The sequence below is a fragment of the Lithobates pipiens genome, unplaced genomic scaffold (genome assembly GCF_037356315.1).
Source record: "Lithobates pipiens isolate NorthernLeopardFrog02 unplaced genomic scaffold, aLitPip1_a1.2 Scaffold_37, whole genome shotgun sequence".
Lineage (NCBI taxonomy): Eukaryota > Metazoa > Chordata > Amphibia > Anura > Ranidae > Lithobates > Lithobates pipiens.
The window spans coordinates 4,696,980-4,765,070 of NW_027507825.1; the positions used below are offsets into that span (position 1 = coordinate 4,696,980).

The window sequence follows — 68,091 nt, forward strand, 5'->3', positions numbered from 1 at the left end:
ACATCCTTGAGGTGCTTTAGGAGCGGTGTATACACCATTCCAAAAGCACCCCTGCCCATTGAAATCAATGGGTAGCACCGCCGAAGTGCCTGCAAAGCGCGATTTTTATGATGATGACAATTTTAAATCCTTATTCTGCTGCTAGCAGGGGTTAAAATCCCCCCGCTATCATCCGTAAAGCGCCACTAAAATGACAGTAAAGCGCCGCTAAAACTAGCTCCCGCACCTCAGTGTGAAGGTGCCCTTAGTAAAATACATGTTAATTTTATTTTTTTTTATCACTTGAAATGCTCACATATTGACAAGTGAAGCCATGAATACATACTTTTCATTTTCATGTCAGACCTATTTTTTTTTTAATTACAACGCTATAAACACACAAGGAAGTCAATGCAATAGAAAATGTGCCAAATTATTTCTGGAACAGGGATGAGTAAAGGAATTATAAAATGTGAATATCAGGTTTGTTGCCCAATCCGGCGCTGTGAAAACGTACTTTGTTATGATGGGGGGGCGGAGTTTTCTGCGATTCTGGGAAATCTTTTGCCACTTAAAAATGTTGTTTCTGACTCTCTGGCTCTGCAGACGTGAAGGATCCATCCGTGTAGAAGGTTGGTCAGGTTGGTACCGGTGATGGGTGGTGAAGGTCTAATTCTAATTGGAAATTTCTCAAGCAATTGCGCTCTTTTCCCCATCATTGAATGTATTAATATTGTAAGGTGGGAGGGGGTAATAATCTGTGTACACGGGGTTCAGGGTATTGTTATCTTTTAATTTTTTTTGTTTGATTTGGATATCTTTTAAAAAAAATGGCCAAAGATCCCTTCAGATTTTATTTGTATCCTATTGTTAGATATCTCTTTACTACTTTTCCCAGAGAAACAATTCGAAATTTCTCCAACATCAGAAGAAACTCTTTAATAGTTGTCAGGTGTCCCCACTGGAAGATATTCCCTCCCATCCTGTTCTAGTGACAACTGCAAATAGTTGGATTATTACAATGGTCACCAGGACAAGCTGAGAGGGTGAATCTATCCAATGGTGATGTGGAGAGCAATAAAACCTGATGGGGGTTTTAATAGGGGTGGCAGAAGTGTCCTTCTGCATAGCTGGGAAGTAATAAGAAAGTGATTATAAGTGACTGCAGGTTCTTGCGGTGCAGGGACTAGGGATGAGCTTCGAGTTCGAGTCGAACATTGCCTGTTCGCCTGTTCAGCGAACAGTGAACAATTTGGGCTGTTCGCAGCAAATTCGAAAAGCCAGAACACCCTGTACCAGTCTATGGGAGAAATCTAAAGTGCTAATTTTAAAGGGTAATATGCAGGTTACTGTCCTAAAAAGTGTTTGGGGACCCGGGTCCTGCCCCAGGGGACATGGATCAATGCAAAAAAAAGTTTTAAAAACGGCCGTTGTTTCAGGAGCAGTGATTTTAATAATGATTAAAGTGAAACAATAAAAGTGTAATATTCCTTTAAATGTCGTACCTGGGGGGTGTCATTTGTGCAGGAAAAAAAATCTTTTAAAATCACTTGCGGCTATATTGTCGGCTCCCCGTAATACAGAGAACACTCAATGAGTGTTCTCTGTATTAGCCGACAATTCATTCATTGATAAAAAAATAAATAAATTTAAAAAAAAGCGTGGGGGTTCCCCTAAATTCAGTTACCAGGCCCTTCAGGTCTGGTATGGATATTAAGGGGAACCCTGTGTCAAATGTAAAAAAAAAATTGACGTGGGGGGTCCCCCTAAAAATCCATACCAGACCCTTTATCCGAGCACGCAACCTGGCAGGCTGCAGGAAAAGAGGAGGGGACGAGAGAGCAGCCCCCCCTCCCTCCTGAAGCGTACCAGGCCACATGCCCTCAACATTGGGAGGCTGCTTTGGGGGTCTGTGACCCATGTTGATGTGGAGAAGGGCCTCATCCCCACAACCCTGAGCGGTGGTTGTGGGGGTCTGCGGGCGGGGGGCTTATCAGAATCTGGAAGCCCCCTTTAAATTTAGTGGGTTCTAAATTTCACACGAAGTTTAGGTCTGTTCGTAGGTTCTGGTGCGAACCGAACGGGGGTGTTCGGCTCATCCCTAGCAGGGACAAGACTATCCAGTGCCCCGGGTAAAAGTTGGGAAACCGTCTCCCCCTTCCTGGATGGAGGAGGGGTGTCAGGAGAAAAACAATGTAGGTCCTTAAGCGCTAAAACTGACATCATAATAGAACCATTGTCATGTCTGACTGATATTTCATTGAAAGGCCAGAGTACAGTGAGAGCTGCCAACTCCTGGAGGGAAGTAAATAGCACATGGACAAACATGCAGCGCTCAATGGGTGCCACCGTGCCAGCAATAAAGGATTGTTGTAGATAATGTCAACAATCAAGTACATTTATTGGATGCACATCAAATTTAAATGAAAAAGTCTGACCTTGGAAGACACCCCTATATACTGCACACCAAATAGTACACCTATACCACTCCTTAAAAGGACCTTTGTGGACCTAATAGTAGCTAGCTAGTATCTAGTGAATTGCAGACTGTCCCTGCTCCAAACACCAAACTGTCCCTCCCTACACCGAGAAACGACAGCTGCAGAATCGGTCAGCAGCACTGCATGCAGTGCACTATAATATGCTTTCTATATTTTAAAGAAAGTATATTATACGTGTACAAACCTATATACTGTACACCTATACCAGTCCTTAAAAGGACCTTTGTGGACCTAGTAGCTAGTGATTTGCAGACTGTCCCTTTGTCCCTACACTGATAAAAAACAGCTGCAGAATAGGGCAGCACTCAGCTCAGCAGTCAAGTATAATAGGCTTTCTATATTTGAAAGAAAGTATATTATACGTGTACAACCCTTTATACTGTACTACACCTATACCAGTTCTTAAAAGGACCTTTGTGGACCTAATAGTATAACCAGTGATTAAACTGACTGTCCCTGCTCCACACAGCGTTCTGTCCCTACACTGACAAAAGACAGCTGCAGAATCGATCAGCAGTGCACTCAGCAATCAGCAGCACAGCAGTCAGCAGCAGTGCACCAGAACCCTATATACTGTACACCTATACCAGTCCTTGAAAGGACTTTTGTGGACCTAATAGCTATTGATTTGTGTCACTACAATCTGCCCCTGCTCCACACAGCAACCTCCCCCTACACTGACAAAAAACAGAATGTAAAATGGCCGCCAGATCAGGCCTATTTATAAGGTAGGGGGAATGTCCAGGTGTCCATGTGCTGAAATGTCTCAATTGGCTGTCCTGTACCCCATGATGGATGTGTCATCATGGGTCAAAGTTGTTCTTTCACAATGTAAACGCATATGTCCGCCACGCGAACAGCACCAGAAGTCCGCCGGTTTGGCGAATCGCGAACACGCAAAATTCGCCGCGAACCGACCGCCGGGCAAACTGCAAGGCCATCTCTAGGGACCAATGCTGGGCGGATCGCAAGTGCGGTTATGTTGCTGCAGCGACCATGACTAACATGTTTCACATGCCTGCGCTTTGTCAAAGACCTGCGGGTCCAGGGGATTCTGTTTGTCCATTTGAGGGGTGTCAGGACCTGGATCTGAACCTGTGGCCTCTGCTATGTCTGATAGTAAATCTTCTTGCTGAGCTACCTGAGATTCTGGACAGCTCCCAATCTGATCCCTTAGACAACCTTGTCTTGTACCTTGCTTCTTGTGAACCTTGAACTCTTTGCTCCTCCCGTTAACTTCCTATTTAAGCCTTTGCACCTCCTGTTTGCCAGATTATTGTGCTGTTCCCTGCCAATATCTCCACTGCTGTCCACATCTTTTCTACCATTCACTACTGACTTTTGGCTTAAGCCTGGGCTACACTTCTGCTTGATCCCAACCTGCTACATCTAGTACTTGGCCCTGTCTTGCTCACCTCCTAGTTGGGCAATCCTACGGACTGTGATCTGGTGCTAGCACACAGAAAAACCCATTCCCACCATCAGGAGTGCTGGTGAAGACTGGTTAGTGCTTACACCCTGCAGCTTGGGTGAGCCCACGTCATCTGCCATGGTGATCTGCTTGTGTGCGTATTCCTGCTGGTTGATGGGAGCGTCTCTGCTGCTATGGCTCCTAGCCACTGAGCCTGACCCCTGACTTGACAAGGTCATTGGGACTAAAAGAGGTTGGTGCAGCACACCGTGCCAAAATATCCACACCTGACCCATCTACCCAGAAGATATCTATGTGATGAAGAACCAGACACATTGTTTAGAGGATTTTTCCTCTTTATCAAGTACAGTATATCACAAAAGTTAGTTCACATTTTTGTAAATATTTTATTATATCTTTTTCATGTGACAACACTGAAGAAATGACACTTGTCTACAATGTAAAGTAGTGAGTGTACAGCTTGTATAATAGTGTAAATTTCCTGTCCCCTCAAAATAACTCAACACACAGCCATTAATGTCTAAACTACTGGCAACAAAAGTCAGTACACCCCTAAGTGGGCCCAAAGTGTCAATATTTTGTGTGGCTGCCATTATTTTCCAGCACTGCCTTAACCCTCTTGGGCATGGAGATCACCAGAGCTTCACAGGTCACCACTGGAGTCCTCTTCCCCTCCTCCATGATGACATCACAGAGCTGGTGGATGTTGGAGTCCTTGCGCTCCTCCACCTTCCATTTGAGGATGTCCCACAGATGATCAATAGAGTTTAGGTCTGGAGACATGCTTGGCCAGTCCATCACCTTTACCCTCAGCTTCTTTAGCAAGGTAGTTTTTGTTTTGGAGGTGTGTTTGATTGTTATCATGTTGGAAAACTGCTCTGTGGTCCGGTCTCCGAAGGGAGGGTATCATGCTCTGCTTCAGTATGTCACAGTACACGTTGGCACTCATGGTTCCCTCAATGAACTGTAGCTCCCGAGTGCCAGCAGCTAATGGTAGAGATGCTATAGCCAGTCTAATGCCCAGGGGAAAGATGGAAAAATATGGGGCTGTGTCACTAGAAGGAAAACATGTCTCTGTGTTAGTGATGTCACTGGATGGAAAAAAAAACATCTGTGTCAGTGTTGTCACTAGTAAGAGAAAATGTCCCAACACCTGTGGTTTTACTGGAAGGAAAAAATGCCCCTATGTCAATAGTGACATTGGAAGGAAAAATGCCCCCACATAGGTGGCGTCACTGTACAGAAAAAATGTCTATGTGTCGTTGGGGTCAGGCCCATTATTATAAAACACTAATAGACTGGATAGAATTTCTCTGATGATTTCTCTGTATTTGCTCAGGCAAATCTGTCCTGCTGCTGGCTAATTTATATCAAACCCTTTAAAAGCATTGGGGAATCACAGATGATAAAGCGGTGTACAAATTGGCCAGCAGGAGGGCAGATTAAATAAAGAAGAACTAGCCAAAATGTACTAGAGACACAAGGCACAGATACGAGACGTAAGAGACTGCAGAGGTGGTATAAATAACATGGGGACAAAGCACCCTCCCAATGTTGAGGGCATGTGGCCTGGTACGGTTCAGAAGGGGGGTGGTACTCTCTCGCCCCCCTCCTTTTCCTGCGATCTGCCAGGCTGCGTGCACAGATAAGGATCTGGTATGGATTTTTGGGGGGATCCCCACACCATTTTTTTTAATTTTGGCACGAGGTTCCCCTTAAAATCCATACCAGACCTGAAGGACCTGTTATGCTCTATGGGGGAAACCAATGCCGTTTTTTTATTTAAAATTAAAGTCTCCTGGCCTGGGGGCGACTTAAAGTCGTGTTGTAAGTCGCCCCAAGTCGTGTTAAAGTCATCCCAAGTCGCGCTGTGATTCATACTCAAGTCGTGTCCAAGTTGCCTCCCAAAGTCGCGCTGGAAGTCGTGTTGCCCCTCTGTGAATGGACTCTGTTATCAATGGCATATTATTATTGCTGTTGGGCATATGAGTGCCCCGGTTCACACACTCAAATAATAATTTATCTGGGGCGCCAATTAAGGTATGAACCGGCGCAGCGCATTCATCTTAGTAAATGACCCCCTTAGTCTTATCAGTGGTTGAAAACAAAGACTCAACTAACACATTGTCATTACCTGCAGGTGAGCGTCTATACTGAGAAGACATGAAGTTCCTCCTAATTTTGCTTTTGCTCATCCCGGTCATAACTGCTTCAGATGAACACAAATCTAAAGAGTGCCATGAAGATGCTGAAGGTGGAAGGAAAGCCCAAGCACTAAAAGAAGCAGTGAATGGAAATACTGAATTTTCCTTTAATTTCTTCAAGCATCTGACCTCTGTGTCTTCTCAGGGCAAGGATTCACCACCCAAAAATATTGTTTTGTCACCTTTCAGTATTTCTTCTGCTTTTTCCATGCTGTTGTTGGGCGCCCAATCAAAGACCCACCAGGAAATCCTGGAAGGTTTGAGCCTGAACAACAAAAAATCCACAGAAAGTGAGCTCCACCAGGCGTATTCCACTCTTCTCCGACTTCTGAATGAACCAAAAAGCAGTCTTAAAGTTGACATCGGCAATGCCCTCTTTGTAGAGAAGACACTGGCCTTGCTGAAGAGCTTTGAAGATGATTTAAAGAATTTTTATCATGCTGAATTTATGAAGACCGATTTCAATGACCCAAATGAGGCTAAAAAAGTAGTAAATGAATATGTGAAGAATAAAACCGAAGGCAAAATTAAGGAACTCATCAAAGAACTTCCTGCAAATACTAAGTTGGTCCTGGTCAACTATGTTCTGTTTAAGGGTAAGAAGAGAGCCACAGGATCTGCATAGTTAGTCAGGTTGAAAAAAGACACAAGTCCATCCAGGTCAACCATAAAAAAATAAAAAATATCGAACAATCTGATATACCCAATTCTATACCCACAGTTGATCCAGAGGAAGGCAAAAATAAAAAATAAAACAGCAGAGTATGCTCCAATTTGTTACAGCAGGGAAAAAAATCCTTCCTGATCCCCCAAGAGGCAATCACATTTTCCCTGGATCAACTTTACCTATAAAAGTTAGTACCCCGTTATATTATGTACATTTAGGAAAGTATCTAGGCCTTTCTTAAAGCAGTCTACTGATCTGGCCAGAACAACCTCTGCAGGGAGTCTATTCCACATTTTCACAGCTCTTACTGTGAAGAAACCTTTCCGTATTTGGAGATGAAATCTCTTTTCCTCTAGACGTAAAGAGTCCTCTGCATTGACCGTAAAGTGAATAACTCAACACCAAGTTCACTATATGGATCCCTTATATATTTGAACATGTTGATCATATCCCCCGTATTCTCCTCTTCTGAAGAGTGAATAAATTCAGTTCCTATTTCCTCATAGCTGAGTTCCTCCATGCCTCTTATCAGTTTGGTTGCCCTTCTCTGCACTTTCTCCAGTTCCCCGATATCCTTTTTGAGAACCGGAGCCCAAAACTGAACTGCATATTCCAGATGAGGTCTTACTAATGATTTGAACAGGAGGGCAAAATGATATCTCTCTCTCTGGAGTCCATACCTCTCTTATTACAAGAAAGGACTTTGCTCGCTTTGGAAACCGCAGCTTGGCATTGCATGTTATTATTGAGCTTATGATCTACCAAAACCCCCAGATCCTTCTCCACTATGAATCCCCCCCAGATCCTTCTCCACTATGGATCCCCCCAGATCCTTCTCCGCTATGGATCCCCCCAGATCCTTCTCCACTATGGATCCCCCCAGTCGTACTCCCCCTAGTATGTATGATGCATATTCTTAGCCCCCAAGTGCAGAACTTTAAATTTCTCAACATTAAACCTCATCTGCCACATAGTCACCCAATTAGAGCATTGAGGTCGGCTTGTAAATTGGAGACATCCTGTAAGGACGTTATTCCACTGCATAGCTTGGTGTCATCTGCAAAGACGGAAATGTTACTTTTGATCCCATATATTTGACTTATAAAGATATTAAAAAGTAAGGGTCCCAGAAATAAACCTTGGGGTACACCACTGATAACCTTAGACCATTCAGAGTAAGAATCATTAACCACTACTCTCTGAATTCTGTCTTTTAGCCAGTTTTCTATCCATTTACAAACTGATATTTCCAAACCTGTAGACTTTACCTTACACATGAGCCGTGTGTGCGGGACTGTATCGAACGCTTTTGCCAAATCCAAATATACCACGTCCACCGCCACCCCTCTTTCCAAGTATACCACGCCCACCGCCTCCCCAGATTTGTCTGTCTGTCATGAATCCATGCTATCTGTTGCTTAAAATTTTTTTTTTTTTCAGCAAGAACTCATCTATACATTCTTTTATTAAAAGCTCCAGTATCTTCCCAACTATAGAAGTTAACAGGAGAAGGCCTTCAAAAAATACAAGGTTGAGGGATCATCATCAGCATTCAGACTTTATAAAGAATGCAACAAGAAATGTAAGGGTGCAATAAGGATGGCTAAGATAGAACATGAAAGACACATAGCAGAAGAGAGCAAAAAAAAATCCCAAGAAATTTTTTAAGTATGTAAACAGTAAAAAGGGAGGACAGACCATATTGGCCCTATAAACAATGATGAAGGGAATCTGGTTACAAAGGATGGGGAGATGGCGAAGGATTGAATTTATTCTTCTCCTCAGTCTTCACAAGGGAATTGGGGGGCTTCAGTAACCAAAACTGCAGTGTTTATCCTCAGGACACATCACAGGAAGCACCTCCATGGTTAACAGAGGACAGAATTAAAATTAGACTTGGGAAACTTAACATTAATAAATCACCGGGACCAAGTGGCTTGCATCCAAGGGTACTTAGGGAACTCAGTCAAGTAATTGCCAGACCATTGTTCCTAATTTTTACTGACAGTCTACTGACTGGAATGGTACCAGCTGATTGGAGAAAAGCCAATGTAGCACCAATATTTAAAAAGGGCCCAAAATACATCCCTGGGAATTACAGACCAGTTAGCCTAACATCAATAGTATGTAAACTCTTAGAGGGGATGATAAGGGACTATATACAAGATTTTAGGAATGAGAACAGATTCATGAAGAATCGTTCTTGCCAAACCAATCTATTACCCTTCTATGAGGAGGTGAGTTGTCATCTAGATAAAGGAAGTCCCATAAATGTGGTGTATTTGGATTTTGCAAAAGCATTTGACACAGTTTCCCATAAACGTTTACTGTACAAAATAAGGTCGGTTGGCATGGACCATAAGGTGAGTACATAGATTGAAAACTGGCTACAAGGGTGAGTTCAGAGGGTGGTGATAAATGGGGAGCACTCAGAATGGTCAGGGGTGGGTAGTGGGGTCCCCCAGGGTTCTGTTCTTGGGACCAATTCTATTTAATTTGTTCATAAACAAACTGGATGATGGAGTAAACAGTTCAATCTCTGTATTTGTGGACAATACTAAGCTAAGCAGGGCAATAACTTCTCAGCAGGATGTGGAAACCTTGCAAAAAGATCTGAACAATTTAATGGGGTGGAGCAACTACATGGCAAAGGAGTTTCAATGTAGAAAAATGTAAAATAATGCATTTGGGTGGCAAAAATATGAATGAATGCAATCTATACACTGGGGGAGAACCTCTGGGGGAATCTAGGAAGGAAAAGGACCTTGGGGTCCTAGGAGGTGATAGGCTCAGCAATGGCATGCAAGCTGCTGCTAACAATGCAGACAGAATATTGGCATTAAAAAGGGGATCAGCTCCAGAGATAAAACGATAATTCTTCTGCTCTACAAGACTCTGGTCTGGCCTCACCTGGAGTATGCTGTCCAGTTCTGGGCACCTGTACTCAATAAGAACAAAGCTAATAAAGGGTCTGGAGGATATTAATTATGAGTAGGCATGAGCTGAACACCCCCCGGTTCGGTTAGCACCAGAACCTGCGAACGGACCGAAAATTCGCACAAACTTTAGAACCCCATTAAAGTCTATGGGACTCAAAAATTCAAAACCAAAAGTGCTAATTTTAAAGGCTAATATGCAAGTTATTGTCCTAAAAAGGGTTTGGGAACCCGGCTCCTGCCCCAGGGGACATGTATCAATGCAAAAAAAAGTTTTAAAAATGGCAATTTTTTCAGGAGCACTGATTTTAATGACGCTTAAAATGAAAAAAAGTGAAATATTCCTTTAACCACTTGCTTACTGGGCACTTAAACCCCCCTCAGTCCCAGACCAATTTTCAGCTTTCAGCGCTGATGCACTTTGAATGACAATTGCGCGGTCATACAACACTGTACCCAAATGAAATTTTTATCATTTTTTTCCCACAAATAGAGCTTTCTTTTGGTGGTATTTAGTTACAGCTCGGAGTTTTATTTTTTGCTAAACAAACAAAAAAAGATGCAAAAAAAAATAAAATCATGTTTTAATAGTTTGTTATAAAATTTTGCAAACGGGTCATTTTTCTCCTTCATTGAAGTGCGCTGATTAGGCGGCACTGATAGGCTGCACTGGTGGGCACTGATGGGCTGCATTGGTGGGCACTGATGGGCTGCACTGGTGGGCACTGATAGGCATAGTTAAGGCGGCACTAATAGGCACAGATAAGGCAGCACTGATGGGCAAAGATGGGCACAGATAAGATGGCACGGATGGGTGGCACGGATGGGTGGCACGGATAAGTGGCACGGATGGGCACTGATAGGTACCACTGATAGATGGGACTGATGGGCACTGATAGGTGGCACTGATAGGTGGCTCTGATAGGTGGCACTGCTGGGCACTGATGGGCGGCACTGCTGGGCACTGATGGGCGGCACTGCTGGGCACTGATGGGCGGCACTGGGGTGCAGCACCTTTGAGGCAGATTGTGGGCACTGTGGGTGGCACTGTGGGTGGCACTGTGGGTGGCACTGCTGGGTGGCACTGTGGGCACTGTGGGCACTGCTGGGTGGAACTGACGGGGGGCACTTACTTTTATTCAGGATGGCACTGCAGGGGGCAGGTGGGCACTGGCAGGGGGCAGGTGGTCGCTTGTATTGCTGGCCGTGATCGGGACTGATGTCCCGATCACGGCCGCCGGTGATCGGCTTTTTTTTTTCTCCTCGCGCTGTCAGCGCGAGGAGGAATAATAGCCGATTACCGGCTCCGTTCTATCACATGATCAGCTGTCATTGGCTGACAGCTGATCACGTGATAAGGGGTTGGGATCGACCCCTTGCACGGATCGGTGATCAGGCGAGTCCCATGGAACTACTTGCTTCTGCTTGCACAGAAACTCTAGTTGGTTCCGGCAATACAAATTAAAATCATTGAGAAAAATGGCATGGGTATCCCCCCCGCCCATTACCAGCCCCTTTGGCTCTTGTATGGATATTAATGGGAACCCCGTACCCAAATTAAGAAAAGAAAAGGCGTGGGGCCCCCAGGCCCTATATACTCAGAACAGCAGTATACAGGCAGTGCAAACAAAACAGGGACTGTGTAGGTTTGTTTTGTTAACCACTTCCCGACCAGCGCACGACGATGTACGTCGACAGAATGGCACGGGCAGGCATATTGGTGTACATGTACGTCCAATCTTCAATGCCGCCCTGCCATCGGGAGCGCGCCGCCGCCGGCGGCCTCCCGCGCTGGTCGGGACCCCCGTGAGTCTGGTCGCGGGACCCGCGGACTCGATCGCCGCGGGCATACCCGCGATCGTCTCACGGGACGGCTGAATGGAGGAAATGCCGTGTAAACAGCATTTCTCCCTTCTGCCTAGCAACTAGTGACGCTGATCTCTGCTCCATGTGATTGGAGCAGAGATCAGTGTTCACTAAATGAAAGCCCAACCCCCCCACAGTTAGTAACACACCCCTAGGAACACTTAACCCCTACACTGCCACCCACTGGTTAAACCCTTCACTGCCAGTGTCATTTACACAGGAATCACTGCATTTATATAGCAGTGATTACTGTATAAATGACAATGGTCCCAAAAATGTGTCAAAAATGTCCGATGGGTCCCCCACAATGTCGCAGTCACAATAAAAAAATCGCTGATCGCCGCCATTACTAGTAAAAAAAAATAATAAAAAATTATTAATAAAAATGCTATAAAACTATCCCTATTTTGCAAACGCTATAACTTTTGCGCAAACCAATCAATAATCGCTTATTGCGATTTTTTTTACCAAAAATATGTAGAAGAATACGTATCGGCCTAAACTGAGGGAAAAAATGTTTTTTATATATTTTTGGGGGATATTTATTATAACAAAAAGTAAAAAATAATGCGTTTTTTTCAAAATTGTCGCTCTATTTTTGTTTATAGCGCAAAAAAAAAAAAACGCAGGGGTGATCAAATACCACCAAAAGAAAGCTCTATTTGTGGGAAAAAAAGGACGTCATTTTTGTTTGGGAGCCACGTCGCATGACCGCGCAATTGTCAGTTAAAGTGACGCAGTGCCGAATCACAAAAAGTGGTCTGGTCTTTGACCAGCAAAATGGTCCGGTCTGAAAGTGGTTAAGTAGAATCTGTTTGTAATTTTGAACTGGTACATTTTTAAAGTGTAGCTCCAGTTAAAAAATCTATTTTTAAGCTTTTTGGAAAACATAGGGAAGGGTTATAACCCCTGTATAATTTTTTTTTATTTTTTTTGCCGTCTGTCTTTTTTCATCTCACTTCCTGTTGTCTCCTTCCATTTGCAAGTAGGAGACGTTTGTAAGTTGGATGTTTGAAAGTAGGGGCCTGCCCTATATGCTCTGCAGAAATTTGGGCCTAAGGTGTTGGTGTTGCCACAACATTGTAAGCCCTCAAAGTGACTCTTGGTGGGCGCTGGAGCGCCCTGCTGTGAACGATTATATCAAGAATTGTAATTACATGCCATTGTTGAACAGTGGTAGAAAAATTGGGCCCTTGGTGGTTGTGGTGCTGGAGCCACAACACTATAAGTTCTCACAGTTACTCTCAGTGGGCACTGAAATGGGCCCTGCTGTGAAATATTATATCAAGAATTGTAATTACATGTCCCTGTTAAACAGGGGCTGAAAAATTGGGCCTTAGGCACCTGTGCCACAACACTGCAACACCTCACAGAAACTCTAGTTGGAGAGTTGGAATGAGCCCTGCTGCAAAGTATTGCATCGAAAATTTTAATTACACGCCCCTGTCAAACAGGGGCTGAAAAATTGGGCCTTAGGCACTGGTGCTGGTGCCACAACACTGCAACCAGTCACAAATATTGTAGTTGAGCGCAGCAGCGAGCCCTCCTGCCAAATATTGCAACAAAAATTGTAATTACACGCTCCTGTTAAACAGGAGCTGGAAAATTGGGCCTTAGGCACTGGTGCTGGTGCCACCACACTTCAACCCCTTACAGATTCTCTAGTTTGAGTGCAGGAATGAGCCCTGATGCAAAGTATTGCATTAAAAATTGTAATTACATGCCCCTGTTAAACAGGGGCTGAAAAATTGGGCCTTAGCCACTGGTGGCGACGCCCAGAACCAAACATTTTCTTCCAAGCTATCAGCAGGATCATTGAGGAGGAAGAGGATAGTCAGTTAGCATAAAAGGATAGTCACTCAGCATCAGCATAGGCAGTCTTGAAGGGATGTGACATTTAAAAAAAAATAATTTGGTTACATCAGCTTCAGGTGCTTGGTGGTGATCCAAGACTGATTCATCTTTATGAAGGTCAGTCGATCAACCGAGTCGGTATACAGGCGCACCCTGTAATCGGTTACAAAGCCTCCAGCAGCACTGAATGTGTGTTCCGAAAGAACTCTGGATGCAGGCCAGACCAGTAGCTCAATTGCATACTGTGCAAGCTCTGGCCAGTGATCCATCCTCAAGACCCAGTAAGCTAGAGGATTTTCGGTGGGAAAGGTGTCCAAGTCTGACCTTGCCCCTAGGTATTCCTGCGCCATGTAAATCAGACACTGGCGATGGTTGCTGGAACCGATCATACGTTGGGGCTGCGGACTAAAAAATTGTCTGAACGCATCGGTCAGATGGCCACCTTCTCCACCGCTCCTTCTGTGACTGACCGAAGCCTCAGCAACACGTACAGAAACAGGAATTTGTAACCTCCCAGTCTCTGCAAAGTCTTTCTGCAAGGCCTCCCGGAGATGTCTCATCCTCTTCTCCCTCTGCGACTTCAAGATAAAGTCCTCAACTTTACCCTTGAACCGTGGATCAAGGAGAGTTGCAAGCCAGTAATGATCCCTCTCCTTGATCCGCTGAATACGAGGATCCTTCAGCAGGCTTTCAGGATCAGGGAGGCCATGCAGCGTAGGTTAGCTGAGGAATTCGGTCCAGAGTCCCCTGGGTCACTCAGGACGACATGATCTGCAGCCACCTCCTCCCAGCCACGTACAAGTCCACGGGTGCCAGGCTCCACCTACATGCTGACACAATCCTCCTCGTCCTCTTCCTGTGCGATCGGCGGGACAGCAAGAAAGACTGTCTGGATAAAGGAGGCCTTCAGAGGCAAGGAAGTCCTCTTCTTCCTGCCTCTGTTCTGCCTCAAGTGCTCTGTCCATTATTCCATGCAGCGTGTGCTCCAACAGGTGGACAAGAGGTACAGTGTCACTGCTTATCATCCAAGTGGCCTCCTCAAATGGTGACAGGACAGTGCATGCATCCCTGATCATGGCCCAGTGGCGTGGGGAAAAAACAAGCTCCTCTGACCCTATTCTGGTGCCGTAGTCACACAGGTACTCATTGATGGCCCCCTGCTGCATGTGCAGCTGCTGCAGTATGGCCAACGTTGAGTTCCACCTGGTGGGCATGTCACAGATAAGGCGGTTCTTGGGCAGGTTCAATTCCATTTGGAGGTCAGTCAGCCAAGCACTGGCATTATATGACGGGCGGAAATGAACACAGACTTTCCTTGCCTGCCTCTGGACATCCTGTAAGCCCGAGTACCTGCCCAAGGACTGCTGCACCACTTAGTTAAGGACCTGAGCCACACAGGGCACATGGGTCAGTTGTCCTTGTCGGAGGGTGGAGAGGAGGTATGTGCCATTGTCGCAAACCACCATTCCTGGCTTAAGCTGGCATGTCATCAACCACCTTTCAGCCTGCCCCTGCAAAGCTGACAGAATATATGCCCCAGTGTGGCTCCTGTCCCCCAAACACACCAGCGCAATCACGGCATGGCATATTTTGGTCTGCGTAATTGCGTAGCCCCTTGAATGCCTACAGAGCACCGCTGGTTCCGAGGACAAAGCACAGGAAGAGGCCATGGAGGAAAAAAGAGGAGGGGGTGGAGGAGAGAGGTGTGTCACAACCAGTAGAAGCATTTTGGAGGCGCGGTGGCGGAACAACCTCCAACACTACTGCACCTTGTCCTGCATCCTTCCCAGCTGCCAGAAGAGTCACCCAATGCGCCGTGAAAGATAGGTAATGTCCCTCTACATGCACCTTACCGCTGACCACCCTGTCCAGCGAGGCATGGACATTGCCTTCCACATGCCGGTAGAGAGTCGGAATCTCCTTTCGTGAGAAAAAGTGGCTTTTGGGAACCTGCCACTGAGGAACCACACATTGCACAAATTCATGGAAGGGGCCGAGTCTACCAACTGAAAAGGAAGCAGTTGAAGTGCTAGCAATTTTGCTAGCAGAGTGCCCGCAAGTACTTGGCTGTGACACACCTAATTCTACACCTTCGTTCCTCTCAGAGCAGGTTTTAGAGAGGACTGAAGGTCTAGTGGGGTTAGAGATCCCAGCTGATGAGGAGCAAGGAGAGGTCCGCTTTGTTCTTTGGTGTGGGTCTTTAAGGTACGCTTGCCAACGAACTGCATGGCAGGTCAACATATATCTGGTCAAGCATTTGGTGCCTAAGCGGCTGATGTTTTGGCCATGCGAGATAAGCTTGAGACATATGTTGCAAATAGCAGCGGTGCAATCTGATGAACTTGTCTCAAAAAAGGCCCACACCAAAGAACTTTTGGAATAACGTGCAGAGTCAGCGCCCTGCACAGGCGGAGCTCTATGGTGTGATTAAGTCAGTGTGCTGCCCTTAAGCTGGCCCCTGGAGGGCATCCTGCCTCATTGGACATGTGCCTCCTCCTCCCCCTCTCTCCTATCCGGCACCCACATGGAGTCAGTGACCTCATCATCCCCTCCCTCCTTATCACTGGAGCAAACCTGTCAGTATGCTGCAGCTGGTGGAACATGACTGCCAGATTGCTGTCCTTCTTGGGCATCCCCTCTCTCTGGGCTCACGCTACTGCCTTCTTCTAGCTGGGTATCATCATCAGAACCTTCAAAATGCTGGGCATGCTCCTGGAGCATGTACCCAACACTGTGGTCAAACAGTTCGGGGGACTCCTCAGGAGGACATGGTGGGTTTAGGGAAGGAGTGACTGATGCCATTGAGACGAGGGAAGAGGCCGCGTTGGCAGCTGCTTTGCCAATACCCTGAGCCTGGGTGAGGGAGAATGAGGAGGGCTTGTAAATCCACTCTACCAAGTCTTCAGCATGTTGCGGCTCAACACGTCCAACTGCCGAAAATAAGGACAAGCATGTCCCATGGCCACGTGCTGATGAGGATGCACCAAGTCCACGACCAGCACTGTTGCCTCTAGGCACAGAGCCTGCTTGCCCTCTTTTAATGGCTTGTGACTGTCTGCCTCTCCTTGTTGGCCTTCCAGACATACTAATGGCCTGCAGGGAGATGAGAACACCAGCAATTGGGGTAGCTTTAGGTGCACACTGAGCAGATGACACAGTACACCGACTGTAATTACTGCAGCTGCCTGCCTGCGGTATAGGATCTGAAGAACACGAGCAATTGGGGTGGCTTCAGGTGCACACTGTGCAGGGGGCACAATACACCAACTGTAACTGCTGCAGCTGCCTGTGGTATAGGACCAGAACAACACCAGCAATTGGGGTAGCTTCGGATGTACACTGTGCACGGGGCACAATACATTGACTGTAATTACACTGGGTTCAAAGGAAATGAAGACACTGTCTCTGCCTATCTGTCTCTATGAGCCGCTCGCAACACACTACGCAAGGCGGCCTTGCAGGAGGCCTTATATAGTATGTGGCGTGTACTAAACTGCCTGTGGCCAATTATGTCTCTCCTCGCTGACGGCGCTGTGATTGGCCAAGCATGCGTGTCATAATGCATGCTTGGCCAATCATCAGCCAGAAATTCTCTGCAATGACGCAGTGCCGTGAGCGCCACTCAAATATGGCGCGAATGGCCCATAAAGTTATGGTATCGCCAAACGGGCAAACAGCTCGTGTTCGAGTCGAACATGCGTTCGACTCGAACACCCAGCTCATCCCTAGTTTTGAGGAAAGGTAGCGAGCACTGAACTTATTATCTCTGGAGAAGAGACGCTTGAGAGGGGATATGATTTCAATTAGGCTTGTGCAATTCGTTTCGTAACTAATCGAAATTCGGTCGAATTTTGCATCTTTCGTACATTCGGATGCATCCGAATGTCCGAATAAAAAAATAACAACGAATACGAAAGAAATATAACGAAAGAATTCAAATGAATTTGGTAATTATTTAAAGATCTAATGAAACAAAAGGTCAGCTCAAAGTAAATCTTATAGTCCAATCAGCTAATTAATTTTGTGCCGGAGGTTGGATTACTGGCAAAGTGCATTCCTGAGAACTGAGTGAGAAGGGTGTTGTGTTGTATTTGAGCCGAGGAGAAGAGACCTTGTCATTGTGTGTGTTAAAAGATTCAATAAACAAACGACGTTCCAAACTACGAATCATTATCACGAATGTCTATACATACATAAATAGCGAATTTCAACGAATACGTACATATGAATTCGACACTCTACGAATAATAACGAATTATCCGAAAACGTATTAACGGAACATAACGAATATAACAGAACGAAATGATGTATTTTACGAATGACAACAAACCGAAACTAAACAAAATTTTCTGTTGTGCACAAGTCTAATTTCAATATGCAAATACCGTACTGGTGACCCCACGCTAGGGATAAAACTTTTTCGCAGAAGGGAGTTTAACAAGACTCGTGGCCACTCATTAAAATTAGAAGAAAAGAGGTTTAACCTTAAACTACGTAGAGGGTTCTTTACTGTAAGTGCTGCAAGGATGTGGAATTCCCTTCCACAGGCGGTGGTCTCAGCGGGGGGGGCATTGATAGTTTCAACAAACTGTTAGATAACCACCTGAATGATCGCAAGGGATATACAATGTAATACTGACATATAATCACACACATGGGTTGGACTTGATGGACTTGTGTCTTTTTTTCAACCTCACCTACTCTGTAACTTTGGATAAATTAGTATTTGTTACGTTTACTAACAGCCAAATTTGAAAGGAAATTCCAATACCTATAATTTAACAGTTCATAATAGTTAAGTTATTATTAGTTAGTCATTATTTCAGATTTTCAATGAGTTTCTTGATTTTTGAATTTCGAATTTCCAAATTTTCGAATTTACGAATTTTCTAAATATTAGTCAAAAAATTTGTTAAATGAGTTTTCGTTAATTCGGATATTTCCAAATTAACTAATTTGTTCGAAATTCATTAAAATAATGAAGAGACTAAACTAATTGCACATGTCTAATGTCATGTCATTGCCCGGTGGGATGGAAGAGCTTGGGAGAGCCGTGGAAGACGGTGGGAGGAGGGGGGAGGTCCCGTCCCGCTCCTTGGGATAACAGCCAAGCAGCTTTATAGCCACATCGGTTGTTATCCCGAGAAAGACAACCGCCGGCTGTAAAAAACAATACCGGGGGGTTATGCGCGCAGCTGCATTTATCACCCCAGTACAAACCCTTGAACCCGAGGCTGCATATTTGCATCCGGTCGGCATGAAGAGCTTAAAGAGACAAAACATGGGAAATGTTCAGGTATTGTTGAGATTAGGGATGAGCCGAACACCCCCCGGTTCGGTTCGCACCAGAACTTGCGAACGACCCCCGCGTTCGGTACGAACGTTAGAACCCCATTGAAGTCTATGGGACTCGAACGTTCGAATTGGAAAGTGCTAATTTTAACGGCTAATATGCAAGATACTGTCCTAAAAAGGGTTTGGGGACCTGACTCCTGCCTCAGGGGAGATGGGTCACTGCAAAAAAAAGTTTTAAAAACTACCGTTTTGGTGGGAGTACTGATTTTAATGACGATTAAAGTGAAAAAAAAAAGTGAAATATTCCATTAAATATCATGCCTGGAGGGTGTCTGTAGTATGCCTGTGAAGTGCCACGTGTTTCCCGTGTTTAGAACAGTCCCTGCACAAAATGACATTAAACGGAAATAACACCATTTAAAACTGCTTGCGGTTTTAATGTTATATCTGGTTCCTGCAATATGGTTGAAAATCATTCAGAAAAATGGCATGGGTAGCCCTCCCTGCCCATTACCAGCCTATTTGGGTCTTGTACGCATATTAAGGGGAACCCTGTACCCATATTAAAAAAAGGAAATGCGTGTGGCCCCCAGGCCCTATATACTCAGAACAGCAGTATACAGGCGGTGCAAACAAGACAGGGACTGTGTAGGTTTCTTGTGTTAAGTTGAATCTGTTTGTAATTTTCAACTGGTACATTTTTAAAGTGTAGCTCCAGTCAAAAAAAATATTTTTAAGCTTTTTGGAAAACATAGGGAAGGGTTATCACCCCTGTATAATTTGTTTTGTCGTCCATCTTTTTTCATCTCACTTGCTGTTGTCTCCTTCCGTTTGCAAGTAGGAGATGTTTGTAAGTTGGATATTTGAAAGTAGGGGCCTGCCCTATATGCTCTGCAGAAATGGCGGAACAAGGTGTTGGTTTTGCAACAACATTGTAAGCCCTCAAAGTGACTCTTGGTGGGCGCTGGAGCGCCCTGCTGTGAACGATTATATCAAGAATTGTAATTACATGCCATTGTTGAACAGTGGTAGAAAAATTGACCTTTGGTGGTTGTGGTGCTGGTGCCACAACACTATAAGTCCTCACAGTTACTCTGGGTGGGCACAGGAAGGGGCCCTCCTGTGAAATATTATATAAAAAAAAATCAAATCAAAATATATGCAAAGCATTGCATCAAAAATTGTACTTAAACGCCCCTGTTAAACAGGGGCAGAAAAATTGGGCCTTAGGCACTGGTGCCATCACACTGCAACCTCTGCCATACACTCTAGTTTTTTTGCAGGAATTAGCCCTGCTGCAAAGCATTGCATCAAAAATTGTACTTAAACGCCCCTGTTAAACAGGGGCAGAAAAATTGGGCTGCTGGCATCACCCAGAACCAAAAATGTTCTTCCAACATATCAGCGGAGGAGGAAGAGGATAGACAATCAACATAACAGGACAGTCACTCAGCATCAGCATAGGCAGTCTTGAAGGGATGTGGTATTTCAAAAAAAATTATTCGGTTACATCAGCTTCAGGTGCTTGGTAGCTGTGGGTGATCCAAGACTGATTCATCTTGATGAAGGTCAGTCGATCAACTGATTCGGTGGACAGGCGCACCCTGTGATCGGTAACGAAGCCACCAGCAGCACTGAAGGTGCGTTCCGAAAGAACGCTGGATGCAGGACAGGCCAGTAGCTCAATTGCATACTGTGCAAGCTCTGGCCAGTGATCCATCCTCAAGACCCAGTAAGCCAGAGGATTTTCAGTGGGAAAGGTGTCCAAGTCTGACCTTGCCCCTAGGTATTCCTGCACCATGTAAATTAGACGCTGGCGATGGGTGCTGGAACCAATCATACCTTGGGGCTGCGGACTAAAAAATTGTCTGAAAGCATCAGTCAGACGGCCACCTTCTCCACCGCTCCTTCTGACTGATGCCTCAGCAACACGTTGTCCAGGACCAGGAGTTTGTGACCTCCCAGTCTCTGGGAACGCGTTGCACAGAGCTTTCTGCAAGGCCTCCCGGAGATGTCTCATCCTCTGCTCCCTCTGCGATGGCAAGATAAGGTCAGCAACCTTACCCTTGTACCGTGGATCAAGGAGAGTGGCCAGCCAGTAATGGTCCCTCTCCTTGATCCGAAGAATACGAGGATCCTTCCGCAGGCTTTGCAGGATCAGGGAGGCCATGCAGCGTAGGTTAGCTGAGGCATTCGGTCCGGAGTCCTCTGGGTCACTAAGGACAACATGATCCGCAGCTACCTCCTCCCAGCCACGTACAAGTCCACGTGTTTCTTGGGACTGTAAATCATCCCTATAAGACTGCTGCTGCTGATGCTGAGTGTCAGCCTCCACCTCCATGCTGACACAATCATCCTCCTCCTCCTCTTCCTCCTCCTCACCCTCTTCCTGTGTGATGGGTGGCACAGCAGGAACACTGTCTGGATAAAGGGGGCCTTGAGAGGCAAGGAAGTCCTCCTCTTCCTGCCTCTGTTCTGCCTCAAGTGCCCTGTCCATTATTCCACGCAGCGTATGCTCCAAGAGGTGGACAAGAGGTATAGTGTCACTGATGCATGCACTGTCACTGCTCACCATCCTTGTGGCCTCCTCAAACGGTGACAGAACAGTGCATGCATCCCTGATCATGCCCCACTGGCGTGGTGAGAAAAAACCAAGCTCTCCTGACCCTGTCCTGGTGCCGTAGTCGCACAGGTACTCATTGATGGCCCTCTGCTGCGTGTGCAGCCGCTGCAGCATGGCCAATGTTGAGTTCCATCTGGTGGGCATGTCACATATAAGGCGGTTCTTGGGCAGGTTCAACTCCTTTTGGAGCTCAGCCAGCCGAGCACAGGCATTAAATGATCGGCGGAAATGCACACAGACTCTCCTGGCCTGTTTCAGGACATCCTGTAAGCCAGGGGTACCTGCCCAAGAACCGCTGCACCACCAGGTTAAGGACGTGAGCTACACAGGGCACATGGGTCAGTTGTCCCTGTCGGAGGGCGGAGAGGAGGTTGGTGCCATTGTCGCAAACCACCATTCCTGGCTTAAGCTGGCGTGGCGTCAACCACCTCTCGGCCTGCCCCTGCAGAGCTGACAAAACATCCGCCCCAGTGTGGCTCCTGTCCCCCAAACAAACCAGCGCAAGCACGGCATGGCATCGTTTTGCCTGCGTACTTGCGTAGCCCCTGCAACGCCTACGGAGCACCGCTGGTTCTGAGGACAGAGCACTGGAAGAGGCCATGGAGGAAGAAGAAGAGGAGGGGGTGGAGGAGAGAGGTGTGTCACAACCAATAGTAGCATTTTGGAGGTGTGGTGGCGGAACAACCTCCAATACTACTGCACCTTGTCCTGCATCCTTCCCAGCAGCCAGAAGAGTGACCCAATGGGCCGTGAAAGACAGGTAACGTCCCTGTCCATGCCTGCTGGACCATGAGTCAGCGGTAATATGCACCTTACCGCTGACCGCCCTGTCCAGCGAGGCAAGGACATTGCCTTCCACATGCTGGTAGAGAGCCGGAATTGCCTTCCGTGAGAAAAAGTGGCGTTTGGGGACCTGCCACTGAGGAACCGCACATTGTACAAACTCACGGAAGGGGGCCGAGTCTACCAACTGAAAAGGCAGCAGTTGAAGTGCTAGCAATTTAGCCAAGCTAGCATTCAACCGCTGGGCATGTGGAAGGCTGGGAGTAAATTTCTTCCGCCGGTCCAGCAGCTGGGGCAGGGACATTTGTCTGCTATAATCGGACGTGGATGTACCACTAGCAGAGTTCCCGGAAGGCTGTGACACACCTAATTCTACACCTTCATTCCTCTCAGAGCAGGTTTCAGAGAGGACTGAAGGTCTAGTGGGGTTGGAGATGCCAGCTGATGAGGAGCAAGGAGAGGTCCGCTTTGTTCTTTGGTGTGGGTCTTTGAGGTATGCTTGCCAACGAGCTGCATGGCAGGTCAACATATGTCTGGTCAAGCATGTGGTGCCCAAGCGGCTGATGTTTTGGCCACGTGAGATACGCTTGAGACATATGTTGCAAATAGCAGCGGTGCGATCTGATGCACTCGTCTCAAAAAAGGCCCACACCAAAGAACTTTTAGAATAACGCGCAGAGGAAGCGCTCTGCGCAGAGGAAGCGCTCTGCGCAGGCGGAGCTCTGCGGTGTGATTCAGTCGGTGTGCTGCCCCTAAGCTGGCCCCCGGAGGGCATCCTGCCTCGTTGGACATGTGCCTCCTCCTCCTCCTCCTCCTCCTCCTCCTCCCTCCTTCCAGGCACCCACGTGGAGTCAGTGCCCTCATCATCCCCTCCCTCTTCATCGCTGTAGCAAACCTGGCAGTATGCTGCAGCTTGTGGAACATGACTGCCAGATTGCTGTGCTTCTTGAGCATCCTCTCTCTCTGCGCTCACGCTACTGCCTTCCTCTAGCTGAGTGTCATCATCAGAGCCCACCAAACACTGGGCATCCTCCTGGAGCATGTACCCAACACTGTGCTCAAAGAGTTCAGGAGACTCCTCAGGAGGACGTGGTGGGTCTAGGGAAGGAGTCACTGATGATGACATTGAGAGGAGGGACGACGATGTGTTGGCAGCTGCTTTTCTACTACCCTGAGACTGGGTGAGAGAGGATGAGGAGGATGAAGAGGGCTTGGTCATCCACTCTACCAAGTCGTTGGCATGTTGCGGTTCAACATGTCCAGCTGCAGAAAAGAAGGACAAGCATGTCCCATGGCCACGTGCTGATGACAATGCACCGCGTCCACGACCAGCACTGTTGTCTCTAGACACAGAGCCTGCTTGCCCTCTTTTATCGGCTCGCGCCTGTCTGCCTCTCCTTGCTGGCCTTCCAGACATGGTAATGGCCTGAAGGGAGTTGGGTAAAACAGCAGTTGGGTAGTTTATATTGTGCTGGAGGCACACAACACCCACTAACTCCTGCAGATGCCTTTTTTATAGAACAGCAGAGTTAAAGGGGTATATACAGATGTATACTGTGCTGTGCTGGAAGCACACACAACTTCCAATAACTCCAGCAGATGCCAATCGGGCCCAAATAGAGAACAGCTATGTAGGTGGATAATAGCGGTATGTACTGGGTACAGAGCAGGCACACAGCACGCACTATCTCCTGAGTGACACTGCTGACTGCAAGCTCTATTGTTAAAGATGGACCACTAGCTATATAGGTGAGGTGAATATCACGGTGTATACTGCGGTCAGGGCACGCAGACAATAACAAGAAAACAGCAGAGTTAAAGGGGTATATACAGATGTATACTGTGCTGTGCTGGAGGCACACACAACTTCCAATAACTCCAGCAAATGACAATCGGGCTCAAATAGAGAACAGCTATGTAGGTGTATATAGTGGTATGTACTGGGTACAGAGCACGCAGACAGCACGCACTAACACTACTGACTGCAAGCTCTATTATTAAAGCTAGATCACTAGCTATATAGGTGAGGTGAATATAGTGGTGTATACTGCGGTCAGGGCACAGACAGTAACCACTACACAAGAGCAAAATAGTAAATCAGCCAAAAACGATTGGTGTGTAACTGTGTTGAAGGTACACAGAACACCCACTGCTTCAGATGCTAACAAACACTACACGAGGCCGCCTGAAAGGCAGCTTTATATAGTGTGGGGCGTGCACTACACAGTCTGAGCTATGATTGGCCACAGGCAGGATGCCTGTGGCCAACCATTGCTCTCCTCGCTACTGGCGCTGCGATTGGCCAAGCATGCGGGGTCACAGTGCATGCTTGGCCAATCGTGAGACAGCAATGCATTGCGCCATCGCAGTGCATTGTGGGCCACACGAATTTTGCCGCGAACGGCCCAAACGTTCGGAATTCGGCGAACGCACGAACGACCGATGTTCGAGTCGAACATGCGTTCGACTCGAACACGAAGCTCATCCCTAGTTGAGATATATTGAATGTGCTTTTTTTCCCCAGACATTGGCTTTAATGCCACGAGCATGTTTTATTTGGGGCATCAAATCTAATAATTTCATGAGTTTATTTATCCATTCACCAGAGATTTTATCGGATTTAAATCACATACATGTTTTATGTTATTAGGAGAATGGCAGGACACTTTTAATGCAGCATTTACAAGTACCTGGAAGTTTGAGGTTGATACGAACACAAAGGTGGATGTTTCAATGATGAGTCGAACGGGTCAGTACAACATTTACCGTGACACAAAGCTTCCTTGTACAGTGGTGGAGCTTCCATACAAGGATAACGCATCCATGATTATCGCCATGGCTGAGCCGGGCAAGATCTATGAGGTAGAGCAAGGATTGTCTGCTGAGACCATACAACGATGGAGGACATCATGGAGAAAATGGTAAGAGGAGAACACTGCAGGCCAACGTACAAAAAAAAAAAAAAACTAAACTTCGTTTGCATGTTTATTTAAACTTAAAAAACATTTTCATATAATTGCATACCATGTATCTATATTCTGACATGCCATATGCCAGCTGAATACGGAAATTGAACCTGCTGGGCGAGCATTTATACACTCATTTATCTTACAGGAGAAAGACAGCCCAAGACAGACATCAGAAGTGCTGTTATGTTGACTAGTATCCTAAAGGGTAGGAAGGAGGCAGGACCAGAACAGGGAGGAGGTGAGAGAAGGACAAATAGAAGGAAAGACAAAGGGAAGCAGAAAGGGGAACAAGGGCAGGCAGGTCAATGTCAGGCAGGAGGTGGTAAAAGGGCCTGCAGGAGGCAGGACAAAGACAATTAGAAGGTTTGACAAGGACAGACCAAAGGCAAAACAAAAGCAAGCAGAATGTGGGACAAGGGTAGGCTGGAGGATGGAAAAGGCCAGGCAGGAAACGGGACAAGAGCAAGGAGGATAAGGGAAAAGAGCTAGCAGGAGGAAGGACAAAGGTAGGCAGAAGGTTGAACAAAAGCAGACAGGAGTCATGACAAAGGCATTCAGATGGTGGGATAAAAGCAAACGGGAGGAAGGACAAAAAGGTAGGCAGTTTGTTGAACAAGTGCAGGCAGGAATCAGGACAAAGGCTTTCAGATGGTGGGGCAAGGGCAGGCAGGAATCAGGACAAAGGCTTTCAGATGGTGGGACAAGGGCAGGCAGGAGGAAGGACAAAGGCTTTCAGATGGTGGGACAAGGGCAGGCAAGAATCAGGACAAAGGCTTTCAGATGGTGGGGCAAGGGCAGGCAGGAGGAAGGACAAAGGCATTCAGATGGTGGGACAAGGGCAGGCAAGAATCAGGACAAGGGCTTTCAGATGGTGGGGCAAAGGCAGGCAGGTGGAAGGACAAAGGCAAGCAGAAGGCTGAACAAGGACAGGCAGGAGGAAGGACAAAGGCATTCAGATGGTGGGACAAGGGCAGGCATTGATATACAAGTGCTTTAGCTTACAAGCATTCTTCTGGAACTAATTATGCTGGTAATCCAAGGTACCACTGCACCTTGGATTACGAGCATAATTCGTTCCAGAAGTATGCTTGTAATCCAAAGCACTCGTATATCAAAGCGAGTTTCCCAATAGGAAATTATGGAAACTCAGATAATCCGTTCCACAGCCACTGCTTGTCTATGCAATACTGCATGTGACCAGAGGTGCAGGGGTGCCAGAGACACTCGGAAACACTCGGAGACACTCAGACGCTTGGAGTGTTTCCGAGTGTCTCCAAGCATTTCCGAGAGTCTCCGAGTGTCTCCGAGCATCACACCGGCGCCCCGCACCTCTGGCCAAATGTGGTACTGCACACCCCAACAACACGAGTCCTGCTCATCTTGCGAGACAGCGCTTACAAAGCGAGTCAGGATTTTTTTTATTTATTTTTTTTAAATAGCACATATTGCGAAAACGCATTGCTCACAATCCGAGGTTCCACTGTACAGGATTCTGCACAGCCGGCCTGCACTGCAGCAGTAAAACTACAGTGTGCGGTCGGCAAGTGGTTAATGATAAATTGTCCTGTTGTCTTTCTAATGCTGGGTCATGTACGGCTCTACAATCGTTTTGGTGGATCGGCAGCTCTATGGGGGTCTCAGCTGCAGTGGGGTGGATAGAGAAGGGGGTTGAAGTTTTTTTTTATCCCAATGATTGTTTTGCTGCTATCGGCATTTTCCAGTTCTCATGAGCTTCATTGTTTTTGTTTTGTTTGTTTACTTCACAGGACCGTTATACTTTTTGTACCCAAATTTAATATTACTTCCAAAATAAACCTGAAGGATGAGTTACCTAAAGTTGGCATCAAAACCCCTTTCACCGCTGAGGCAAATCTCTCCGGAATCACTCGCGATTTCGGGCTTAAAGTGGAATCGGTAAGAGTCCATTCTATTCACTATTCCAATTATTGAGTTTATATTTGGCCCATAAACTCGATGTCACCTCTGACCTAATATCCTCTAGACACGTCCGATTCGTTTCGTTCCGAATTCGTTTTTTTTTAATGAATTTCGTCAAATTCTTTCATTTGGAAATATCCGAATTAACGAAAAACCTGTTTAACAATTTTTTTTCCAAATATGTGTAAATTTGAAAATAGTCTCTTCATTATTTTAACGAATTTCGACAAATTAGTTCACTTGGAAAAATCCGAATGAATGAAAACTCATTTAACAAATTTTGACGAATATTTTGAAAATTCGAAAATTTGAAAATCCAAAAACTCGTTGAAACTCTGAAATAATAACTAACTAATAATAACTTAACTCTCACTAACTATTAAATTCTTGGTATTGAAATTTCCTTTCGAGTTTGGCTGTTTAGTGAACCTAACGAATGCAAATTTATTCAAAGTTACGAATTATCCGAAATAACGAATGCCGTATCTAAACGAATGGAACGTGACAAATCAATGAAAATAAATAACAATAATAATAATAAAAATGTTTTATTATTATTATTTATTATTAATTTGTTCCGTTCCATTTGTTTGGATGCGGAAGTCGTTATTTTGGATAATTCGGAACTTCCAACATTCCAATACCTATAATTTAATAGTTAATGAGAGTTAAGTTATTATTAGTTATTATTTCAAATTTTAGGATTATATTTCTTATTTTTGGATTTTTTTAATTTACAATTTTTACAAAATTAAGATCAAAACGAATGACCCCCCCCAAAAAAAAACAAAAAAAAAAACACAAATGAAATGAAAATGAACAAATTTTTTGGCAGTGCACGTCTATCCTCTAATATGACAAATATATATAAATATATATATATATATATATATATATATATATATATATATATATATATATTATTTTTTCTTACATACTTCCCTCCTAGTCATAGTGGTTATATGGGTATATAAAATTATTTTTTCATATTTTTTTACATATTTTTAAAACATTTCTTTAATATATTTATTTTCTAGTAGTACCTTAACCGATTCCCAACCAGCGCACGCCGATGTATGTCAGCAGAATGGCACGGGCAGGCATATTGGTGTACAGGTACATCCATTTTTATATGCCGCCCTGTCATCGCGTGCGTGCCGCCACCGGCATGCTCGCATGCTGGTCGGTACCCCCGTGAGTCCGGTCGCGGGTCCCGCGGACTCGATCGCCGCGGGCATACCCGCGATCATCTCATGGGGCGGCTGAACGAGGAAACGCCGTTGTAAACAGCATTTCCCCGTTCTGCCTAGCAACTAGTGACGCTCATCTCTGCTCCATGTGATTGGAGCAGAGATCAGTGTACACTAAATGAAAGCCCAACCCCCCCACAGTTAGTAACACACCCCTAAGAACACAACCCCTACACTGCCACCCCCTGGTTAACCCCTTCACTGCCAGTGTCATTTACACAGGAATCACTTCATTTATATAGCAGTGATTACTGTATAAATGACAATGGTCCTAAAAATGTGTCAAAAATGTCCAATGTGTCCGCCATAATGTCGCAGTCACAATAAAAAATAAATAAAAAAATAAATAAAAAAAAATAAAAAAACGCCATTACTAGTAAAAAAAGAAATTATTAATATAAATGCCATAAAACTATCCCCTATTTTGTAAACGCTATAACTTTTGTGCAAACCAATCAATAATCACTTATTGTGATTTTTTTTACCAAAAATATGTAGAAGAATACGTATCGGCCTAAACTGAGGGGAAAAAATGTTTTTTTATATATTTTTGGGGGATATTTATTATAACAAAAAGTAAAAAATAATGATTTTTTTTCAAAATTGTCGCTCTATTTTTGTTTATAGCGCAAAAAATAAAAACCGCAGGGGTGATCAAATACCACCAAAAGAAAGCTCTATTTGTGGGGAAAAAAAGACATCAATTTTGTTTGGGAGCCACGTCGCACGACAGCGCAATTGTCAGTTAAAGCGACGCAGTGCCGAATCGCAAAAAGTGGTCTGGTCTTTGGCCAGCAAAATGGTCCGGGGCTGAAGTGGTTATCATTTTCATAAAAAAAAAATATATACAGTTTTTTTATTTACTTGTTTATATTTATGTATTGGTTTAGGAGAATATGTATAAGTATATGTATAAGTATATATATATTTTTTGTACCTGTAGACGGTTGTACTTTGATGTTTAGCCTTCGAAGTTGCCTTCTTTTCCCCATCCACTAGATGGCGCACAGGATATACATATATGGGGTAGGGTTTGGCTATTGGCTATTGTTGTCCCCTTCATACCGGCTGTATGATTTCCTGAATTGATTTTCCTTTTTCCTGATTGGTTACCGCGGCTCCTTCCTGTGCTTTATATAGCGTATGGTGTACCAAGATGGCTGCGCCTCCGATGATGTCTGTATGACGAAACGCGCAAGTCGGGACTTTACTTGGTATGCAATACGTCACTTCCTGTGAGCTCTGTCTTCCGGTTTTGACTAGCGTGTTGTTGGAACGCACGCTATAGGAGCGTTTTTTAATTTTAATAAATTCATTTTTGATGGATTTACGCTATGAGCTCCATCCTTTTTGATACATGTGGATTGCCCGCTGTTGACTCATTCCAACCTATCCATGAGAGGAAGTACTACTGACGGTCAGTAACTACCAGGAGTCCAGGGTACAGTAACAGGAGGATCGCCACCAACACCTGGATAAGGAAGTTATACGTCTGTTACCCCAGCCGGGGTGAGGCGCTCTGGTGCTCAGGCCTATTTTCAGCTTTCAGCGCTGTCACACTTTGTGCGATTATGCAACACTGTACCCATATGAAATTTTTATAATTTTTTTCCCCACAAATAGAACTTTCTTTTGGTGGTATTTGATCACCACTGGGGGGGGGGGGGGGGGGTATTTTTTGCGCTACAAATAGAAAAAGACCGAAAATTTGTCTTTGTTTCTGTTACAAAACTTTGTAAATCAGTATGTTTTCTTCTCTGATGGGCACTGATGAAGCAGTACTGATTGGAACTGTTGAGGTGGCTCTGATGATGAGGCAATTATATGCAGCACTGATGGGCACTGATATGAGTGCCCATCAATGTCACCTATCAGTGCCCATCAGTGCCGCCTATAAGTGCCCTCCAGTGCCACCTTGGTGGCACTGAAAGGTGGCACTGAAAGGTGGCACTGGAGGGCACTTATAGGCAGCACTGATGGGCAGCCCTGATAGATGGTACTGGTAGGCAGCATTCATCAGGAGGCACTGGCAGGCTTCACTGATGCGCATAGAGTGCCACCCCTAATGGGCATTGATTGACATCCCTTGTGGGCTCAGCTGGTGGTCATGGGTGGGCATCTCTGATGGCCATGGGTGGGCATCCTTGGGGAGGCTGCACTGACAATCAGCGCAGACCCCCCATCAGGGGAGCAGCCGATCGGCTCTCCTCTACTCGTGCCAGTCAGTGCGAGTGGAGGAAAAGCCAATACACAGCTTTTCCTGTTTACACTGTGATCAGTTGTGATTGGACACAGCTGATCACGTGGCAAAGAGCCTCCATCAGAGACTCTTTACCTAGATCAGAGATGCAGTGTGTCAGACTGACACACCCAAACTCCAATCGCCGCACTGCGCACCCCCGAGGGCATGCGATCACGGCTTACCCTGCTGGATGTCATATGACGCCCAGTCAGGATAACAGAACCCTGTAAAACAACCCATTCAGTTTAAAATAGAAATGAAAGGCAAAACATTTGTGTATAGTGATCACATTCCCTCTGTTCTCAGCTGCATAAGAGCTGGGGGAGGAGAAGCAGCAGCACACTGAGCTTCCCAGTGAATGGCTGTACAGTGGGTGGTGTCAGGACAAGCCTGATCATTGGAAGAGAGCAGGCTGATTTCCCAGCACAGCTAGGGAACTGACCGTGGTGTGCTCTCCTGCTTAGTGTGGTCAGTATTTAATAGTAAAGCAGAGGGACTGGCAGGAACACCAGGGATTTCACACAAAGGAAGCAATACAAAGAGAACAGGAGACTTTCTCATACAAGTACATGGTACAGCAGCCACATATCAGGAATATGAAGTATTGGGGTAACAAACACTTTAAATGTTGCGGACAAGCTGTCTCAGATCAGAGCCATGCATTGCCATGGTGCAGGTGAGCCCGCTGCCATCATCATAACAACAAATGGGGCCATGCATCCTGGCACTATTGTTGTATGGTGCTGGCGGGTGACCTGTCCATGGCAAGTCACAGCTTTGATCCGGGGCAAACTGGGTCTCATGCTCATGGCACCCCAGAAGAACCGGGATGGCATTTCAAGGTGCCGTGGCACTCTGGTTGGTAAATACGGGTCTAGCTGACAGTAAGAAAAGGAACTGGTGAAAATTATTAGAAAAATCCCACAAACATAATTGTATATATAGAATGTTTCTTGGTCTTTTCTTGTAGTGATTATAAACTCCCATTACCCCGACACCAATCATCTTATAGGGTTAGAGCTGAGCAGGTTGTGTTTGCTGATTATTTGCTGATCTCATCATGTCTGTTATTATATTTCAGGCTGTACACCAGGCTGTCATCAATGTGGAGGAAAAAGGGACAGAGGCCGCCGCAGCCACCGCTGAGTTAATTGCAGTATCAGCCCCCCCATCGTTATCCATTGATATGCCATTTATTTTCTTCATGTTTGAGCAAACAACCAACTGCATTCTTTTCATGGGGAGGGTCATCAACCCTACAGAGCAATAATCCACAATGTTCCCATCTCTGCCACAATGTAACATTCCGGGGGATTGAATAAAACTTGATGAATAAAAGCTACACACTCTCCGGATGGTTTGTCAAATATTTAGACCGGGGGGGGGGGGGGGGGTGGTCTTCAAACTTCTCAGTTTACTGTCCTTCAGACTTTAGGGGGGCTGGACTGTGCCCAGTGAGGATAGAAAATATCCCGGGGCCCAGCATCAGTGAGAATAAGCATGGCCTCAGTTACATAGAGCCTGTGGTCAGTAGGTGGAGGAATAGTGCCCCATTGTTGGTAACAGTGGAAGGAATTGTGCCCCATCATTGGTGTCACTAGGTGGATGACTAGTGCCCCATTGTTGGCATCAGTTAGCCCTCGTACACACGGTCGGAGATTCCGACAACCAAATCCCACGGATTAATTCTGGAAGGGGTCCGGAAGTGATGTTGCATACACACGGTCGGACAAAGTTATCGGAAAAATCCGATTGTACAGAACGCGATGACGTTATTTCGTTAGGACGGGACTACGTTCAGGCTAGTAGCCAATAGCATTGGTCTAGGAATTTGATCTGAGCATGCGTGGCACTTTGTCCGTCGGAGTAGGCTACACATGATCGGAGTATGTCCGATCGGAGCATTTTGTCGGAAAATTTTACCGGCAAGTTGGAAAAGTTGGTCCGTCGGATATTCAGACGGAAACAGTCCGATGCAGACCACACACAGTCGGAATATCTGACAAAACGGTCAGATAGGACACATTCCGTCGGAATCTCTGACCGTGTGTACAAGGGCTAAGAGGAGTAGTGCCCCATCATTGGTGTCATTAGGTGGATGAATAGTGCCCCATTGTTGGTAACAGTAAATCAGGGAATGGGATCAGAGCTTGTTCCTGGAATAAGTCTGCCAACCACTCTATGCCTCTATTTATCCACCCTTTTAAAGGAGAAGTTAGGAATCATATGTTCTAAGATGCTAATAGGAATGGGGACTACTGTCTTGTTTGCAGAATGGGGCGTTAACTGATGGAGTTCCCTCCAAACCAGCAGGGAAGCCTGCAAAATATCTGGGAGCTGCCGAAGAGGGAGGGGGTCAATTATGTCCATAAAAGAGGAGGAGTTTTAGGTTTTTCGTAGGGCTCACTCCACAGACAGGTGGGGGCGGGGTTGAAGCCGTGTTTTAGTTGGATGATGATGGCTGCACGGTAGTAATCGAGGATATCAACCAAGGCCCATACCCCCCCCCCCCCCCCCCCCCGCCAGCTTGTGTTTAACTAATAAAACTTTAGAGCATCTGGGGCACTTTGATCTCCAGATGAATCGGGACATCAGTGCATTGAGAGCTTTAAAGTGGTTGGGGAGTGGGGCAATGGGCAATGTCCGAAAGATATAAAGTATCTGGGGCAGTATAAACATTTTGAAAGAAGCCAAACGGCCAGATCAGGATAGTTCCACCCCAGCCAGCCTGTCTAGTTCTTTGGTGAGTTTCACAATCAACGGAGCATAGTTGGCCTCAGCAAGCTTATTGGTATCTGTGGTAATTTGGAGCCCTAGATAGGTTATGGTTGACTCATTCCACTTATGCCCCGTACACACGAGCGGACTTTTCGACATCCAAAGTCCGACGGGCTGAGTCCGTCAGACTATCCGATCGTGTGTGGGCTGCAACGGACTTTAGCGAAGCTAAAGTCTGACGGACTTTAGAAATGAAGCATGCTTTAAATTTTCCCGACGGAACTCCGCCGGACCCGGTCCCTTCGAAAAATTCGCTCGTGTGTGTGCTACTCCGACGGACTAAAACCGACGCTAGGGCAGCTATTGGCTACTGTCTAGGAACTTCCTACGTCGAATCCAGTCGTACGTCATCACGTTCGACTCCGTCGGAGTTTGGTGTGATGGTGTGTGGTAAAGTCCGTTCGGTCGAAAAGTCCGCCAGAACTCCGGCGGAACTCCGCTAGAACTCCGTCGGAAGTCTGTCAGACTTAATCCCTCTCGTATGTACGGGGCATTACAGTGCCTTGCGAAAGTATTCGGCCCCCTTGAACTTTTCAACCTTTTGCCACATTTCAGGCTTCAAACATAAAGATATAAAATTTTAATTTTTTGTGAAGAATCACCAACAAGTGGGACACAATTGTGAAGTGGAACGAAATCTATTGGATATTTTAAACTTTTTTAGCAAATTAAAAACTGAAAGTGCAGCAAACTCACTCCAGAAGTTCAGCGAGGATCTCTGAATGATCCAATGTTGTCCTAAATGACTGATGGTGATAAATAGAATCCACCTGTGTGTAATCAAGTCTCTGTATAAATGCACCTGCTCTGTGCTAGCCTCAGGGTTCTGTTGAAAGCGCAGAGAGCATCATGAAGACCAAGGAACACACCAGGCAGGTCCGTAATACTGTTGTGCAGAAGTTTAAAGCCGGATTTGGATACAAAAAGATTTCCCAAGCTTTAAACATCCCAAGGAGCACTGTGCAAGCCATCATTTTTAAATCGAAGGAGTATCAGACCACTGCAAATCTACCAAGACCTGGCCGTCCCTCTAAACTTTCAGCTCAGACAAGGAGAAGACTGATCAGTGATGCAGCCAAGAGGCCCATGATCACTCTGGATGAACTGCAGAGAACTACAGCTGAGGTGGGAGAGTCTGTCCATAGGACAACAATCAGTCGTACACTGCACAAATCTGGCCTTTATGGAAGAGTGACAAGAAGAAAGCCATTTCTCAAAGATATCCATAAAAAGTCTCGTCTAAAGTTTGCCACAAGCCACCTGGGAGACACACCAAACATGTGGAAGAAGGTGCTCTGGTCAGATGAAACCAAAATCCAACTTTTTGCCCACAATGCAAAACGATATGTTTGGCGTAAAAGCAACACAGCTCATCACCCTCAACACACCATCCCCACTGTCACACATGGTGGTGGCAGCATCATGGTTTGGGCCTGCTTTTCTTCAGCAGGGACAGGGAAGATGGTTAAAATTGAGGGGAAGATGGATGCAGCCAAATACAGGACCATTCTGGATGAAAACCTGTTGGAGTCTGCAAAAGACCTGAAACTGGGATGGAGATTTATCTTCCAACAAGACAATGATCCCAAACATACAGCAGAATCTACAAAGGAATGGTTCACAAATAAACGTATCCAGGTGTTAGAATGGCCAAGTCAAAGTCCAGACCTGAATCCAATCGAGAATCTGTGGAAAGAGCTGAAAACTGCTGTTCACAAACGCTCTCCATCCAACCTCACTGAGCTCCAGCTGTTTTGCAAGGAAGAATGGGCAAGAATTTCAGTCTCTCGATGTGCAAAACTGATAGAGACACCCCAAGCGACTTGCAGCTGTAATCGCAGCAAAAGGCGGCTCTACAAAGTATTAACGCAAGGGGGCCGAATCATTTTGCACGCCCCACTTTTCATTTTTTTTATCAGTTAAAAAAGTTTCAAAAATCCAATAGATTTCGTTCCACTTCACAATTGTGTCCCACTTGTTGGTGATTCTTCACAGAAAATAAAATTTTTATATCTTTATGTTTGAAGCCTGAAATGTGGCAAAAGGTTGAAAAGTTCAAGGGGGCCGAATACTTTCGCAAGGCCCTGTATATGGAAGAGATGCCTGTAAATGAGAGCAGAGAGTGGGTGGGATCCTCAGGTATAAAATGATCGATTTTATGAAATTTACTTTAGAAAAAGAGATTTGGCTGAACTCCTCGAGTACTTTATGGGCTGCAGGTAGAGAATTTTTAGGGGATGTGAGAAATAAGATAATATTGTCTGCAAATAGAGTTATATGGTGGGGCCTCCCTTGTATAGAAAAGCCTGTAATTTGTTAGTGGTTTCTGATCCTCTCCGCTAAAGGCTCAATAAGATGGTTAAAAATCATTAGGGAGAGAGGGCACCCTTGCCTCGTTCCATTGGGTGTGGCAAAGGGGAAGACAGGGTGTTCGAGGTATACACCTACGCTGAGGGTGCTGAGTAGAGGGCCAAAATAGCGGAGAGGATCGGTCCTGAAAAGCCGAATCTGCGTAGTGTATGCGTCATATACCCCCAATGGATCCTGTCGAACGCCTTCTCTGCATCCAAAGACAAGAGAAGAGAAGGCGTCCGACAGGTTTTAGCGTATTGGATGATGTCAATGACACGTCTTGTGGCATCTGAGGCCTGCCTGCCTGGCGTGAAGCCAGCCTGATCTGGTTGGATAAGAGCGGGCAGCATAAGTCCTTGTACACACGATCGGAGATTCCGACAACCAAATCCGTCGGATTCTGTCCGTCGGATTTTAGCCGACGGATCTTGTCCGAAACTGTTGCATACACACGGTCGGACGAAGTTGTTGGAAAACCCGATCGTTCAGAACGTGATGACGTTATTTCGTTACGACGGGACTACGTTCAGGCTAGTAGCCAATAGCTTTGATGTAGGAATTTGATCTGAGCATGCGTGGCACTTGTCCGATCGGAATTCTCTACACATGAACGGAGTATGTCCGATCCGGCAAGTTGGAAAATTTGGTCGGATAGATATCTGTCTGACGGAAACAGTCCGATGCATACCACACACAGTCGGAATATCCGACAAAACGCTCCGATCGGACACATTCCGACGGAATCTCTGACCGTGTGTACAAGAAGCAATCTGTGTGCTGAAATTTTCGCGTATAGCTTAACATCCGAATTTAGTAGGGAGATTGGCCTAAAATTAGTAGGGGCATTGGGCTCTTTGCCTGGCTTGGGGATAGTGACCACGTCTGCTCTCAGCAGTTCTGGGGGGAAAGAGGTGAAGGACATTGCTTCAGCATAAACTGCAACTAGCTTAGGAGAGAGTATATCAGAAAAGATATGATAATAATCATTAATGAGTCCCGGTGGACCCGGTGATTTCACTAGTGGGAGGGTTTTGATAGCTTTCTTGATTTCCAATTCACTGATGGGAGAGTTGAGTGAGGCTAACCGGTCATGAGAAAGAGAGGGAAGATTAATGCTGGCCAAGAAAGTCAGGATGTTTTCGTTTGTTGGCTGTGGTGTTTTTGGGTCAAACTGAAGATTGTAAAGGGATGAATAATACTCTGAAAAGGCATCAGCTATGTCCCTTGGGTTGAATCTTTTCTTTTGATCTACAGGGTGATATATAAAGAGAATCTTGGCTTTAGTTCTAGCTGTTCTCAATCTGAGAGCTAAATGCTTGCCTGCTCGGTTACCCAACGAATAGTGGCCCATTTTAAGTGCTCGAACATGTTTGTCGTATTGATCGACGAGCAGGCATCTAAGATCTAGGCGCAGTTGGGACAATTTGCTGGCTATTTTTGGATCAGTATTAGCCCTTGAACACGCGGTCGGAGATTCAGACAACCAAATCCGTTGGATTCTTGTCCGAAACTGTTGCATACACACGGTCGGACAAAGTTGTCGGAAAATCCAATCTTTCAGAACGTGATGACGTAATTTTGTTACGATGGGACTACGTTCAGGTTAGTAGCCAATAGCTTTGATGTAGGAATTTGATCTGAGCATGCGTGGCACTTTGTCCGATCGGAATTCTCTGCACATGATCGGAGTATGTCCGATCGGAGCATTTTGACGGAAAATATTTCCGGCAAGTTGGAAAAGTTGGTCCGACGGATATTCCGACGGAAACAGTCCGATGCAGACCACACACAGTCGGATTATCCGACAAAACGCTCCGATCGGACACATTCCGTCGGAATCTCCGATCGTGTGTACAAGGGCTTACTCTTGTTCAGGGATTCAAGGGATCTAATCTCTCCAAGAATGCGGTTCAGCTTCTGCGTCCCCAGCCTCTTCTCCCTTGAACATAGTTATAAAATAATCCCCCTAATAAAAGGCCTTATGGGCACACCAAGGGGTAGAAGGGCTATCTACCGAACAATCATTTAGTGCAAAAAAATTGAACTTTTTAGAAATGGTGTCAGCAAGCGAGGAGTTCTGGAGAATGCGAGGATTAGCTCGCCACAGGTAAACTGGACTTGGGTGTGTTCCTCCTCCATCATTATCCAGACAGGAGCGTGGTCTGACCATGATATGTCATGAATGGCGGAGGAGGACACTGCTTGTAGTAACCTTTTATCAACCAGAATAAGGTCATTCCTGGAATATGAGTTGTGCCTAGCTGAATGAAACAAATAATCTTTCTCACTCGCATGCTGACACCTCCACACATCATACACGTCCTCAGCATTCAAGATATAGGGTTATAGCCCCATAGTTGGTCTTTTAGGCTTGGTGGTATTGTCCATTAGGTGGTCCATGGTTAAGTTGTAGTCTCCACACACGACCAATGAACCTACTCGTGTTTTGTGGATTCGGTGGAATAATTTGTTTAGAAAGCGTAGTTGATGCGAGTTCGGTGTGTATGGGTTCACAATCGTGAAGAGCTCTCCTGTCAAGATCAAAAATCGCTCTTCAGGGTCAGTCTGTAAAGCGTGCAAAGTAAAAGCTACCATGTCTCTTATGTCTATGATTACCCCCTCCTGTTTTTTCGGGGAGGATGCAAGAAAAATATGTGGGAATTTAGGGTGGCGAAAGTAGGGCGTCTCGGTAGTGGAGAAATGAGATTCCTGAACACACAGAACATCCGCCCTGAGTTTGAGAGCCTCTCTCCACACCGAGGCCCTTTTGGCCGGGTGATTTAGGCCGTTCACATTGAAGGAAACAAAATTAAGCACCATATGTATAAGGATAAGAAAAGCATTGATAGTACCTTCTGTGCATCCTGCAAAGTTCTGGAAACCGCTGGACTATTTGAAAGGTGCGTTGTGGGGCGCCTGCGACACCACAACCCAACAGAGTAGTTATCCCTTATACTTTTGAGTGTCTGTTCCAACTCTTGGATCTCTTGTAAAAAGGGAGTTTTTTGTGAAGTCCATTTTTTTTTCCTCTTGGCCCCCCCTGCAATTAATCTCCCTCTCATAAATACTTTGTGAGTCTCCCACAGTATAGTTGCCACGATATTCTCTATGTTATTCTCCTTAAAAAAAACAAGTTCAAATCTTATCTCCAAATCTTCTAATACACCATGATCATGCAAGAGTGATTCATCCACCCTCCAAGATCTTTGCCTATCCGGTATATCCTTTAAATCCAAGCTTACTAAGACCGAAGCATGACCACAGAGGGTGATTGACTTCCCCTCTACCTTTAATAGGCCTTCTAAAAGCTGGTGATCTAGAAAGACATAATCAATTCTTAAATAAGAGTAATGTACTTGAGAATAATATGTGAAGTCCCTCCCCTTAGGATGCATAATTCCCCATGCCTCCAGTAATTGCTGCCGATATCATTTTTGGTTGACAGCTTTAAGTTTTTTCCCTTCTGAGTGCAGAGAGATAGGTTGAGTATCCAGAGTTGGATCAAGCACAAAATTAAAATCTCCTGCCATAATAACTCCATCCTAAAATTTTCTAGCTTACTCAATACCTTTCTCCAAAAGACAAGGGTGAATATTAGGACAGTAAATATTAACAAATGTATACTCATTATTAAACAGGGAACCCTTAATGGGTGTTTTCCTTCGGAGTCAGACTCTATTGCTTTTAATGTAAATGGTGTATTCCTATCAAAGCCTATTGCTCTTCCTTTGGATCTTTTATTAGGGGAATATCCATGAAACCAAACTGGAAGACCTTTTGAGCTCAGTCCAACCCTAGAAGACCACTTAAGATGAGTCTCTTGAAAAAGACAATGTTTGATGACCAGCTTTTCAATTCCTGCATTATTTGGTGCCTTTTTTTGGGGCTATTTAAACCTCTCACATTATATGTAATTATCTTTAAAGGACATCATCTCTCAGATATATGAGGCATGAGCTGAAGAAAGCATTTAACCACAAGTAAGGATGAGCCGAACACCCCCCCGGTTCGGTTCGTACCAGAACATGCAAGCAGACCTAATGTTACGATCAGGGGTCAGGCTCAAAGACCAATTGCTATAGCAATTGCAGGACTACCACTAACCAGCAGGATAGGAACGTAGGCAGTCCCCCTGGCAGATGACACAGACTCACATGAGGAGCGGAGTCTAAGTACTAACAGAAGCAGGCAGAAGCGTAGTCGTGGAACAAGCCAAGGGTCGATAACGAGTAGTAGAAAATATAAACGGCAGCAGGGAAGACAGGAGCAAGATACAGGCTGGAGATAGCACAATATTCTGGCAAGGAGGAAGTGCAGAGACATGGCTTATATCAGGAAGTTCCTGGGAGGAGCAAAGAGTTCAAGGTTCAGCTGAAATCAAGGTACAAGGCAGGGTTGTCTAAAGGATCTGACAAGGCACTGTCCAGCATCTCAGATAGCTTGTGGGTCCAGGTCCTGACAGTACTCCCCTCCTCCCAGGACGTCCACTGGATGTCTTAGGGCCTGGTTTGTGAGGGAACCTCTGGTGGAATTCTCTTGTTAATCTAGGAACATGAACATTCTGCTCAGGCTCCCAAGAATTTTCTTCTGGCCCATATCCTTCCCATTGAACCAGATATTGCAATTTGTTCCTATAGATCCTGGAATCAAGAATTTTCTCCACCACATATTCTTCTTCACCCCGTACCTTAACAGGTGGAGGGGGTTGAAGAATTCTTCCCGAAAAAGTATTTTCATGAAAAGGTTTGGAGTAGCGATATGAGAAAAACAGGGTGACTCTTCATACTGGCTGGAAGTTTAAGGCAAAAGGGGACTGGGTGGATCTGGGCTGAGATCTGGAAAGTTCCCACAAACTTTTGTCCCAACTTTGCAGATGGAACATGAACCTTCAGATTTTTAGTAGATAACCAAACTCGATCACCCACATGAAAGGTAGGAAGTGCTCTGCGATGTCTAGCTGCAGCCTTTTTGTAACTTTCCTGAGCTTCCCTCAAAGTCTCGATCAATTTATCCTGGATCTCCTGTAAAGCAGTTAATCTGTTGGTAACAGCAGGAAGCTGAGATCGGGAGATCAAGGATAAAAGCTGGATGATGCCCGGTATTTAGGAAAAAAGGGGTCTGAGAGGTGAAGCTATGTTTAAAATTGTTATAAGCAAACTCCGCTGTAGGAAGATAATTATATTCAGGATGACTGGGTGGACTAACAAAACATCAAAGGAACTGCTCTAACGTTTGATTGGTCCGCTTGGTCTGACCATTAGACTAAGGATGAAAAGCAGAAGATAGATTAATTGTTACTCCTAGAGCTGAGCAAAAGCTTTTCCAACATTTTGAAGTAAATTGTACTCCTCTGTCAGAAACTACATCTTCTGGAATTCCATGTAGTCTAAAGATTTTTCGAACCATCAAATCCGCAGTTTGTTCTGCAGAGGGTACCCCCTTGACCGGTATAAAGTGAGCCATCTTCGTGAAGCGGTCAATAACAACCAAGATGGTGGTCATTTCTTTAGAGGGGGGGGGGGGGGGTAAATCAACTACAAAGTCCATAGAAATTGATCCCTATGGTCTTGATGGGACAGGGAGTGGCTGGAGCAACCCCAAAGGAGAAGCTCGGGGTGTCTTATTGCGAGCACACACCAGGCACGAGGCTACATAACCTTTGACATCTCTTTTGTACCAAGGCCACCAAAAGGAACGGGATAAAAGTTCCTCTGTCTTAGAAACTCCAAAATGTCCAGCAAGTTTGGAGTCATGAACCAACTTAAGGACTTCAACCCGAGCAACTTCAGGTACATAGAGGCGATGTGCTTGAGTCCAGAAGCCATTTTTGTACTCAAGGATGATGTCCATAGGAGGATTTTTGAGGAGTGGGTCATTCTCATACCCTTCCTTGAGGAGACTCAAGAGTGCTTTAGAACTTGTGGCACCTAGAAAGTTCTTTTGAGGCAGGACTGTGTATTCAGAGTTGCTTTTCTGGAGAGGTCCAGACAAAGGTATTTCAGCCCCTGGGAGCAGCTCAATGGGGCAATCGTATGGGCGGTGAGGAGGTAATTTATCTGCATTTTTCTTATCACAGACATCCCGGAACGCATGGTATTGTGGAGGCAAGTTGTGATATGACTGGGTAGTTACCACACCGACTTGCAATTCCTTGACCAGCGGAGAACTTGTTTGGTAAGATTCCCTACAGTGTTCCTTGCAGTGGGAAGATGTGAAATCTATAGTCCGTGTTCCCCAGTTGATAGAGGGATTGTGAGTGGAGAACCAAGGAATGCCCAAAATGACGGGAAATTTGGGTGATGTGATCAACTGAAAGCTGATGGTCAGCCTCAAACTGGGTTACCAGAGGAACTGTTTTATGGGTAACAGGTCCTGAGGATAAGGGTGAACCATCAACCGTCTCCATCTCAATAGGAGCAGATGTATTTCTGGCTTGAATGTTATTGCGGTGGGCAAACTCTATGTCCAGAAAGTTTCCTCCAGCCCCAGAGTCCAGCATAGCAGAGCAGGGGATTTCACGGCCCTCAGAAATAAGCTTAATAGGGATGACAAAATGAGACAGTGGAGAATTTACTTTATTTTCTTCGAGAATCAATGGGGAGATAGACTGGGTAATAGAGTTGATTTGTTCAGGCAGGATCACATCAGTCGCAGCAATTGTTCTTCTCACCTTGTTAGGACAGTTAACTGCGTAATGCCCAGAGTCTCCACAATATAGACAGAGGTTCTCCGAAGGTCTTCTTTCTTTCTCCTGAAAAGAAATGGATCTCTTAATTGCATCAACCTGCAGAGGTTCAGCTGTGTCAGAATCTGGAGAAACTCTTGGATCCTTCTGAACAAATTGACTAGCAGGGAAACGCATGCCACCATTACTTCCAAACATTCCCAGCCTCTCCTTCCTCCTTTCTGTAAGCCTCTGATCAACTCGGATACATAGTTGGATGAAGGCTTCTACTCTGGCAAGCTCGTCTTTTACCTGTTCAGAAATCCCTTGGCGGAATTGACTTTTTTGCGCTGCTGGGTTCCAAGTGGTATCTGCCATCCAGCGTCTAAACTCAGCAACAGAGCGTTTACCCTGCCGTAAACTATGCAACTTTGCTTCAGCCGTAGCGCAGCGGTTGGGCTCATCAAAAACTTGATTCATTGCATCCTCGAAAGTCTGGAAATTATTCAGCATGGCACTGTCTTGTTCGATATAGGGGGAGGCCCAGGCTGGAGCTTCCCCAGTCAGGAGGTTGATAACAAACATTACCTTCTGTCTTTCAGAAATGAATGCAGTGGGTCGCATTTGGAAATAGATGCGACACTGGTTAAGAAAACCTCTGTAATGGTGGTGGTCGCCATTAAACTTGGGTGGGTGAGGCATATATGCGTTTGTATCATCTCGGGAATGTAGATCCAGCAATTGTTTTGTTAGAGCACAGATCTCTTCGTGCTGCTCCTTCACCACACCTTCCAGTACGGAGAATTTTTCTTGGTAAGTGACACCGAACTCCTGCAGCTCTGCAATTTGCTGCCTGAATGGAGCCACAGCATTTGTCTATAGCGGCCTCCATTTTATTGGGCCAGAATATTCTGTCACGATCAGGGGTCAGGCTCCAAGACCAATTGCTATAGCAGTTGTAGGGCTACCACTAAACCAGCAGGATAGGAACACAGGCAGTCGCCCTGGCAGATGACACAGGCTCACCTGAGGTGCGGAGTCTAAGTACTAACCGGTTTTCACCAGAGCTCCGGATGGTAGAGATGGATTTGGCTGCATGTTAGTACCAGGTCGCGGTCCTCAGGATCGCCCCACCAGGAGGTGAGCAAGCCGGGGTTCAGTAGCGGATGAGCAGGTAAGGATCAAACAGAAGCGTGTTCAGTAAGCAAGCCAAAAGGTCTGTAACGAGTTGTTGCAGGTTGGGATCAGGCAGAAGCGTAGTCGTGGAACAAGCCAAGGGTCGATAACGAGCAGTAGCAAATATAAACGGCAGCAGGGAAGACAGGAGCGAGATACGGGCTGGAGATGGCACAATATTCTGGCAAGGAGGAAGTGCAGAGACATGGCTTATATCAGGAAGTTCCTGGGAGGAGCAAAGAGTTCAAAGTTCAGCTGAAATCAAGGTACAAGGCAGGGTTGTCTAAAGGATCTGACAAGGGACTGTCCAGCATCTCAGATAGCTCAGAGAGAAGATTCATCGCCAAACACTGCTGAGGGCCCGGGTTCAAGTCCAGGTCCTGACACCTAAACTTCGTGTGAAATTTAGAACCCTATTAAAGTCTATGGGACTGGAACATTCAAAATCTAAAGGGCTAATATGCAAGTTATTGTCCTAAAAAGTGGGGACTTGGGTCCTGCCCCAGGGGAAATGTATCATTGCAAAAAAGTTTTAAAAACTGATGTTTTTTCAGGAGCAGTGATTTTAATAATGCTTAAAGTGAAACAATAAAAGTGTAATATTCCTTAAAATTTCGTACCTGGGGGGGGGTGTCTATAGTATGCCTGTGAAGGGGGGCATGTTTTCCGTGCTTAGAAGTGTAATTTCTGCAGAAAAAAAAGTCATTTAAAATCACTCGCGGCTATAAGGAATTGTCGGCTCCCCATAATACAGAGAAGTCATTGATAAAAAAAAAATGTTTCAAAAAGCATGGGGTTCCCCCAAATTCAATTACCAGGCCCTTAGATCCGGTATGGATTTTAACCACTTAAGCCCCGGACCATTTTGCTGGTCAAAGACCAGACCACTTTTTGCGATTCGGCACAGCGTCACTTTAACTGACAATTGCGCGGTCGTGCAACGTGGCTCCCAAACAAAATTGACGTCCTTTATTTCCCACAAATAGAGCTTTATTTTGGTGGTATTTGATCACCTCTGCGGTTTTTATTTTTTTGCGCTATAAACAAAAATAGAGCGACAATTTTGAAAAAAAAGCATTATTTTTTACTTTTTGTTATAATAAATATCCCCCAAAAATATATAAAAAAACATTTTTTTCCCTCATTTTAGGCCGATACGTATTCTTCTACATATTTTTGGTAACAAAAATCGCAATAAGCGATTATTGATTGGTTTGCGCAAAAGTTATAGCGTTTACAAAATAGGGGATCGTTTTATGGCATTTTTATTAATAATTTTTTTTTACTAGTAATGGCGGCGATCAGCGATTTTTATTGTGACTGCGACATTGTGGCGGACACATCGGACATTTTTGACACATTTTTGGGACCATTGTCATTTATACAGCAATCACTGCTATATAAATGCACTGATTCCTGTGTAAATGACACTGGCAGTGGCAGCAAAATTTCGATGGAGCCTACACACGGTCGCATTTTCCGATGAAAGGCTCTCATTGGTCTTTTGCTGGCCAAAATTCTGATCGCGTGTGCGCGGCATTATGCTCTCTAATGTTCGCTCGCTGGAAAATAAGCTGGACTTAATTCAACTCAGTCGGTCCACACAGCATGACACAAGAGATTGTTGTGCGTTTATCGTCACTGAAATATGGCTAAATAACAACATCCCGGATTCCGCCATTCAGCTAGACGGGCTACACTGGCTAACCTGCTACCGAGCGGATAGAGATTCATCACTGGCCGGTAAGACTCGCGGACAGTGCCGGGACAAGGTCATCCAGCGCCCAGGGCAAAGATGCCAAACTGCGCCCCCCTTTCCCTTAGGGTAAAAAGAATACCTCCTAAACCTGTACGGTTTAGGAGACATTCCCCTCGCAATGAGCCACTGACTTCAGTGGCGCATGCGCTCCGGGGATTCTCGGCTGAAAGTCCGGCAGACGCCGGACCTTGCCGGAAAGAAGTCTCCCGCGCGCTTGCACGAGAGTGACGACATCGCGGCTCCGGTGATGTGAGTGGCTGGAGCCGCGATGTCGTCACTCTCGTGCAAGCGCGCGGGAGACTTTTTTCCGAATACCCGGTAGACACGCCGAGGGAAAATGTCGGCTCCCTCGGCATGGACCGAGTGAGATGCCGGCGCCTTGTTCTAAGGTAAGTATTTCATAATGTGCATACTTGCTCATTATGCCTTTTCCCTAACAGGTGTAGAAAAAAAAAAAGTCAACGAGTTTTTTCCCACTGTTCCTGCACCTGGAAGAGAGTTAGGAAAAATGCTCCCTGCAGTGCCCTGAGGACGCTCATGGTCACTCTGCATCCTCCCATACACTGCCCTCCTCCATTCATGCTGTACAGTCCTCCTATACTGCCCTCCACTATCCCCCCTCCCATCATATTGTCCTCCACTGCCCCCTCCCATCATACTGCCCTCCACTACCCCCCTCCCATTATACTGCCCTCCATTACCACCCTCCCATTATACTGCCCTCCACTACCACCCCTCCCATTATATTGCCCTCCACTACCCCCCTCCCATTATACTGCCCTCCATTACCACCCTCCCATTATACTGCCCTCCACTACCACCCCTCCCATTATACTGCCCTCCACTACCCCCCTCCTATTATACTGCCCTCCATTACCACCCTCCCATTATACTGCCCTCCACTACCCCCCTTGCCATCATACTGCCCTCCACTACCACCCCTCCCATTATACTGCCCTCCACTGCCCCCTCCCATCATACTGTGATGTAAAAAAAACAGGCAAAGATAAATAATTTCATAACTTTTTCCACCTTTAATATGACCTATAAACTGTACAACTCAATTGAAAAATAAACTGAAATCTTTTAGGGGGTAAAAACAAAAAACTAAAATAACGTGGTTGCATAAGTGTGCACACCCTCTTATAACTGGGGATGTAGCCATGTTCAGATTTAACCAATCACATTCATACTCATGTTAACCAGTTCCCGACCAGCGCACGCCGATGTACGTCGGCAGAATGGCACGGGCAGGCAAATGGGCGTACCTGTACGTCCCTTTAAATTTGCCGCCCTGCCATCGGGAGCGCACCGGCGGTGGTGCGCTCCCGCGCTGGTCGGGACCCCCGTGAGTCCGGTCGCGGAATCCACGGACTCGATCGCCGCGGGCATCCCCACGATCGTCTCACGGAGCGGCCGAATGAAGAAATGCCGTTGTAAACAACAATTCTCCATTCTGCCTAGCAACTAGTGATGCTGATCTCTGCTCCATGTGATTGGAGCAGAGATCAGTGTTCACTAAATGAAAGCCCAACCCCCCCACAGTTAGTAGTACACCCCTAGGAACACTTAACCCCTACACTGCCACCCACTGGTTAACCCCTTCACTGCCAGTGTCATTTACACAGCAATCACTGCATTTATATAGCACTGATTGCGGTATAAATGACAATGGTCCCAAAAATGTGTCAAAAATGGCCGATATGTCCGCCACAATGTCTCAGTCACAATAAAAATCGCTGATCGCCGCCATTACTAGTAAAAAAAAAATATTAATAAAAATGCCATAAAACTATCCCCTATTTTGTAAACGCTATAACTTTTGCACAAACCAATCAATAATCGCTTATTGCGATTTTTTTTTTAACCAAAAATATGTAGAAGAATACGTATCGGCCTAAACTGAGGGAAAAAATTTTTTTTTTATATATTTTTGGGGGATATTTATTATAACATAAAGTAAAAAATAATGCATTTTTTTCAAAATTGTCGCTCTATTTTTGTTTATAGCGCAAAAAATAAAAACCACAGAGGTGATCAAATACCACCAAAAGAAAGCTCTATTTGTGGGAAAAAAAGGACGTCAATTTTGTTTGGGAGCCATGTCGCACGACTGCGCAATTGTCAGTTAAAGCAACGCAGTGCCGAATCGCAAAAAGTGGTCTGGTCTTTGACCAGCAAAATGGTCCGGTCTGTAAGTGGTTAAATAGTCACTAAACGGCGGCCATTATTTAAAGTGCCTCTGATTAACCCCAAATAAAGTTTAGCTGTTCTAGTAGGTCTTTCCTGACGTTTTCTTAATCGCATCCTACAGCAAAGGCCATGGTCTGCAGAGAGCTTCCAAATCATCAGAGGGATCTCATTGTTAGAAGGTATCAGTCAGGAGAAGGGTACAAAAGAATTTCCAAGGCATTAGATATACCATGGAACACAGTGAGGACAGCCATCATCAAGTGGAGAAAATATGGCACAACAGAGACATTACCAAGAACTGGACGTCCCTCCAAAATTGATGAAAAAGCGGAGAAGAAAACTGGTCAGAGAAGCTGCCTGTCATGATTATGCAATAGAGTTGGTCTGCTTACCTGTTTCCATGTGTTCATCTCTAGAGGCCAGCCGACCCTCACCTGACTGCTTTTGTAATCCATCCTCTGGCATGGCTCCACCCTAGCTCCTATCAGAGAACTCTATATTAACCTGCAGGCCAACCCCACTGATCAACCTTTGTGTGTTTAGCTTCCTGCTACCTGCCGTGTGCTCTTCTGTTGTGCCGTTACTGACTTTGGCGTGTCTTTGACTATCCCTGCTTGCCTGTTCCTGACCTTTTGGCGTGTCCCTGACTATTCCTGTCTGCTTGTGGCCCCGACCTTGGCTTTATCCCTCACTATCCCTATCCTCCTATTGCCTACTGTGGGTGTGAGCTGGGGGACCCTGGGGGTCGTGACCTGGAGCCAGTTGCAGCCCAGTCCATCCTCACCACTAGAGGCTCTGGTGAACACCTGCTGGCTCTTAGACTCCGCACCCCAGGGAATCTTACACTCTATCCCCGGTGGGATCTGTCTTGGTGTTCTGGCAGCCCTGCCATCCTTATCACCTTGACCCCCATCCGCAGCAGTCAGCCGTAGGGTCCACAACCTTGCGGTGCACTCCTGATCCCTACGGTGTGCATCTGTCACCTGGCCTCAAGGTGACCTGACACTGCCAAGAGGCCTACAGCAACATTAAAGGAGCTGCAGGAAAATCTGACACGTACTGGCTGCGTGGTACATGTGACAACAATTCTTTATTCTTCATACGTCTGGGCTATGGGGTAGAGTGGCAAGACAGAAGCCTTTTCTTACTGTAGCACTTACCCCCAAAGGAGCGGCTGAATTTTCCTGGGCTTACCGATTACCTCCTCCAGCTCGTACTCGTTGTCCTTGTCTAGGGGTTCCCAGGGTTGATAACCCAGTAACTGTAGAGACCGACACTTGAATTCTGTGTTAGGATTTTTATTTTGCATAAAACAGTTGAACAAACTCAGTCTCTAAGTTGGGAATAGAGGGTATCAGGATAAAGTTTAGCTCAAGTGCTTGGGACTGCTGACTTCAAATAAAGTCTCTCTCTCTGTACACAATCCAGGGAACAGGCACTTGCAACTGGACTCTTTAACTGTTGGATAAATCCTTGACCTTGGATTTTGCAGCCAACAGGTAATTCTAGCTTTGCAAAGTCTCTCACAAAGACTTGGTTGAAGAACTTAGTTGTAACCAGAAGGATAGAAGTAGGAACTTTTCTTACTGTACCAGAATCTTTCAGCCGGTCCGGCGATACCGTAAGAAATGTGGATTCAATCAATGTCCATGGCAGCTCAGCTTCCAGGCTCTTACCGAGCAGCCAGCCTTGTGGGTGGCTCTCTTACTGAAGAGTCCTCCCCTGGTTGGATGTAGAGTTTCTGGGCCTCTCCAAACCCGAGACGGCACCAGAACACCTTAGAATCCTCCTTCCAGTTATTGCACCTCGGACTAGCCAGTTCTGAGGCTTGGAAATGGATGAATATGCACCCCAGGCCATGAGGGGCCGATCAGGAGGACCAGGACCACGGAGTCAGCAACAACTTCTGGACCGGAACCCAGAACCATGTGACTTCAGCACCTTAAGTACCCTCTCCCGGAATACACAGCGAGACAAACTCCCACTGATTGGCTCAGAGTGAGAGGTCGGTACCCAAAGCGTCCAACCAGACTGCGTTCTAAGGCCTTTCACAGGTGTGAACCCCACCTATGATCAGGTAGAATCATAATACAGCCCAGCCAAACTGAATCCAAAACACAATTTAGCACGATTAACCCCAAAACTCAACTACAGTTTTGGGCAAAAACTAAATTTACAACATAGCGCGTACTCATTAGGAGTACCAGCGCTACATTACCAAAGAAAACATCCAATCCTGGCTAAATTTTGCAAAAAAAAATCTGAAGTCTCCCAAAAGCATGTGGGAAAATGTGTTCTGGTCTGATAAAACCAAGGTTGAACATTTTGGCCATAATTCCAAAAGATATGTTTAGCGCAAGAACAATACTGCACATCTACAAAAGAACACCATACAGACCGTGAAGCATGGTGGTGGCAGCATCATGCTTTGTGGCTGTTTTTCTTCAAAGGGCCTTAGTCAAGGTAGAGGGAATTATGAACAGTTTCAAATACCTGTCAATATTGGCACAACATCTTCAGGCTTCTGCTAGAAAGCTGAACATGAAGAGGAACTTCATCTTTCAGTATGATAACGACTCAACACATACATCAAAATCAACAAAGGAATGGCTTCACCAGAAGAAGATTAAAGTTTTGGAATGGTCCAGCCAGAGCCCAGACCTGAATCCCATTGAAAATCTGTGGGGGTGATCTGAAGAGGGCTGTGCACAGGAGATGCCCTCGCAATCTGACTGATTTTAGAGTGTTTTTGCAAAGAAGAGCAGGCAAATATTGCCAAGTCAAGATGTGCCATGCTGATGGACTCCTACCCAATAAGACTGAGTGCTGGAATAACATCAAAAGGTGCTTCAACTAATGCCGCGTACACACGATCAGACAAACCGCCGGACTGTCCGTCGGACTGTCCGAACAAGCGGACCTGCCCACACACGGGACTATTCCGCCACACACGCAGAGGAAAGTCCGTTCATTTTGAACGCAGCTCCAGGTAGCCGAGACTAGTGAAGGAAGTCAATGTCGCCTCCTTCAGTGGAGAGATTGACACGTCACTGGCCCTGTCACCTGGTATGGACTTAAAGGGGAAGCCCTATGCTGAAAAAACGGCGTGGAGGTCCCCCCCAGGTCCATGTCAGACCCTTATCCGAGCACGCAACCCGGCCGGTCAGGAAAGGGGGTGGGGACGAGCGAGCGCCCCCCCCTCCTGAGCCGTACCAGGCCACGTGCCCTCAACATGGGGAGGTGCTTTGGGGAGGGGGTGGGCCGCGCAGCCCCCCCACCCCAAAGCACCTTGTCCCCTTGTTAATGAGGACAAGGGCCTCTTCCCGACAACCCTGGCCGTATGTTGTCGGGGTCTGCGGGCGGGGGGCCCGGATACCGGCCCCCCACCCTATGTGAATGAGTATGGGGTACAATGTACCCCTACCCATTCACCTGTGAAATTTTTTTTTAATAAAACACAACACACAATGGTTAAAAATAATTTATTGCACAGCTCGGGCATCATCCCGGTATACCTCCCGGAAGCCGAGTACGCACATCTGCGTACGCTCAGCGGGAAGGGGTTTTAAAGGGGGCTCCCGGATTCCGATAAGCCCCCCGCCCACAGACCCCGACAACCAACGGCCAGGGTTGTCGGGAAGAGGCCCTTGTCCTCATCAACATGGGGACAAGGTGCTTTGGGGTGGGGGGGCCACACGCCCCCCCCTTTCCCAAAGCACCCCCCATGTTGAGGGCATGCGACCTGGTACGGCTCAGGAGGGGGGCGCTCACTCGTCCCCACCCCCTTTCCTGACCGGCCGGGTAACGTGCTCAGATAAGGGTCTGATATGGACCTGGGGGGGACCCCCACGCCGTTTTTTCGCCGTAGGGCTTACCCTTTAAGTCCATACTAGGTGACGTGGGCCAGCGACGTGTCAATCTCGCCGCCGAAGGCGGCGACATTGATTTCCTTCGCTAGCCCCGGCTACCTGGAGCCGCGCTCAAAATGAACTGACTTTTCTCCGTGTGCGAAAAGTCTGTTCATTTCAAAAGTACGGCGGACTAGCACACACACGGGTGTGACTCAAATTTTGAGTCAAAACTCCTTTCTAAGTCCGCCGGACTTTTGGGTAAAAATAAGTCCGCCGGAGCCCACACACGGGCAGATTGTCCGGTGGGCTCGAGTCCGCCGGACTTTTCCGCTAGATTGTCTGATTGTGTGTATGCGGCATAAGTATTAGTGATGGGGTGTGCACACTTATGCAACTATATAATTTTTAATTTTTTTATTTTTACTTCCCTCCACCTAAAAGATTTCGGTTTGTTGTTCTCCTGAGTTGTACGGCTATAGGTCACACTACAGGTGGAAAAGGTTCTGAAATGATTTGTCTTTGTCTCATTTCTTTACATTGCAGAAGCATGACATTTTACCACCCGGGGTGTGTAGGCCTCTGTATATGGGGATGAGCATCAGATACTCTGAGTGTTTTTTTTTTCTCTTTAGTCATCAAAAGTATTAATAGGTAACAAACACATCTAAACCAAAAAAAAAAAAATCATACATAAAAAAAAAATGCAGACCAAAATAGTGTAAGGCATAGTTACAAGGTGTGTCCCCTTGGTGAAGTATACACAGAAGTAGAGAAAACACGTTGGTATTTGTTCCTACTGAAATCACATGAAAGCTGCAGCCCGGCAGAGTGTGTGACATTGAAGGGGAGCTGCACTGCACCGGAACATGTGGAGCTCAGCAGATGACAGATATACCACTGGATACTAATGAAATGTGGATGGGCCTAAGATGAGAAGCATTGGATGGATATATCTTCAATTGTGGTCACAAATAACTGCGATTGTGAGTTCCTTCAATTGAAACCCATTACCCGTCTGACAGCACGGTATAGTACCCATGATGATATCATTATATTAAGGCAATTGTTGGATGTCAGACATGTTTCTATTGGCTGAGAAGGTACTGGAGAGGTGGGGCAGCTATAATCTCAGGATTTTTAGACCAAAAGGATGTCGGTAAGGGACATTTCAGAGACAGATGTTAAAAAAAAAAACACAGATTTTTACATACTGTCCCTGGTTTTACTGAGGCTGGCAACCCTGATGGGGCCCCCTAGTGGCTCGGGGGCCCTCGGGCAGTTCCCGAGTAGCCAAATGGTCAGTCCGCCCCTGGCTTTACATGGAGGTCGGGTCTATCAGAGACTGATGTGGTGATGTTCACCTTCTGATAGTGAGCCGTCGGCCAAAAAACGGAACAGAATGTGGATGCAGTGAGGTCTGTTCTCAACTGTGACCAACGGCTCACTATCAGAATGATTGCAGAGGGAATGTGATTTAATAAATATTATCTTTATTTTTACGTTTTTTTATTGCCATATGTAGGTATTGTACAGTACATAATATACAGTTGGCATATTCTATCACATATAATAGACAGAACGTAGCATGGTTACAATTCATTACCAACTCCCCAAACTAAACATTACTCGTACTAGACATGTGCAGAGTAAAATATTTAGTTTCGGAATTTCGTTTTCGTCCGAAAAATTAATTTATTTCGTTACTCCCGAAATTCGTTTTTATTTATTTCGTTTTTCGTTCAAAAATTGCATTCGTCCGAAAATCCACATGAATTACGGTCGAATCTGTCTTTGAAGGCTTATGGTGTCTGTCGAATGTATAAAGAAGATTCGACGGAGCTAGTATATAGCATACTTCATGTGAACTTTAAAACCCTATTAAAGTCTATGGGACTCCAACGTTCCAAATCTAAAGTGCTAATTTTAAAGGCTAATATGCAAGTTACTGTCCTAAAAAGTGTTTGGGGACCCGGGTCCTGCCCCAGGGGACATGTATCAATGCAAAAAAAAGTTTTAAAAACGGCCGTTTTTTTCAGGAGCAGTGATTTTAATAATGATTAAAGTGAAACAATAAAAGTGTAATATTCCTTTAAATTTCATACCTGGGGAGTGTCTATAGTATGCCTGTGAAGGGGCACATGTTTCTGGTGCTTAGAACTGTCCCTGCACAAAGTGTCATTTATGCAGGAAAAAAAGTCCTTTAAAATCACTCGCAGTCTATTATGAATTGTCGGCTCCGTAATACAGAGAACACTCATTGAAAGTCATTGATAAAAAAAAAAAAAAAGCGTGGGGGTCCCCCAAATTCAATTACCAGGCACTTCAGGTCTGGTATGGATATTAAGGGGAACCCCGCGTCAAATTAAAAAAAAAATTAACGTGGGGTTCCCCCTAAATATCCATACCAGACCCTTTATCCGAGTACGCAACCTGGCAGGCCGCAGGAAAAGAGGGGGGACGAGAGAGCGGCCCCCCTCCCTCCTGAACCGTACCAGGCCACATGCCCTCAACATTGGGAGGATGCTTTGGGGGTCTGTGACCCCTCAAAGCACCTTGTCCCCATGTTGGTGTGGAGAAGTGCCTCATCCCCACAACCCTGGCCGGTGGTTGTGGGGGTCTGTGGGCGGGAGGCTTATCAGAATCTGGAAGCCCTCTTTAACAAGGGCACCCCCAGATCCCGCCCCCCCCCGTTTGAAAATGGTAAGGGGGTACAAAAGTATCTCTACCATTTCACAAAGGAAGTGTAAAAAATAGTTAAATAAGACAAACACACTTTTGAAAAATTCCTTTATTAAAAATAAAAAAAATGAAAAAAAGATTCCAGCGGTGGTAATCCACTCTTGCTATCCAGCGACGGATGATCATCTCTCCGGGGTCCAGCGATGGCTGATCTGATCCAGCGCAGCAAATCCATCCATCTTCTGTCTCCACAGAGGAGACAGAGCAGGTATGGGTGACCCCGCCCCCTCTGATGTAACGGAAACCTGCCTGTGTTACATCAGAGGGGGGCGGGGTCACCCATACATCACGGGGAAGCCCGGGTTTCCCCTTGCGTCAGAGGGGGGCATGGTCAGGTGATGGGTGTCCCCGCCCTCCGCATATAACAAACGTCAGGGCACCGGGATCCCCGCAGTGTCTCCTCCGTGGAGACAGAAGATGGATGGATTTGCTGCGCTGGATCAGATCAGCCATCGCTGGATAGCAAGAGTGGATTACCACCGCTGGAATTTATTTATTTTTTTAAGAAGAAACACCATGTTGTGAGGAAAATCTTCTCTTGTATGTGACCAATCCTTCCACCAGTATTAATATATTCTTACCAGCTGGGATATACCACTGAATACTCAAATGGTTAAAGAGGCAAATTTGCACAAGTGGTATGTAAGGACCAAACTGCTACACTCCAAAGGCATGGATATGCATTCACATGTATCCCATAAATGTCAATTCAGATGTAAATATGCAGAGAGTGAAGCTTTAAGAAGCGCCAAGTTGTCCCTTAAGGATCCGACTATTCCGATAAATGACGCCACAAACATCAGGATGCCCAGAGGTAGGAGGATGATGGCCGGTGCCAGGAAGATCTCTTCCAAAGTCGGATGTTTTCTTCTCTTGCTCTCTGCATAGATGCCAATGCACAGGATCAGGAGACCTATCAGCGATAAGAGTGTGGAGTAGAAGGACAGGGAGAATTTGATGCAGTCTGCATCAAATTCACCCTGGCCTTCTACTCCCCACTGTTATCGCTGGTAGGGAAAACTTGGCGCTTCTTAAAGCTTCACTCTCTGCATATTTACATCTGGATTGACATTTATGGGATATATATGAATGCATATACCTGAAGTTGGTCAGAGTTAATGATTGAGGCTTCTGGAGAATCATTATTGGAGGCTACCTTATCCATGCCTTCGGAGCGTAGCAGTTTGGTCCTTACATACCACACATGCAAATTTGCCTGTTTGATCATTTGAGTATTCAGTGATCCATCCCAGCTGGTAAGAATATATTAATACTGGTGGAAGGATTGGTCACATACAAGAGAAGATTTTTCTCACTACGTGGTGTTTCTTCCTATATATTCCTTGCTGCTACACAATAATATGTGATCATTATTGGACTTCATTTGCGCTGCACCATTTTTGTATTTGATTATTCTACTTTATAGTGGGAGGTATGTCAGGTCACCTTGAGGCCAGGTGACAGATGCACACCGTAGGGATCAGGAGTGCACCGCAAGGTTGTGGACCCTACGGCTGACTGCTGCAGACGGGAGACCATAGGGGTTAGAGCGTAAAATTCCCTGGGGCGCGGAGTCTAACAGCCAGCAGGTGTTCACCAGAGCCTCGAGTGGTGAGGATGGACTTGGCTGCAACTGGCTCCAGGTCGCGACCCCCAGGGTCCCCCAGCTCACACCCACAGTAGGCAACAGGAGGATAGGGATGGTGAGGGACAAAGCCAAGGTCGGGCCACAAGCAGACAGGAATAGTCAGGGACACGCCAAAAGGTCAGGATCACAGGCAAACAGGGATAGTCAAAGACACGCCAAAGTCGGTAACGGAACAACAGAAGCACACACGGCAGGTAACAGGAAGCTAAACACACAAAGGAATACATAATGGTTGATCAGCACTGTTGGCCTGCAGTGCACAGGTTAATATAGGGCTCCCTGATAGGGCCTGGGGTGGAGCCATGCTTAGAGGAGAGGTTATAAAAACCACCAGGTGGAAGTGGCTGGCCTCTTAGTCTGAACACATGAGGGGAGGTAAGCAAACAGGAAGATCATTGCATAACCATGACAAGGTAAAGTCTTTGATCTTCTTTCTTCAGCTAGATTATTATACTGCAGTATTTGTAATCCAGTAAAAATGATGTATAAGTAACTGGGGGCTTGGTTATCTAGAGCACTGATGGAACTTCTCCCTTACTGAAGGATGCACACTGCAATCACTTGGTGGCAGAGCAATACAAACTCTGAGGCCTCACTGGTCACAGTCTAGTTAAGAGAACACCATCCTGAGGGACTACAGAGCCCACCAGCCTTCTGGGATTAGTTTGTGTACCAATAAAGTGTTATATCAATTTGGGCAAGTGCCCGCTCACCACACAGGGCCCAGATGCTTGTCCTGTTCAATTTCAGATAGTTCAGTCCCGCTCCAGGCTGGTGCCCTCACAACACACTGCTCCGTCAGATGATTGGTGACTGTAATGCAGTCGGTAATGCTTCGGTTTATCTGCAGTCCTCCTCTCCATACACACGCTGATCCAGCACGACTGTGTTCCGAAACTCTTTAGAGGCCTTGCGACACTGATCCATGCCAAACAGGCCGCAGTCACCCACTCGTAGCTCCCTGCAGGCAGGTCTTCAATGGTGTCCCAGCAGGAAGAGAGCGAAGCATGGCCACGCTGTGCCTTTTATTTCCCTACCCAGCATGCAGTTCTTTAACGTGGCCTTGTGGGTAGGTAGGTGGGCATTGTGGGTAGGTAGTTCCTTGACTGGTAATTTACATATGATTCATTTCCTCATTCACTACATATCCCACAATGCATTGGAGCTGGCTATTGTAAAAGCCAAACAAATGTCTTAACAACATAAATACAAAGAAAGGACCCTAGAGTGAGCTAAACACTGTTTAAAGAAAAATCACATTATTCCTATGGTAAATTAGGTGGCAAAAACACCTGCGCTACATACTCTCCTTGCTTTGAATCTTTGGTCCCCAAAGATATTTAAAATTTGTGACCTATTGCATGTTTTTGTCTTGTAACGATGACACAAAACTGACAGAGGAGCCTCCCACACATTATCGTACAAGGGGGGCTGTTCTGTACTCCTGCCGCTGACACCATGGTGTCGTGTATAGATGTGCCAGGGGGTGAGGTAGGGTTGCCCTCCACTAAATCAGCAGTGGAGGAACCAGGCATTTCTGAAGTTGTTTTTGAAACCAGGCAAAGTTCGTTGGAGCATTCACCCAGAGTGTCATAGGTCTGTCTCTTCAGTGGTTGAATAACTCTCTTTGCTCTCTGCCCTTTGGGTTTTGGTGCTACTTGCTCACTGACATTGTCCCTCTGTACTTCAACCTCTGGTACTTCAGTTTCGCTGAAAGAAAGAGAGCTTTCAGAGTCTGTTTCCTGCAAGAAGTGTGACGGGTCTTCAGAGAACCTATCTTGTGGTACAAATTCAGGGGCCTCTGGTCAAAGGGTTCCACTGTCGGTCAACTTGGAACGAGGGGAAGGGTTAGAATCAGTCTCTTGTGTGTGAGGTGACCACAGCCAGCTTATTATGATCTCTGATTCCTCGTTGCTTTCATCATTTGTAGCATGTGACCCAGACTGGGACTTTGGTCGAGGTCTCTGAGAGGCGGTTGGTGTGGATGGTGAATCCTTTTGAGGAACCATCCGGGCTGCCTCTGATAGAGGAAGAAGGTGGTTCTGATGTCAGGTCTTCAATGGCCCGGTACTTCCTTCTGGCCGAATTTGGTACACCGGCAGCCCTGGGAGTTCTTTGCATATAACATAAGGCTGTGACTTCCAATGATCAGCCAATTTGTGCTTCCTGGGTATACCCAGATTCCTCAACAACACTCTGTCTCCTGGTTGTAAGTCTTGTACTCGCACCCTGAGGTCAAAATGTATCTTGTTCCTCTGTCCTTTGGCATCTGATGTAGCTTGGGTCTTATCATAAGAAGTTTTCAGTCTCCTCCGCAGTCTGTCCACATACCCTCTATGTGAAGTTGCTGAGGTATGGTCCAGGGATATGCTGAAAGCTTGGTCCACTGGTAGCCGGGCTTCTCGTCCAAACATCGGTTGATATGGAGAGTATCCTTTGGCATCGCTTGTAGTACTGTTGTAAGCGTGTACTATAGCTGCTATGTGCTTGTTCCAGTGCTGTTTCTGCTCAGAGGTTAGATTTCCCAGCATGTTTAAGAGAGTTTGTGGGGGATCATGAGGGGATACTAATCTTCTGGTAATTTAAGAAATAGGGACAAGGGGGATAAAAAGGTGAACAGGTTCCATGTATAGGCAATAGCAACATGATGATCTAGAGTCATGTGTATGGGTAAATAAGGAAATGTAGGGATCAGTATATATATAAAAAAATTCTGATAGGGGCACTGGGCATGATATTAGTAAATAATGAACTGTCGGTGGTGTACACATATATTGGTCAGAGTATGTGTGATGGCCTGAAAATAGTCAAAGATGTAGACTGCTAAAGAGAGAAATGATGTATGGCAGATATAAGATACCTTAAATGGTGAGAGGGGCCACAAATCCATGGTGAGAGCCGCAAGCCTGGCTTGGCAGCATGGAGACAGGTCTCCTGAAAACCATCAGGTGGGGGGAGGGGAGGTTGGGGGGTTAAGGGGAGGGAAAGTGAAAGGCAAATGAAAATTACAATTAATGTAAAAAAAAGCGTGTCCCGGAACAATATACTTACAGGTAGCGAACCAAAAACACCCATCACCCTAGTGGCAAAGATCAACCAACCACCTAAAAATATTTATATACGATATCAAGGTGATGTGGAAGAAAAATGGAGGATAATGGTTAGAATGGGGAGGAAAAAGAACCAGAGGTACTATAATAATTCACTATTTTACTACCTCAGGTTCCTTTTCCTCCCCATTCTAACCATTATCCATTACAGTTCAAACCAATGGGCACTAGTCCATTCATACTCATACTTTTAGACCTCTTTGCTTCCTTTGACACAGTTGACCACCTGCTCCTCCTCAGCAAATTACACTCCCTTGGCCTCCGTGAATCTGCTTTAACCTGGTTCTCCTCCTACCTATCTCAGCGCACTTTTATTGTCACTTACATTTCCATCTCCTCCACTCCCCTTCCTCTTTCTGTTGGGGTACCCCAAGGCTCCGTCCTTGGGCCCCTCCTATTCTTGATCTATACCTCTTCCCTGGGCCAGTTGATAACCTCCCATGGCTTCCAATATCACCTCTATGCCGACGACACCCAGAACGATCTCTCCACTCCTCAACTCACCCCCTCAATCTCCTCACGGATCTCAAACTTACTAAATGACATATCGATATGGATGCCGACTTCACCTCCGCAACATCTCCAGAATTCGACCCTTCCTGACTAATGACACCCACAAAGCAACTAGTTCACTCCTTGATTATTTCCCGCCTTGACTACTGCAAATCTCTCCTTAATGGCCGACCCTTAAGCAGGCAAAGAAAAGACACAGGAGCAGATGGAAGAGCGCTGCTCACCCCAAAGGTACAAAAAAAGGGAGAAGGGTTCCCCCAAGGTGGGGTTTTTAGGCAGCCAAGTGAAAAGATTGAGTCAATATTGTAAAGATATTATAGGTACACATGTCAAAATTATTTACGCACATTGAAAGAAGAATAAATACCATACAGTGCAGATCTGTGGTATAGTTACCCAATAGTGTATATCCAACAAAGAAGAGGCTTCCTACATGGAGGTCCTTTAACAACTTTTACTCCAGTACTCCACAGCCACAACAATCAAACCGGGCCAGCGAAATAGCTTACGGGAAGTCACACTGAAAATGACCCCCCAACAGACGGTAGTCAAGCGGGGGGGTGGGTCCCACTTTTCCCACTTGTGGCAAAAATCTAGGATAAATGAGACAACATGCCCACAATTTGCGTGTACAGCCAAACAAAAATTGTAACAACACCCAGTCAGTATATATATATATATATATATATATATATTATACATATATAAACCTCTGGTCATTCTATATATACTGTATATATATATATGTAGCACCCTGCTCCTAATGACTAGACGCTATTGTTTGTAAATTTAAGTTGTCTCAGGCTAATTATGTCAAAGTTCTGGTTTGTGTACCAGTTTAGTTGGGTTGTGCTGGTTTCCACTTGACCGTGGGTGTCGCTGTCACCACCGGTAAGTGTTGAAAATGGAACATGCTGAATGCATTGAGTACCCCTTTTACTCAGAAACAGCCTGGTGGGAGTGGTTCACCCACTGTGCATTCTGGTTGGGGGTACTTAAGGTACAGGTGCCATATTTTTGGGGTTCGTTATCTCGACCTCATGGCCCTCCTGGCCTGAGGTGTGTGCTGCCTGTCTCTATGTCTCAGGGCCGGCTGGCCCGAGGCTTTGTAACTGAAAGGCTGGGCCCAAAAGTCTTAGGGCATACTGATCCAGGGGTGTTCCTGTGTTGTCTTGCCTGCGGGGAGAAGCCAAGCGACTGGAGGATCCAGGGGAGGACTTTTTCAGGAGAGGACCAAGCAACAGGGCTGGGTTCTCTGGAAGAGGCAACATTTCCAGAATACGCCCCTTTTTAACTAATGACACCACCAAACTTCTTATTCACTCCCTGGTCATCTCTCGCCTCCACTACTGCAACTCCCTCCTCATTGGATTACCTTTACATAGACCATCCCCCCTTCAGTCCACAATGAATGCCGCTGGCAGACTCATCCACCTTACCAGCCATTCAGTGTCCTCCACCCCTCTCTGCCAATCCCTCCATTGGCTTCCATTCAGTGTCCTCCACCCCTCTCTGCCAATCCCTCCACTGGTCTCCATTCCATGTCCTCCACCCCTCTCTGCCAATCCCTCCACTGGTCTCCATTCAGTGTCCTCCACCCCTCTCTGCCAATCCCTCCACTGGTCTCCATTCCATGTCCTCCACCCCTCTCTGCCAATCCCTCCACTGGTCTCCATTCAGTGTCCTCCACCCCTCTCTGCCAATCCCTCCACTGGTCTCCATTCCGTGTCCTCCACCCCTCTCTGCCAATCCCTCCACTGGTCTCCATTCAATGTCCTCCACCCCTCTCTGCCAAACCCTCCACTGGCTTCCATTCAGTGTCCTCCACCCCTCTCTGCCAATCCCTCCACTGGCCTCCATTCAGTGTCCTCCACCCCTCTCTGCCAGTCACTCCACTGTCTTCCACTCACCCAACGAATAAAATTCAATAAAATTCAAAGTACTAACAATAATTTAAAAAGCCATCCATAACTCTGCCCCCATCACTAACCTAGTCCCAAAATACTAACCAACGCGCTCTCTTCGGTCATCCCAAGACCTCCTGCTCTCCAGCTCCCTTATCACCTCCTCCCATGCTCGCCTACAGGATTTCTCCAGAGCTTCTCCCTTCCTTTGGAACTCCCTACCCCAATCTGTCCGACTGTCCCCTAATCTATCTATCTTTAAGCGATCCCTGAAAACCCTTCTCTTAGTTAGAAGCCTATCCTGCTTCTAACTAACATCCATCAGCTCATCCCCCCACAGCTATTACCCTTTGTATCAATTTACGCCTTCCTTTTTAGATTGTAAGCTCTGACGAGCCGGGCCTTCTGATTCCACTTGTACCAAATTGTAATGTAGCTGTCCTGTCTGCCCTCATGTTGTAAAGCGCTGAGCAAACTGTTGGCGCTATATAAAACCTGAATAATAATAATAATAATAAAGAGGCTGGAGACTCAGTTGGAGGATGCATCCCGGGTCACCTACTACACAGTACCGCCAGATTGGCTGAAAGAAACTGGTACTGTGTGACAACTCTTTAATTTCTCAACAAGTTGCTGGTTGTGCTTTCCTGTGGCAGAGGATTGCACAACGATTTTGTTTGAATTGACAAGTCTGTGGCAGAGACTTTTGTTTGAGCGTCTCACCGGCTGCTGAGAGAGGTCTAATCCGGTGGTTGGTGGATCAACTGGTGGAACCTGTTTTTCCTGTAGATCAAGGAAATTCCTCTAAACTGCAAATTACAAGGTACTTGAACTTCCATTGACCCTCGACTGCAAAATGACATGCTTCTTTCACATACATTTTTGGAAAAAGGACTACGTGTCGGAGCTAATGTTCTTTAATCCACTTTACAACGGGACCCCCTAAGACGGACACAGTGAGCAGGTGAGGTAACGGTAAGCCCAATAAAAACCAGCAGCTCCTTCGGGGGTCAGTGCTACATATATATATAAAATAAATATAAATGAAATGGATAAACGGAGGGTCAGAGTAACACAAAACATCAGCTCTATAAGTGAGAATCATATCTCACGGAGATGTATGTTCTGCACTAGGGATGAGCTCGGTGTTCGACTCGAACATCGGCCGTTCGTCTGAACTGAAATTCAGAACTTTGTGGACCGTTCGCATCAAATTCGTGTGGCACGAATGGCCCACAATGCACTACGCCATCGCAGTGCATTGCTGGCTCATGATTGGCCAAGCATGCACTGTGAACCCGCATGCTTGGCCAATCACAGCGCTGGCAGCGAGGACAGCCATAATTGGCCACAGGCAGGATGCCTGTGGCCAGTTATAGCTCAGGGGGTTTAGTACACGCCCCACACTATATAAGGCCGCCAGCGTGGCGGCCTTGTGTAGTGTGTTGGCGTGCAGGGAAAGAGCTAGATAGGCAGGGACAGTGTGTTCTTTTCTCAGCCATCTGCAGGAGTTAGTGGGTGTTGTGTGCCTCCAGCACAATATACACCTGTATCTACCCTTTATTGCTGGTGTTCTATAATACAGGCATCTGCATGAGTTAGTGGGTGTTGTGTGCCTCCAGCACAGTATACACCTGTATCTACCCTTTATTGCTGGTGTTCTATAATACAGGCATCTGCAGGAGTTAGTGGGTGTTGTGTGCCTCCAGCACAATATACACCTGTATCTACCCTTTATTGCTGGTGTTCTATAATACAGGCATCTGCAGCAGTTAGTGGGTGTTGTGTGCCTCCAGCACAGTATACACCTGTATCTACCCTTTATTGCTGGTGTTCTATAATACAGGCATCTGCAGGAGTTAGTGGGTGTTGTGTGCCTCCAGCACAGTATACACCTGTATCTACCCTTTATTGCTGGTGTTCTATAATACAGGTATCTGCAGGAGTTAGTGGGTGTTGTGTGCCTCCAGCACAATATACACCTGTATCTACCCTTTATTGCTGGTGTTCTATAATACAGGCATCTGCAGCAGTTAGTGGGTGTTGTGTGCCTCCAGCACAGTATACACCTGTATCTACCCTTTATTGCTGGTGTTCTATAATACAGGCATCTGCAGGAGTTAGTGGGTGTTGTGTGCCTCCAGCACAATATACACCTGTATCTACCCTTTATTGCTGGTGTTCTATAATACAGGCATCTGCAGGAGTTAGTGGGTGTTGTGTGCCTCCAGCACAGTATACACCTGTATCTACCCTTTATTGCTGGTGTTCTATAATACAGGCATCTGCAGGAGTTAGTGGGTGTTGTGTGCCTCCAGCACAATATACACCTGTATCTACCCTTTATTGCTGGTGTTCTATAATACAGGCATCTGCAGGAGTTAGTGGGTGTTGTGTGCCTCCAGCACAGTATACACCTGTATCTACCCTTTATTGCTGGTGTTCTATAATACAGGCATCTGCAGGAGTTAGTGGGTGTTGTGTGCCTCCAGCACAATATACACCTGTATCTACCCTTTATTGCTGGTGTTCTATAATACAGGCATCTGCAGCAGTTAGTGGGTGTTGTGTGCCTCCAGCACAGTATACACCTGTATCTACCCTTTATTGCTGGTGTTCTATAATACAGGCATCTGCAGGAGTTAGTGGGTGTTGTGTGCCTCCAGCACAGTATACACCTGTATCTACCCTTTATTGCTGGTGTTCTATAATACAGGCATCTGCAGCAGTTAGTGGGTGTTGTGTGCCTCCAGCACAGTATACACCTGTATCTACCCTTTATTGCTGGTGTTCTATAATACAGGCATCTGCAGGAGTTAGTGGGTGTTGTGTGCCTCCAGCACAGTATACACCTGTATCTACCCTTTATTGCTGGTGTTCTATAATACAGGCATCTGCAGGAGTTAGTGGGTGTTGTGTGCCTCCAGCACAATATACACCTGTATCTACCCTTTATTGCTGGTGTTCTATAATACAGGCATCTGCAGCAGTTAGTGGGTGTTGTGTGCCTCCAGCACAGTATACACCTGTATCTACCCTTTATTGCTGGTGTTCTATAATACAGGCATCTGCAGGAGTTAGTGGGTGTTGTGTGCCTCCAGTGCAGTATACACCTGAAGATACCCCTTATTGCTGGTGTTGTCTGTTGCATATCTTGCATATTTGCCTTTAAAATTAGCACTTTTGATTTCGAGCATTCGAGTCCCATAGACTTTAATAGGGTTCTAAAGTTCGTATGAACTTTCAGTCCGTTTGAATGTTCTGGTGTGAACCGAACCAAGGGGGTGTTCGCCTCATCCCTATTCTGCACAGTAACAAGGATAGAAAATGCCAAAATGACTTTAAGGTAAGAAAAAAAAAGAAAAGAAAAAGAGGCCAAGGAGTGAGTGAGACTTAAGTGAGAGCGTGTGCGTGTGTGAATGAAAGAATGTCATGAAAAGATATGTGAAGAATTGTGTCAAAGGGGGATGTGAATGTGAAAACTGAGCGTGGAGGGAGGAGAAAGACGGAAGAAGGGAGGGGACAAAGTGAAGGGTGTGGTGGAAGAAAATGAATTCGAGTGAAAGACAATAAAGTGCACAGCTAAATGAGTGGAGACAGTGAAAGACATATATATATATATATTGTGCGCTCAGACGCACATCAATGCGAGATAAAGTGACAAACACACCAATGCCAAGCAGGCTCCTCCCCCTTCAGTCTATGATGAATTCTGCTGCTAGACCCATACACCTCACCAACCGGTCTGTGACTGCCGCCACTCTCAGCCAATCCCTTCAATGGCTCCCCCTCCCCCACCGTATACAATTCAAACAGCTAACCATAACATACAAAGCCATCCACAACATCGCCCTATCTACATAACCAACCTCATAGTCAGATATCACCCCAAACTGTCCCCCTCCGCTCCTCCCAGGACCTCCTGCTCTCTAGCTCCCTTGTTACCCCCTCCCATGTTCGCCTTCAAGACTTCTCCAGAGCCTCTCCCATCTTCTGGAACTCCTTGCCCCAATATATCAGATCAGCCCCCACCCTGTACAACTTCAGAACTTCTCCAGAGCCTCTCCCATCCTCTGGAACTCCCTGCCCCAGTCTGTCCAATCAGCCGCTACTCTGTCCAACTTCAAGACTTCTCCAGACCCTTTGCCATCCTCTGGAACTCCCTGCCCCAGTCTGTCCAATCAGCCACTACCCTGTCCAACTTCAGGACTTCTCCAGAGCCTCTCCCATCCTCTGGAACTCCCTGCCCCAATATATCAGATCAGCCCCTACCCTGTCCAACTTCAGAACTTCTCCAGAGCCTCTCCCATCCTCTGGAACTCCCTGCCCCAGTCTGTCCAATCAGCCGCTACCCTGTCCAACTTCAAGACTTCTCCAGAGCCTCTCCCATCCTCTGGAACTCCCTGCCCCAGTCTGTCCAATCAGCCGCTACCCTGTCCAACTTCAAGAATTCTCCAGAGCCTTTCCCATCCTCTGGAACTCCCTGCCCCGGTACATCCAATCAGCCCTTAACCTGTCCACCTTCAGGACTTCTCCAGAGCCTCTCACATAATCACACCAAAGTCCGAAGGATTTGAACGTGATGACGTATGACCGTACTAGAATAAGGAAGTTCATAGCCAGTAGCCAATAGCTGCGGTTTTTAGTCGTCGGACTAGCATGCACACAAACTGATTTCTCGGTCCGGCGGAGTTCCTGTGGGAAAATTTAAAACATGTTCTATTTCTAAAGTCTGCCAGATTTTTGGACAGCAAAGGTTCGATGGAGCCCACACATGATCGAATTGTCTGTCGGACTCGTTCCGTTCCGATGCACAGCAATCAAGAAATGATAGAAGTTGATATATATATGAACTTTATTTATTATTTTTTATGGATATTTAACCGCTTGCCGACTGCTGCCTGTATATATACATTGGCAGAATGGCATGGCTGGTCAAAGTAACGTACCCATATGTTACTTTGAATTTCCCACCGTACGCGCACACGCGCCACTGGCGGAGCGCATGCACACCTGCCGCGAGCTCCGTGACCTTGCAAAGCGCCTACCCTGACTTGTTCATGTCCCGACTTAGTTGAGGTAGGCGGAACATTTTGGTGGGGGTGGTTCAGCCCGACCTCTTGACCGTTGACCTCTGAGGGACACGTCTGCTGACCTTTGTTCTTTGGGGGTGGTCTCTATTCCAATCCCTGAGTCCTAACCTTGCTCTTCTAGGGGAAACCCTAACCCTAGCCCAAACCTCTAACCCCTAAACGCTAACCCTAAACCTAACCCGATACCCACGATCGTGTCACGGAGCTGAAGAACAGGGAGATGCCAATGTAAACACAGAATCTCTGCATTCCGCCTAATGACAGGACACCGTTCTCTGCTCCCTCTCATCGGGAACAGCGATCAGTGTCATGTCACTGCTAGCCCATCCCCCAGACAGTTAGAAAAATGCCCCCAGGACACACTTAACCCCTCCCCCGCCCCCCTAGTGGTGCAATTTTATAGCATTGATTGCTGCATAAATGACAATGGTCCCAAAAATGTGTCAAAAGTGTCCGATGTGTCTACTAAATGTCGCAGTCATGATAAAAATCGCTGATCGCCGCCATTACTGGTAAAAAATAAAATAAAAATATTAATAAAAATGCCATAAGACTATACCCTATTTTGTAGACACTATAACTTTTGCGCAAACCAATCAATAAACGCTTATTGCAATTTTTTTTTACCAAAAATATGTAGGAGAATACGTATCGGCCTAAAGTGAGGGAATTTTTTTTTTTATATATATATATTTTTTGGGGATATTTATTATAGCAAAACGTAAAAAATAATGCGTTTTTTTTTCTAATTTTTCTGTTTATAGCGCAAAAAATAAAAAGCGCAGGGGTGATCAAATACCACCAAAAGAAAGCTCTATTTGTGGGAAAAAAAAAACGTCAGTTTTGTTTGAGTACAGCATCGCACGACCGCGCAATTTTCAGTTAAAGCGACGCAGTGCTGAATCGCAAAAAAAGTGCTCTGGCCAGGAAAGGGGTCAATTTGTAGTTGAACTTCTGTACAGCCACAGAACCCATGCATAGATCATAAAACGGCCGGTCCCCGGTGAACTAACCGAATTTCAATCCACGTATGGCTGGTTTTAGGTTGATCATTGACAGTCAGATGTCCAATATCACACCTGCTTTTATTTCTGAAGCGGGTAACCTTTCTCAATAGCAGAGACTACAGTTAACTCTCACAGTGCCAGAAAGACAACCAATCAGCAATCAGCCTCATCAGCAGAAACCAGTGGTCATCAGATCTAAGCTCTGTTGTGGGGCTATTGCTGCATAAAAGTCTAAATGTCTCTAAATTCCCTAAAAATCCATACATTGTATGTACAGTGGAGCGGATTGGATGAGAATAGCGCTGCACCATTTATGTGTGTAGCACTGACCCCCGAAGGAGCTGTTGGTTTTGTTTGGGCTTACCGTTACCTTCTTGACCTCACCTTCATCTCAGGGGCGGATCCAGGGGGGGGGCAATGGGGCAATTGCCCCCCCCCCCCGAAATAGTAGCACTGTCTGCACTGACATGTCTCCCATTCTCTGTCGCTGCCTCTGCCAAGTCTCTCTCACATCAGCCGATCAGCGGTGCAGAGAGAGAGACTCGACTAATACCAGGAGCAGGAGGAACAGGTGGGTGGAGCCTCTTCCCTGCACTTGTTGCTAATGCCTGGGCCGCCTGGCGCCTAGCAACGAGTGACGTCAGTGAGTCACGTCGGACTCAAGTCTCAGAGCCGATGTGTCAGGAGCTGGAGCATCAAATAGGGGAACAGTTGTTGCGTCCACTGTAAGTGGCAGAGCGCCAGTATTCTTCCTTCTCCGCCCCC

General features: G+C 46.0%; 1 protein-coding gene across 1 annotated transcript; it reads left to right on the top strand.

Moving 5' to 3' along the window:
• Positions 1–536: 536 nt before the first annotated feature.
• On the top strand, positions 537–31,877 carry LOC143956605 (serine protease inhibitor A6-like). Its single transcript, XM_077466818.1, has 5 exons — positions 537–620; positions 6,053–6,712; positions 24,791–25,061; positions 26,876–27,023; positions 31,621–31,877. The coding sequence occupies exons 2-5, from the start codon at positions 6,076–6,078 to the stop codon at positions 31,807–31,809; spliced, it is 1,245 nt and encodes a 414-aa protein (XP_077322944.1). The 5' UTR covers positions 537–620; positions 6,053–6,075; the 3' UTR covers positions 31,810–31,877.
• The last annotated feature ends 36,214 nt before the right edge of the window (positions 31,878–68,091 follow it).

Excerpts from the sequence above, each read along its gene's own strand:
- LOC143956605 (XM_077466818.1), top strand. The coding sequence starts at position 6,076 with ATGAAGTTCCTCCTAATTTTGCTTTTGCTCATCCCGGTCATAACTGCT. Across the intron at positions 25,062-26,875 it reads AGGACATCATGGAGAAAATG|GACCGTTATACTTTTTGTAC; the intron begins GTAAGAGGAGAA and ends TTTACTTCACAG. Across the intron at positions 27,024-31,620 it reads TCGGGCTTAAAGTGGAATCG|GCTGTACACCAGGCTGTCAT; the intron begins GTAAGAGTCCAT and ends ATTATATTTCAG.